The following is a 72,089-nucleotide window of genomic DNA, read 5'->3' on the forward strand; positions in this document are numbered from 1 at the left end:
AAAAAGACCTTGAGATCTAGTCCAACCATTAACTTAGCATTGCCAAATCCACCACTAAACGATGTCCCTAAGCACCACATCTACACATCTTTTAAATACCGCCAGGTGACTCAACCACTTCCCTGGGCAGCCTGTTCCAATGCTTGACAACCCTTTCGGTGAATAAATTTTTCCTAATATCCAATCTAAACCTCCCCTGGTGCAACTTGAGGGTGTTTCCTCTCATCCTATCACTTGTTACTTGGGAGAAGGAGACTGACACCCACCTCGCTACAACCTCCTTTCAGGTAGTTGTAGAGAGCGATAAGGTCTCCCCTCAGCCTCTGTTTCTCCAGGCGAAACAACCCCAGTTCCCTCAGCCGCTCCTCATAAGACTTGTGCTCTAGACCCTTCACCAGCTTTGTTGCCCTTCTTTGGACACACTCCAGCACCTCCATGTCTTTCTTGTAGTAAGGGGCCCAAAACTTTACCTGGTGTTTATCCTGTGCCTCCATGTTGCTGCCTTATTCTACTTATATGGCTGTAATAATAAGAAATTTTTCTTACATGGCAGATTGCTTCCTTGATAAGGAAAAGGTATTAGGATTACTGCCCACCTTCTGCGAAGTGAGACAGCTTCTGATTTCAGAGACTTCAGTTCAATTCTGTGCTCTGTCACAGACAGTGGGATTATTTGCCTCTGTAAAGAGGTATTAGGGTACTCCCCTAGCCACTGAAATGAGAATATAACAGGATTAAAAAATCCACCCAAACGTCCTTTCATTTTTTTCCTATCTAATTGAATAGGAGGTGGAGTGCTTTGGGACCAGAAAACAAGAAACTCAGCTCTGATTGCCTTAAGATAAAAACTCAGACCTGTTAGTGACAAAACACCTTTAATTCAAGGATTCTTTCCCGCAGTGGGGCACAGAGCAGCAGCTACCCGTGAAGCCATGCCAGGTTTTTGTACCTGCTGGGATCACCGCCTCTGTTCTCCCTCTTCCATTATGTCCTGTTTTTCCCTGCTCTGGCTGCTGTCTTGGCTTTGCATGCACTGGGGAAGAGTTGTTTCATACATCCATGTATCATCTATGACAAGGTGACCTGCTTAGTGGATGAGGGAAAGGCTGTGGATGTTGTTTACATAGATTTTAGTAAAGCCTTTGACACCATTTTCCACTGCATTCTCCTGGAGAAACTGGCTGCTCCTGGCTTGGATGGGTATACTCTTTGCTTGGTAAAAAACTGGCTGGGTGGCCAAGCCCAAAGAGGAATGGTGAATGGAGTGAAATCCAGTTGGTGGCCGGTCACAAGTGGTGTTCCCCAGGGCTCAGTACTGGGGCCAGTTCTGTTTAATATCTTTATCAATGATCTGGATGAGGGGATCAAGTGAGCCTTCAGTCAGTTTGCAGGCGACACCAAGTTGGGAGGGAGGGTTGATCTGCTCGAGGGTAAGAAGGCTCTACAGAGGGATCTGGACAGGCTGGATCGATGGGCCAAGGCCAGTTGTTTGAGGTTCAACAAGGCCAAGTGCCGGGTCCTGCACTTGGGTCACAACAACCCCATGCAGCGCTACAGACCTGGGGAAGAGTGGCTGGAAAGCTGCCTGGCAGAAGAAGACCTGGGGGTGCTGGTTGACAGCCGGCTGAATATGAGCCAGCAGTGTGCCCAGGTGGCCAAGAAGGCCAACGCCATCCTGGCCTGTATCAGAAATAGTGTGGCCAGCAGGAGCAGGGAGGTGGTTGTTCCCCTGTACTCGGCACTGGTGAGGCCGCACCTCGAGTCCTGTGTTCAGTTTTGGGCCCCTCACTACAGGAAAGACATGGAGGTGCTGGAGCGTGTCCAGAGAAGGGCAACCAAGTTGGTGAGGGGCCTGGAGCACAAGTCTTATGAGGAGCAGCTGAGGGAACTGGGGCTGTTTAGTCTGGAGAAAAGGAGGCTGAGGGGAGACCTTATCGCTCTCTACAACTACCTGAAAGGAGGTTGTAGCGAGGTGGGTTTCAGTCTCCTTCTCCCAAGTAACAAGTGATAGGATGAGAGGAAACACCCTCAAGTTGCACCAGGGGAGGTTTAGATTGGATATTAGGAAAAATTTATTCACCGAAAGGGTTGTCAAGCATTGGAACAGGCTGCCCAGGGAAGTGGTTGAGTCACCTGGCGGTATTTAAAAGATGTGTAGATGTGGTGCTTAGGGACATCGTTTAGTGGTGGACTTGGCAGTGCTAGGTTAATGGTTGGACTTGATGATCTTAAATGTGTTTTCCAGCCTAAATGATTTTATGATTCTATGTTTTACAGTGTAGCTGGACCCTTCCTGTGTCTGAAGTTCTTGGGGGATCTACACTACATGATTCGAAGCATCCATATGAGATATTTAAATCTGAAAGCTTTTTGTCCTTGACTGTGTGAGCAGTCAGGGGAGGAAGAGGAGCTCTTGCCTTTGCAGGCGTATTTAGGCACGTAAATTGAGCTCTTGGCTGAATTGCCCTCTCTCTCCATTGACCACATAGGGAGCCTCATGAGACCTATGCCTGCCTTAGGCATCCAACATCAGATGACTACAAATTGGCTTTGTGTGCTATCATGATTACAGAATTTTTTTTCCTCTCCAGCTTTATTTATAGCTTTAATAATTTCAGTTATTGTTTCTGTAGTTTCTTTGACCTCTCTTTTTGATAGCAAGATGCAGTTTTAGGTTTTTTACCTTGGCCATCTAGGCTAGTTTTCTTATTCTAATAATAATTCACATCAGAGAGCATTCATCCATAGTTTTCAATCCACTTTGCAAGCTGCTCTGAACTACATCCTCGAAGGCCGCTATGAAGTAGGAAGGGAACCCATAAGACCAACACTGAGAAGATCCCACTGAAATTACCTGTATCTGAGAATGACAGTGTCTTCTGTTAAATGAAAACACTGTGAAGCTACAATTTCACTGGAGTCCTGCCAGATTAAAAAACATCAGTGGAGTGAGAAGTGGGTTTAAGCTGAGATTGCTGAGAAAGTGGTCATAGTTAAAGCTAAACTGGGGGAGCAGAATTAACCCATCTTTGCTTATAAATATGCTGTGGGACCTTCACTGACTGGAGAGCCAGGACATCCCAATACTTGTTTGCTGGCTGGTCAGCAAATTGTCTGCAGACAGTTTTATATGATGCCTCATTTGCCAAAGCTGTCCCCAGCTTCTAGTCTGCCTGACTTCTCAAACCTGTATAAAATAAATCCCCCCAGGTTTCTTAGCACAGTACAAAATTATCTAGTTTTATACACTAGCCATTTTTAATGAGTTTTGTCCATGTGTTTTAGTTACTGTTTTCTGGACATAAGCCTGTATTTAATTTTTTTTATGTTAAGCAGGCAAGTTGTACACAGTGAAGCTAAGCCAGTGTCATACAATAAGTGCAGCTCCTGAAATTAGTGACTATCTATCAATACAGCCCCCTGTCAGAAAACCCAAAGATCAGCAAATGCCTAAACTGCTTGATATCAAAAAGGTGTTTGTAATTAGAGTTATCAACTGTTCTGTTATTTTATTAGGGATTGTCCTTTCTAGGAGGAACTACGTTCTACCTTTGTGCTAGTTATTTCCCCAGTAAATGAAACAAGAACATTGTTCTTCTTGAACTCAGTCATTTTACTATCCTTGAGAAACAGGAGCAGATTCGACCTGTTAAAGTGATTTGTGATTCATATCATTACATTCTGGATAGGATACATTAAAATATTTTTATTTAAGGTCCAACCAATGCCAATTAGCTTCTTTTTTGCACAGTAAGGGCTTACATCCTTTACATTTTTGCATTCTTTAAAGTATGCTTGCAAAATGTATTTTAGAAGTACCCACAGCTTCCAGTGTATTTGAAACAAAAATGAAAATTTATTGTTTTCATCTATATTTGATTAAAATTTGAAGACATTTAAATAGCTGCATGAAGTAGATTTCTGCTGGAATAGAAGGCAAGAAAAAAAACCCTCTTAGATGCAGCAGAATTTTTTTTGATGTTCCTACAGTTCATACTTTGTCTTTCATTTTTCTATTATTTTTAGAAAGTATTCTCTAGCATGTAGTTTCTAATTCAGTAATTATTAGAAGCACATTTCTGTTCATATAAATATTTAACTGAAGAAGTTAGCCACCTTATTCTGATCACTGCCAACTTTGGGGGCAGCATAGTCCCTACGCCAGACCTTGTCCTTTAATTCCATGAGACCAACGCAAAATTTGGAATATTTTAGAATCCATTAATTTATTATATTAAAATACTACAACTTTGACTTTGCTTCTAGTTTTAAAAATCTCCTCTACTGAAATAAGACTTAGAAATGAAATCTACAGTGTGATTTCATCACAGCATTAATTCTGTTGATTGTAATGACTACAGTAGATTTTAACTTCCCTCAAACTTCAAGAGAGAGGGTAATTTTTAAAAAGTGTTCTGTATCAAAGATGTATTTAAAACTGCCAAAATGATATTTGATATTTCAATATTTTGATTTTTTTAAATGAGAAATTTTCTCTTTTGGGTCAAAATGATATAGCTAATGTTTTATGTTTTTAATATAATGAGGGTGAAGTTGAAGCAAGACATGCTTGATTGAGGCTGGCTGTCAACCTTTTTAAAATTTTTAATTTGCAAAAGTTCTGTGGTCTTGAATTTTATTATCAATATGTGATGGGAAAAAATATCAGGACCTCAAAAATCAGTTACAAGATGTGAAAAACAGCTAACCTGTCAGACTGTGGGTTGAGCTGACAAGGTTAGAAGCTAGGAAAAGTTGGTCGGGGGGGGGTTGTTGATTAAATATGCTTAATCTATGAAAGGACAATAAATGTGTAAAGTTATCATGGCATTTTTATACACTCAGTTTTAAAGGACAACTGTAGTTTAATGGGATATTAATTTAAACAACAAGCAATGAATTCTTCCTTTTCTTCCCTTCCTAAATTTACAGGAGCTAAATAAAACTAGAGCCTTTCTTTGAACATTTTAAGGGTTTTACTACTCTTGGACTGCCTGGATGCTGGCTTTTATTAATATTTTATCCCGCCTCTTCCCTTGAATTACATTTTTTGTGGCAATGCTTTAATTAAAGGAAGCTAAGAAGTAGAAGAATTGTTCTTCAAATCTTCAATTGAAATAAAACCGCTTTTGGTGCTGACAACTTGAGACTTGATGGTTTACTCTTGAGGTTTAATTTATATCAATTATAATGACCATCCTGCGAGTATAACACTGATAAATGTTAAGCAGAAAATAACTGCTGTGATTTTTTCATACACAGGTGTATAGTTTGCAGAGTCTTTAATACTGGGTAGCTAAACAGGTATTAATATTGTGTGATAACAGCCACCTATTTGACTCAGGTTGCAACATGCCATCCTTACTAACTCCTGTATGTCCTTCTTGCATGAGAGTAAAATGAAGGGAACATAAATATATCTGACAAAGTCATCAGGGATTAGAAAACAGAATCCAGCAATAAATATGGTAATTAGGCAATTTGAGACTTAAAGCACAGGGTTCTTTGAAAATGCAATTTCAGGACTGAGAACCAGCACTGAAATTTTTACCATTAAGGAGAATTATGATAGAACTGAAACTTTTTAATGACATTTAAACATTTTTTATTGGGAATTTAATAACTTTTCTGCTCATGCTAGGGAAATTTTAATGATGAAGCTATGTGTAGAGGGTTTTCTGTGCACACCAGTCCTCCCTACTCTGTCTGATCTCCAGCAGCTGAATTTGGACTCCTCCAACATTCTTCTTTCTATTACAGTATGACGATGGGGGACTACTTAGTTAGCAATAAGAATGTGGAGTTTCTTGATTAAAAGTAATTTTGGACAGATAACACCATAACTAATTTCATGGATTTGATGACTTTAAATAAGTTTTGCCATTTTACAGTATTAAGTTGCTCATTAATATCTACATACATTTTTGTTGGTTGGTGTTTTCTATTATGGTAACATGTTAATAAAGCTAATAGTTTGAGATTTTGTAAGTAGGTGTTACCTATTAAAGGAGGTATGATGACTCTCTAAAACAGAGGTCAAATAACCAAAGGTGCCTAGTCTAAATGCATAATAACAGCAAAAGTTTCTTTTCATCCATGACATTTTTCTGCCATGTCACTGTATTCCCTCCCGCTCTCCAGTCTGCCATCAGCTGCAGAACTGCTCCTCAGCCCATGGGGAAATCTCTTGGTCTTTCAAGCAATGGCAAAACTCAAATAGAAAACCTGTGCATGGCACCTTTGGGGAATGTATGATGGTAATTCAGTCTTGGTGATGAACCATAAATTCTCTGGCATACTTGTGGGGACCACAGCAAGTATAATTGCAGACTTATACCCTTTCAATACTCCAGAGTATGAAGGGGCAGCAGATCCTTTTTCAACAGTATCTGCAGCAGCATTATGTTTAATCAGGACCCATTACAGATGACTAATAAAAACTTAACTAAGCAAGCCTCACTGTAACTTGCAAAATTATTAAAACTAGCCTTGAAAGCTGAGGCAGAGGAAGGCCTGGTGGGTAATGATCTGTGCCGTGCATCAGCTGTATTTCCCCTGCGTTTGGCTAAACATAATGCTAGGTGCTCCAGCCTGGGGAACACTTGCACTAAGCTTGGCAGGGCAACTATAGTCCCACAACACCACCTTATTTTTGCAGGAACCTCTGTCTTATAGGCTAAATGCAGGTGTTATGGTGTAAAATGAGCATATGTGCAGGTGAGGTGTGCTGTGCTGCTTTTGAAACTGTTCAATTAAAGATGAACACTTTGAACTGCTTCCTGGACCCTAAGTCTGTACACAGAAAATATACAGGTACTCAAACAAACAGTTCAGGCAGTTTTGAACCCTTTCACAAGGGGAAGGGTAATCAGTATATCTGTTTCCCCAAAATATCTTTTCCTCCCATCTGGTTGCAGTGCAGGAGATGGGATGGAGACAATTATGTGCTGGTAACAGTTAATGAATACTTTGTGTATGCCTCAGAGAACAGACCCCCTTGATTTTTAAATCTCTTCTGTGTCACTTCAGCTCCCCAGACTGATCAGTATCTCTCAGACAAGGCTTTGTCATCAGATTGTGGCCAAAGCATATTTTGGCATGCACAATACTAACAATCTGCAACTCTGCGGATAAATAAACATTTGCATCATTGTGTGTTTAAAAACTAATCCTGAAAAGCATTAGCTTCTATTTGCAAATGTCCTCGGTGCCAGTCTGGGTATTCCTGATGTCCTCAAGACAGTTATACACTGAGCTCCCTTTCTTGGCATTTCACAGCATGCATGATTTCTGTCTGAGCACCACGTGATATTCTCTCTTCTTTTGCTTTTTTTTTTTTTTACATAAAATATCCCAAACTGAATCATGAATGTGTGATTCAGCTATCTTTCTTTGCTGCCACTGGTTTTGTGCTAAGTCAATGCCAAGTTAATAATGATCTCAACTGGACAGTAAATCTACAGTCCACCTGATATTTTTGGATTGCTCTTTTACATTACAGTGCAACCCAAAGCAGATGGAACAATACAGTGATTAGAGAAAGATTTTTGTAATGCATGTATCTATTGCATGATTGTAATTTTCAAAGGGGCAAACTAGGCTTTTCCATTAAAAGGGATCATTTACCTTGACACCTCAAAACCTTCCAAAACCCTAAATAAACCCATATCCATTTCCAGCCTGAGCTGATGCATGAGTATTCTCTTGAAATCATGGTGCCTGGTTTTGATGTTTATAGGTAAATGTTTTACAGTAAGGATAACGAACCCAGAAAGGAGGGAAGCAACATCAATCCCAGAGCATATTTGGCTTCCTGGAATAAATCCTTATAAGCTGGTAGCACTGTGATCTTGTGTTGCTTTTTGTCCCTCAATTTTAGCAGCACTGCAGTTTGGATTGCTATATCCTACTGTCTCTGTGAGTCTATAGGTTCATAACCAGTGGATGAATTATATTCACCCATTTGTTTAGTTTTATCGTCTGTGGCAGATATGATAAGGAAAATGACTTTGTGTAATAAGGAATCTGTGACTGATGCTGTGTAAGTTGGAAATCATATAAGACATGGCTGGTCCTGTGTGTGTCCTCGAGCCCAGTTTGGTGTAAAGAATTCATACAAATGCACCTGATTTGTGGCATTTCTGCAGCCCGGAACCATGGCCACATTTTGTGACTGTTTTCTTGTTCTCAGTGCTTCCTAACTGCTTCCCCCATTCCTCTGATGCTGCTCGTTCCTACTTACCCTCTGACCACACATCTGCAGCCACTTTCTGGCTGTGGGTGAGGGCAGGAGGTGCTGCAGGATGCAAGCACAGGTCCCCAGCCAAGTGTCTGTTGCCCCAGCTTTCCTGTGGAGCTGGATCCAGGTGCAAATGCCTTTTCCGTGAGGGGCTGCACTTCCCCAGTATTTTTCAGAAAGGGTTCTGCAGTGGCTCTGTGATACAGCAGGAATGGTCACAACTGGTCCCTAGAGAGACCCTGCAGCCCAGGGAGGGCCCCACGCCGCAGCAGGGGGATATTTCCTGCAGGAGCTGCAGCCGTGGAGAGCCCGGGCGGGAGCAGGTTGTCCCTGAAGGACTGCAGCCCGGGGAAGGGCCCGTGCTGCAGCTCTCTTCCCTGCTCCATGCCACTGATTACTTTTGTGTGTTGAGTGCCTCAAGAGTAATCAGTGGTGACCAGTTACTATACAGACCGTGATGTCTCCAGTGGGCACCTGTAGTGGTGTTTGCGACAGCTGTTTCTCTTCCTGATCACTCTCAACACACTCACATATCATACTACTGAAAGGGAAAAAAAAAGTATTTTAGGGAGAGGTCTGAGATTTGGGAAAAGTCTCAGGGATATTTTGAAGTTTTTCGTTTCCATTTGGAACATTTTTGTTCTGCTTAATATTACTTAATTACCTAATAACAGTCTTCCCATCACAGAGACCAACTGAGCTAAGGCAATAGCAGAAAATACACAAATGTCTGAAAGCAAGGTTGGGAATTTGGCCATTATACATTGAGAAAGGTAAATGCACTGGGGGCATTTGGACTGGCTTGTTTATGCAGTTTTGACTCCCTGAATGGGATTTGATGTGAAGACAGAGTGAGGTGCTCCTATTTGACCCTGCATACTAGACCTGAATGGAGGTTATAACGAAGTGGGTGTCGGTCTCTTTTCCCAAGTAACAAGTGATAGGACAAGAATAACGGCCTCAAGTTGTACCAGGGGAGGTTTAGATAGGATATTAGGAAAAATTTCTTCACTGAAAGGCTTGTCAAGCATTGGAACAGGCTGCCCAGGAAAGTGGTGGAGTCACCATCCCTGGAGATATTTAAAAGACATGTAGATGTGGCACTTAGAGACATGGTTTAGTGCTGGACTCGGCAGTGTTAGGTTTATGGTTGGACTTGAAGATCTTAAAGGTCGTTTTCCAATGTAAACGATGCTATGATTCTATTCTATGGTTCTATGATGCTATGGTGTTGTGCCATGACTTTGCTATTGAGGGCTGTCTCAGTGCTGGAAAGTCAAACCTCAAACTCTAATACTCAGGCTCTAAAGAAATGAAAACTTTATGTGCTAATACAATGTATTTTACAGCAGTTCTTGGAATATGAGAGCTTGGAAGCATGGTAGCCTGCCTGAAGGCCAGTATCCCTTTTAGTTCATATAATTTAATTAATCCTGCACATTTCGCTTGGTCTCTGGGCATTACTCTAGCTGGTTATCATGAGGAGAATAACACTATCCCTTTTGACCAAGCCCAAATCATCCAAGATTTTACAGGCTAAAAGACCAACACCTCGGTTTCTAACTGGAAGGTAAATGGCAAGCAGCGAGGACTGTGGATTTCTAATCTTACTACGTCCCCAATGCACCACTACATTTAATAATCAAGCTGCATTCTGCCTTTGCTCCAGTGCCTAAGCAGTCCCAGAGCAGGGCCCCACAAGGAGCGTATTTCAGCAACCTCACTAATTTAGTTAAACTGGTAGAGGAGCTGGTCAGTTAAAAAAAACCCAACACCCACAACACATATTGCTGTATATGATTTGGATGTTAAGGATGGGATTAGAATTTACAACAGCTAAGACTCTTCAATACATTTGCATATATTATGTAAATTTCCTTGAAAATATATTGACATATATTAAACATGTGAACTCTGTAATTTGTGGTACAATATCTTACACTGAGCGAATTTCTATATGGAAGCTAGTTAAGTTTAGCTTGAAAATGTGCATGGTAAATGTTTATATAATTAGCCAGACACATAAACTCTAAGGCTAATTATTTTAATTGATTAATTTCAGTTGTGTAGACCAATTCTTAGAGTAATTACTTGACAAATCTTAATTGATTAGTTTACTTTTTTTGAAGGCATTATTAAAGCTATCATTCCCTGGGGGGATCTTCATTTCCAAGAGAAATATATATCATATATAGCTAATGTCCCAGGCTCTGTCTCAGTGCATGCTGTTCAGGGACAAAGTGCTGGCAGCTCAGGGAAGCTTTCTCACCAGCCAGTGTTAAAGGTGTTCAGCCAAACGGTGTGGAAAACAGCTGTTCTTGCGGTGAGTAATTCTCAAACATCCAAGTGTCCATCTGGGCCTGGAAAGGGCTGAGAAAAGAGCAGGAGCTACTGCCGCATGCATATGTGTGCAGATGATGTGGTAGCAGGGAAGGCAAAAGCTGTATTTTCTGCGTAGGAGCAGCCTGAGCTGCATAACTTTACTTAAAATGTAAGGTTGTGGGGAGCTTCACCAAGGAAACAATACTTTTCCCAGCAAAGTCAACAGGAAAATATTCCAACTATTTCAGTGGTGGTAGCATTTTGCCTGAAATCTTTGGGTCATGGCTGCATATCTTTACAAAATAAGTCTCTATATCTGCTCCATGAGTATTTGTGTGTGTGTGTGTGTATATACTAGCTAAAACTTCCAGAGGCAGGATATTAAAGTTTCTGGTTTGTATTTTCTGTGGTTGTATTATTTTCAAGTTATTTTATGTCTTTAAATGAATTGTTCTAAAAACATAGAGCTCAAAAGCCAGTGCTGCGCAGGATGGTTCACACTTTGTTCACAGTCGTTTGTTTTATTGTTCGTGAGATTGGCTCATGGATTAAAGTTGTGAACCTGTTAATTTAATTCACTCCACCACAACCTTCCTACCAAAATCAACACTCTTGTCCCAAATGCAAAGACCTTACAAAAAGGAAATTAACATTTATTTATTTTTTGATTCTCAAAAGTAACAGAATAATTTTCTCCAGGGAGAAAAAACAGGGACAAAAAAATCAATCTGAGGCAAGAAGCAAGCATGAAATGCTTTAGCCCAAGTGGATAAAATGAGATATAAGCAACTGAAAACAGAGACTTATCATGGAAAACGTTAAGCAACCTTATCTCTCCGTGTTGCTAGCAGCTCCATCTGTTATACACAGTAAAAATACTGAAACCAGAAAAGCAAACACAGCAACAATCAACTTTATTTATTGAAATAAAGATGCATAAAACAACACTCCTATATCACAATGTCCTAGAGGAAGAAAACCAATCTCACCAGGCAAGGTTTCCCAGTACTGAAAGAACTACGAAGGGAATTGCTGGAGGCAAAGAGCTTCTGTTTTGTAGGAAGTGATACACCCTGAGATACAGAGGACAGAAGGATTTCTAACACAACAGAGGCTTTCCATAAAATATTCCAGTTTGTATTTTCTATGGCAGTATTAGAGACCCTGGCATGATATTCTCTTTTCTTGAAATGAGCTGTTGTGAGAGTATACTGGTCAAAGTGATTTGCCCTTTCCCTAGGAGATTATAAAGTGGGAATCTATTTTGATGGTTAATCATTAAATGGAGTCCTTTCCATTTTCAGGAACAGAATGTTTCCTAAAAGAAGTGGTGACTGAAATGAAATGCTAGGTATTCAAGCAACCTTGGCTTGCAGATAAGCTGACAGTTATGCAAGCACTGGCACATGTGAATCAGGTACTGTCTGAATAAGAACTGGAACCATTTTATTTGCAAATATTGAACTGGCACCAGAGGCACCTTAGGAAACAGGCAACTGCTTCTGTGCAGGTCGTTATCAACTGAGTTATCTAAAGTATGTTTTCTGCTGCACTTGTTCCAGATGACAACATTTTTTTTCTTCTCTGCATTCCTTGACAACTTACCTAAATTGGAAGTCCACTTATGACGTCAATAATAATACGAAAGTATAATATTTTGTTTTCCTGGAAAGAAGGAGTAGACACTCCAGGTGAACAGACTGATTCAGCTGCCTTCTCCAGCATTGTTGAAATGAGGTTGCAAAAACTGTGACAAGCATTGATACTTCCATTTGCAGCATCTATTGCAGATTCCCTAAATCAAGGTTTTAAATCAAATCAAAACTCTGCCCAAAGCAAAAATCAGTCCTACAGAGACAAATACATCATTGCATTTGATTCAGGCAACTGCCCATCTTCTGATCAAATAGAAAAACCATCTTCTTCCTGCTAACCAGTTCCTTTCACACCCAGTGTTTTTATAAAACACCGTACATAGTTATGCTAAATTTTATAGCCATCTGCTTAGCTGAAGCAAATTTTGTATTTTTTTGTGGAAATATACACCCAAAGAAATGTATGTGACTTAAATGTTTGCAGGAGTAGTGCTCACACATCAATGTTTGTATCCTTGTCCAGAAAGTTTTTAAAAAGAGCCCCTGAAATCATCTGAGTTCCAGTATAACACACCAGAATATGCTGAATTACTTAGCTGCATCATCAAGTGTGGCTGGTGTGTGTGGATCTGTATGTGTTTGTGTGCGTAGGGAGCAATTTCTATTAAATTAAAACCAGGAAATAACAAGGGTTGAGGCTCTGCTCCACCAAACAGCTGACTAACCCTGATAATCCTGGTGATGACTCCACTAAATTTCAATGTAGAACCCAGGTGCAATCTTGCAATCAAGTCTCAGCTCCCCACACCTATGGGATGTGTCTCTGAAGACACTCCATGCTTCCTCTAGTCTTCTGGCACTCGCCCATCATGCCATCATGCAAAGGCCTCAAACACCATGTTGCAAATGAACTCCAACCTGATTTCCCTGTAATGTGATCACAGCTTGAAGAGGCTCTAAAGCTACCCTGTTGCTCATAAAAAACCCAGCGTCATGGCACAGGGCTGTGCTCTGTCCTGCAGATACCCATACTGTTAAATGATTAGCATGCTCCTTAGCATGGTTTTGGCCCACACCAATTAGTGGTCGCCCACAGATTGCTCTGGCATGGTTTGGGGCCAACATAGAGCAGCTGTTGTGGGCTTGAACATCTTGTGCTGGGGCCAGGGCTTGGAATGGGGGAATTAACTGTATGGATGTAAACTCTGTAATACCACTTACTCAACTTAGTAGAACCAGAGAATGGTCCCTAGCCTGTTTTATTTAGAGACACGATCTGAAAGATGTGAGGCCAGCTTTTTACATGCAGCTTCTGCATCACTAAGCCTTGAAACTTTAAAACCCACTTTAAACAAGAAAGTTGGGGTTTTACCCCCATAATATTGCCCCTCCTCAACAGCATGAATAAATCCAAATTAACTCTTACCTTCCTTCACATCAATACTTGGGCTGCGCTCACTTCTGTCATAATTCAAGGAACTGTTCTGTATTTTGGAGTGAACACAGCTAATGAACTAGCTTTGTTGCCAGGGTTTCATTAATCATTTTCAGTTCTAGGAAGATACTGGGAAATGCAAATGTGCCATGTTGCTCAAAAAGTCTTTACGCTCATAGACTGCTAATGTCAAGTACCATGGTTGGTCTCCAGCAGCAAAGATCTCTCTGAGCCTGCACGGGTTGTGGAGGTTGTGAAACCATCACCTTTTGTCCCCATTTCAAATTTGAAAGCACATTTTTCTCATGTCTGCCTGTTATGCCTGAGCTCTACAGATAATTCTGCTGCCCTGGCTTTAAGTGTTTGGATTATTTGTTTGATGGGTTTTTGTTTTCTTTTCCCAGCTATCATTGATGTCTGGTCATCATAAAAGAGTGAACCAAAGTTTTCCTGTGAGATTGGTGCTCCATGTAAATCTTCCAGGAGTTCATTTGATTGAATGATTTACATAATTTCCTGCACTCACCTATGTATAGCCCACTCCAGTTTCATAGGGATCGGTTTAAACTCTCCTTGTGCATCCATATCAGAGGGAAATATTATTTCAGATGTTGATGAACCTGTGGTGATAATTTAATATAAGTAACTTTGCTGGGGTGGGACTGAGGCAGGCAGAGAACTGATGCTTATGACTTTGCCCCCTTGCGGAACCTGTCGTGAGGTGCCTGAGGGGAAACATCTCCAGTGCTGAGAAGTGCACGGGATCCTGTCTGTCTGCAATGAGGATAATCTCAGCCCAAGTAAAATGTTTATGAATCTTCCCTGTTTCACTGGAAAATTTCAGGTTCTTACGATACCCCAGTGGTATGAACCCCACTTAGCATTTGCACAGATGGGATCCCTCACCCCAGTTATCGCATCCACCAAACTACATTTTCTGAATTTTTGGCATTTACCTTCCATTTCCAGGAAACCTTCAATCTGGCGACTGCAGTGTTTATCAGATTTATGGACTTGTACCTTTGTAATTCTCACAGAGGTCGATGGCCTTGAGTTGCTCTGCTCATGAACTCTCCAGGCTTGGTGCATGGAAAAGGTTTGTAAATTGGTTTCCTCCTTTTCCACTGGCTTTAACTTTGATTTCTTGAGGACACCATTAACAGATACAGTATGATTTTGGCTTTTCTGTTGTGATGGGATGAACACCAACATATTCGCACAGATAGCTTCTATCTGGGTAGGAACAAGCCTGTCTCTACAGCTGCCTGGTTCAGCTTGGTGCTGCTGATATGAATGTTTACTGGTGAAACTGCAGCTCCTTTAGAGCATCTGTTAGAACAAATTAGTTCCACCACTGCTTTGTTGGTTGCAGTTCCTTTTATGTACAATATAGGGTACACTGACCCCTCTGTCTTTCCTCCTCACAAAAAAAATTTGACTTCTTTTCCATCCCATGTGTTCTCCGACGGTGGAGACCACCCTCAAGGCAGATGCTAGTTAGCATCTACCAGCTATGGTCCTGCTCTTGACATTGATGTGATACTTGTAGATAATTCACATCTACAAGTTCATATAAAATGAACTCTTGCACTAGAGACAGAAGAACCCGGGGCAGGACTCATGATCTTCAGACCTGGTTTTATGTTTTGCTTTGTTTGTTGAATCGGTTTGTGTGTCCCTGAATTCTGACTGCTGCTTCTGTCATTGCTAATCCAACATCTTTTGGCCAAGTTCTGTTTCCCTCTGTCACATAAAGCCTCTGAAGTCTTTCATCACTAATACTGTACATTTGCAATGAAGCATGGTCTTCAAGACATTTCTAAATACATGTTCATTTTGCTTTTTAGCTGTAGTATTAATCTCCTGTTTAACTACTTTATTCTATTACGAAATTTGAAGATGTCTACAATGCTGCCTAGCTTTGGACATGCAGTACTCTGTGAGATCTTTTACAGGTCTTGTAGATGTATGGTTCCTGGTTTCTGAGATTGCAACAAGGCACTTCATAGGGCGTTAACTTTTGCTGCCACAGATAGTGAGGAAAATTGCTTTCTGTTTATCTTTATCTATAATCTTATTTCCGAGAAAATAGTGGCTCAACCTTTTTAACATTCTGAACTTCTGTATGCTTTCAGACGGCTGCTATGTTTCACTGTCTTTCTTCTTTCTAATCAACCTGTTCATGAAGTGTTATCTTCTGTTCCCAAACAGAATTTCTTTCCTCAAATTACTGGGACTGAATGCAAAATAGATAATATTTAATCTCTGTCTATATGAGTAGCAAACAGAGTATTCATCTATCACTGGTCAAAGTGAATGCTGGATATGCAACATGAGGTTTCTTTTAAACAATGGATCTAGTTTGGGGAGTGTGAAATATCTGTTATTTCCGCTCTGAACTTCTGCTTGGGCTCACGGTAAGTCAATTGACTTCACAGACTGAATGATGGAAATACCAGTAAAAATGCAAAAAATAGGCATTCCTGCTCATATACAGAATTTGTTGTAGGCTATAGTTAGGCTAATCTTTTTTAGTGTCCAGCTTTTGTTAACCTGTTTTGCCACTCTGTCTATATAGTTATACCTAAAACGTTAACTAACGCTGCACCATGCTATTATGGCTTGTGTACTTAAGTGTTTCACAGACCAGATGCTCTGCAGATGTAAATCATGAGAGATTCAGTGGCATCTACAGAGCAGTATTAGTTTATTAATCAATATATCAACTGGAGATCTGTCACTTTGTATGTAGAGGTACATTCATACATAAAAGAACTATAGATAACCCTACATATCCTATGTATATATGGTCACTGAGTTGTCAAGTTCCTTGCACTTGAAAAGGAGAGTTGATAGATGAGGAATGATGAGTGTCCAGATGATTATGTGGAACATAATTTTACAATTATGTTGTAAAATAGACAGCACAGATCAACAAATTCAGCCAAGACTCTGCTCCACAAAAAGTTCAATCCTGACAAGGGATGTGTGTATATATATTTTAGTGTGTGTGTGTGTGTGCGCATCCATGCATGCAAATGTCTTTAGAGTGATGGTATGCATATCTGTACATGTGTGCTATGCAATATATACATAATATCAATTAGAGTAGCATCTTCCCATACAGCTGAACTAGGAACATGAACAGGAGTAGAAAAATGTGTGAAAACAGCTGTCTCCAAAGAATCCCTTGCCTCTCCTGACTGCAGGTTGCCAGGGTTTCCTAGAGACTGCACAAGTTACAAGATTGTGCATTATTAAAGAGGAAGGCACATAAATCCCTCATGAGGATTCAACACAAATGTGCTCTTTAAAGAGAGAGGTTGATGATGCCTATGCTTGAATGTGTTATAAAACTGCGCATGTGTTGAAATCTGGCACTTTTCCTTGCCAGCATGGTACATGCACTGAGCAGTCATTCGATGCCTCAAAAACATCTGTGGCAAGATACCTCATTCAATTTAATCCTTCACCTTGCCAGGATTTTTGCAAGGTATTTAATTTTAAATACAATGTGCCCTTCAGCTTCCTTCCTGAAACCATCAGCCAGCTCTACCAAATACTCCACTGCCCATAGTTACTGGAGGATATCAGCTATAATGTAGAACACATGACAAAAAATACTATAAGAATCCTGATCATCCACACAAAGCAAATATGGACTTGGTCTGTTAGGAGTCTTTAACATTTGCCGTATGCAATGTTATTCATGGTACCCCAGGCAGTGTATGGAGGTGGAGGAGGTGAGACTGGGGCACCAAATTTAAAGATGCCCAGCAAAACACATTCACCGCAGCCTGCTACAGACTCAGCTATAGCTTAGCAGCCGTCTTTTATGGTGCTGTTTAACAAGCTGCTGAGAAAATTGCATAGCCATTTTGAGTCTGGCAGATCCCAAACTTTACCTTCAGGGCTGAGAAGTTTCTTGACTTACAGGATCTGTCTGCGGCTAGTGTCATTGCTCGTCATGTATGGGTGCAGTTATAAGGGTGTTTTCTGCCTGGCAGTTACCAAGACAGTGGTTCCGCTGACTAATCGGTGAGTTTCTGAAATTGGTTTTTTTGTACATTTTCTGCTTGGAGATTAAGCTGAGCAGAATGACAGCCCTTGATCTGCTCTCTGTTCAACATGAGGGAGGCAAATTAATACAGACGTGGGTGGAAGAATCAAGAACTGAAGTCTAAATCAAGAGGAAAGGCAGGTTTTGAGATGGGCTGATAACATGTGATACAGCAGGTTATGAGCAGTTAGGGAAGGAGGATGAAGTAGCACAAGAAAGGCCATCTCACATAGGTTGGTGAGCACCTACATTTTTTTATTTTGGCTTGTTATGACCACCCCTCGCTGCTGCCTTGCTAGGACATCTCAGAACAGACATCCAGTTCGCTATCTCCACTACTAGATTTGATGTCTTAAAGCCACTGAGCACCACCGCATGTCACATCATGTTTATGTGCTGGACTAAACATCTCCATGCCCCCTAGAATCTGATTTACCTGCAGAGGGAGAAGAAAAAAAGTTCATCAACATGGCAAAGGTGCTAATGGGCTACAGGAATAAATTAATATCAGTAGAATGAAAGTGGATGAAGCCTGGACAAACTGAAATAGCCCAGCAATGAGTTTGAAACATTAATAAAGACACAGGGAAATGCATGAAACCAGCTTTATGGAGTGAGGGAGTTAACAGAGAAGTAACTCACTAGTGACACAGAGATAAGCCACTTAGGCTGTCAGCTCATGATGTATTCATCAAGCCATCTAAGCTTAGATATGCTCAGTAAACCTTTACCTTCTTAGGGCTTTTACCGTCTATGCAGTCTGTTTTGGCTGTTTTTTCAGCTCCTCCTAATTTCAGAGGAGTCAGAGAGAAGAATCTACTCCAGTCTGTGACCTGGCTGTTTATTTTGTAGCTAGAGATCACCTTTATACCTGAACATCATCTTAGCAAGCTAAATGCTCTTTTTTTTTTCTCAGGTATCAAAGCTTTGGCATGATAAGACAACCTGAGTTGAAAGTTCATATTGAGGAGAATGACATAATTGGCAGCATACAAGCAGGAAAAATATGTAGCATCTATTTTTTTTCCCATGACTAGAACCCCATTTTGTTTATGGTCACTGGAAGTAACCAGCACCACTCAGTGGTAATAATAGCGACGGCTCTTCAAACATCGAAGCACAGCTACTAGACTGTAAATCTAAGTACACACACCAGGGTGAAAATTGTTGTGGTGTCTATAGATTTCCATAGCAGATATAGGCTTACCCTGCAGTAAAACAAAGCGAATATATACTTAATAACCTAGAGCCGTCTCCTTCTATTGGAGTGTATTAAAAGGATGAGGAGAACTGCAACTGCAATTAGTGGAAATAGTGTCGACCCATGCTCTGATATTTACTCATCGTTCTCTAGGTGACTTTCTGAGTGGAGGATTGGACATAATCTCTGAAGTCCAGCAGTCACATTCGTATGAAAGGATGATGGGGCTGATTTTGGCCAGTGCTGCTGTGGCTTTCTTGTATTCTGGCTCTCTGTTACAGTCACCAAGTGACAGTGAATGCAGTCAGAGCTGCTGAAAAATCACTGGCTGCCATGTGAAAACTAGGGACTGTGCTCAGGACGTGAAGCTGACACTTCAGGGATATGTGTGTCACCTAAAATTTGGTGCTCTCTTTTAGCCAACCTGCTTTGGATTTTTAATCAGAACATGAGAGGAAGACAGCAATCACTCTAATGTAATATTAACTACTCCTATTGGGATAAAATGTTGTGTAGCTACAGAGCTTTTTACTCAAGAATCCCAGCCATCACCAGGAATTCCCTTAAAACGTGTGAGCTGCATTAGATAACTGGATGAGTATTTGCATTAAGATAAGCCCAGCATTATTGATGTTTGTGGTATTTCTTATGTGGGGAAGAACCGCAGACGTGGAGTTTACCTGTTTATCTCTGGTTATATTTGGTAATCTTGAAAGATCATGGAACTCAATGATAACAGTCACACTATGATAACCATAATGCTACTACAAGGTAAAACGTTTTGCGTTTATCTGGTTGAGATGGAGTAGCTCCAGCCCAAGCTTGTCTGTAACTAGCATTCAGTGGGATATATATTTATTTTCTGTGATAACACTTGCAGTGACCTCCAAACAAGAGTCAAAATATTGTTCTCCTGCACGTAGGAGGCCAAGTCTTCTTCCCTGAGCACTGCGCAGGGTGCATGTGGCTCAGTAACATTCATGCATTTTACACTGGTAATAGCAGAGTTTTGTTTCCCCACCGTGCTCAGAAAAGAGCTGAAGTGCAGCCGCCTCTGGGTCGGAGAGGACTGACGTGCTAGGGCACAGCCCAGCCTGGAGGAAGAGATCTGTCTGGTCTAAGGGCATTGCAGAAGAAAACCCCATGCAAAATGGTCCCACAGGGCCATGCAGGGAGATCCAAATGCTGATCAAGGGAGGCTCTGACAGGTCCCTTAGCTGAGGAGTGCCAAGGTCTTGGGAGCTGTGCTAATTTACATGAGCTGAAGATGTGACTACATATCTCCCAGGTATGATATTTAGTTTGCTGAACCATGTATTAACTCTTTAACTACCAGCTTCTATTTAAAGCCATGTAAGTATTATTCTGACATGCTTTATTCTCAAAGCCTTACTCTGATACGAAGTAAATCAGTGTAAGTCAGAAGAAGCTCCTTTATGCAACATAGTTGTAAAAACAGTGAAAGAGCAGAATCATAATTTGCTCTGTCAAACTTCCATGCTTGGATTTATCCCATGTAAGTGTGGGTGAGGGTCCTGGCTTCAGAGTGCAGCTTGCTGGGGACTGTTAACACACGCACATGCTTGCATACACAGGTAAATGTGTGTGTAACCTATATACTCACAGAGACATATGTGTGTACACACACATAAATCTTTCCTTGTGTGTGTGTGTTTCTGTATGTCTGTGTATACATAAAAATTTATAGAGAGAGAAAGAAAGAGATTGAGTACATATGAGAAAATAATTCAGTTCTCCTAAGATCTGAAATGCCCTCTGGATGTGCTCGCCTCTCTTTGCTATGTACAGAGGACACCTAGGGAGACTGAAAAAATGCTATTTTTAGTAATAAATTTCCTAGCTTGTGCTACTAATACCATTGTAACTTATTACACTGAAAGGTATTTGGAATTTAATTAATTTGGTTTTTAATCCTGATTGTTTGCTTTGTTCTTTCTTCCACTGTGAGCAACGAAAATGAACTGAATACTTTCACCTTTATTACCAGTGTCCAATCACTTTCACTTTTACATTCTCAGACATGTACACAGTGCTGCTGTGCGCGAATACAGACACTTCTCCTGAAGTCAACAACTCTATTTGTTAGCAGAAAGAAATGAAAAAATAAAAATTCAGGGAACATTTTTGCTTGTAAAACAATATATTTTATACTACCTTTGGTGATCATAATTCAAACTATTCCAGTTCAATTCTGCCTTTAAAACTTGTTGTTTAAGATATCCCTGGACTTAATGTGGGGAGACACTAGTCTGAGGTCCACGCAGAACACTTCATAACTTCTCCATTACAATGGTTCTTATGACTGTGGATCAGTGCTGCAAGTCTGAGTCAAACAAGCGAATTCACACCACCTAAATCTCCTTTCAACTCCAGCCAGTCTAGACTAGTTTTTGCACACTTTGGCAAACCCCACATGCAGAAGAAGACGGCTTGTCTTTCCGCAACAGGCACAGTGACCCTGGGTACACAACAGAGCGTGTTCTAAATGCTCTTCCTACTTCACCAATTGTTAACATTTTCTTCTCTTAATTTAAAGCCTGCATCTGAGACAACTGCTTCTTCAAGAAGGAGGAACATTTTCCCAGTTCTGCCAACAGGTGTTGTTATTTAATGTAGGAAGACTGTATTGATAAAATATTGCCTAAACCAATAGCAGTGTCTACCTGTTGATAAAGCTATTGCGGTAGTACATCTCCTTAAAAGAACAGGAAAAGCATAATTGCATTTAGTGACTAACTGACACATGAAAATAAGGGGGCTCAGTTGCCCCCTTTGCCTGGTCCCTGAAGCAGGGCAGAATCTCTCAGGGCTACCAACAGCCACAGGAGTTCAGTGCAAGAGGCTGAAGAAAGCACTTACCTCTCTGCTCCTTATTCATAGCACTCAGCTTGTTATTCAGAACCCAGTACATTTCTGAAAATACCTATTGATGAGCGTTTCAGTTCTGTTGCGTTTTAACCAGGTAAATTATGTTGACTTTTATAACTGTTAATGCTCAACTGAGACAGCCCATTTTCTCCCAGATCTGAGCGTTGGAACTGCCTCTTGATCTCACATCAACACATAAGTGATTTCTATGTATGAATGGCACAATGCTGCTCACATTATCTGGGGTGACACTTCCATGCAGCCACTGGCCTGCTATGGAGGACAGGCCTGACACTTCCTCAAACCAAAATTTTATTTCTGTGTACAGTTCTGCCTCTTATTTGCTCCCCATTCCACTTTCCAATTTGCAGATGCTCCTTCTGCAAGGAACTGGAAAGAAGAAAATCTCAACTTCAAGATTGCACTCTACTTAGTTCACATCACTGCAGAATCTTTGACACAAAGAGGTGAAATAGTGAGTGCTGCTATCAATAAATAATCGTATCTTCCAAGCAACCTTTCCTTGTAGCGGTAGCCTCCATTTGGCCTGTATTAGAACATACCACCAGTGTTTGGCTATGTTATATTTTTGTTTCCCCATCAGAGATACTGAAGTGTACTTTAGTGCTTGAGCGGAAATCCCACTCAGCATTATTTGAAAAATGCTCTGTTTGTTAACTAAACAGTTTATACTAGCTATCACAGAGTCTAAAAGGATATCAGACTTTTGAAAATTTATCTAAGGCAAAAATGGCTGCTTGAGATCAATGTCCAGATCGCGAACTTCATTCATTTTGATTTTACATACCAAGGATAATGACTCATATTCTCTACCTCCGGTTCTCTGTGTGCACCTCAGTAGGATGGCTCATTTGCAGCCAAAAGAGAATAAAGACCAATGAACAGCAAATTAAATTCTTGCAATTCAGTTTCATCATCCTTTCCTCAAATTTGCAAAACATTTTTGCTAACTCAGTGCTTTAAAATGTACAATATATAATTCAGCCCATTTGTAGGTGGGCTTCTTTATTAAATCACAAAACCCTAACTGCAATATCCTATAATAACGGTCCTAAGAGTGGCAGGGAAATTACTGTAATTTCCCTCCTTGAAAAAATGGGCAAAACCATCCACAAATTCAAAACATGTTTCTGTGAAAATACCAAAACTCCTTTTTTTCATTCAAGAGCTCTATTTCCCATGCTAACATTACACACCACTTACTGGCATTACAGTTCTTGTTTTTCAGGAGCTACATAATATTACAGTTTAAAAATATGAACCACAAGTTTTGTATAAATTTATAAAATTCTCTCTAGAATTACATTTCATAATACAACATGATCAATTGCCCTATTTTTGTATTTCAAAACAACATTCCACCCTGCCACAACATTAGCCTGTACAAAATATATAGGACATCAGCAGAGCTGCCAGGCTACTGGGACCGTGCTTCCTCAGTCTGCTTCCTTACATTTTAAATGTTAACATTGCTTTAACCTTCGTGCTTCTGCAAAAGTGCATGAGGGATTTGAAACCTCTCACACCCTCCACAACCACATCGTGTCAACACACTGAAGCTTTTGCTTTTCTTGTTACCAAGCTAATGGAAGAGGAAAGAGGGAGTGAAGAGTGGGTGAATGAGCCCTCTGCTCAGATTTGGACAACAGGGAAAAAGAAAATGCCTTGTCCTGGGAAGGGTTAATCCTTCCTGGCCTAGCCTAGCCTGGCTGGCTGCCTCACTGTGACTTCCCTTGCAGGACTGAAAAGTTTGACACCACTGTTTGCTTAGGGTTGTGTCCAAAAGCACAGTCGCGCCCTGCCAGGAACTGCAAGCATCAGCCTTCCCTGGGTGCGGGCTCTCTGTGCAGCCCTTAGGGACCAGCAGGAAGCACAATACCCTGGTGAGGAGGAGCTGGAGCAACAGCAAACACTGAGACGAGGCTTTGGCACTTAATCGTTCATTTACAGACTTTTAATTTAGGAGCATTTTTTTAAGGTGTAGGCTTACAAAGGAGCAGTAGCTTCTGTAGATTGTCAAAGGGTGTTTTCAAGCGCACTTCCCTCTCTAATAGGCTTACGAATTTGGTTGGTGCTTATTTAGCTCTGAAGTTTGTTTTGCTGTAACAAAGTGGAAAAATTAAATTTGCCTAAAATGAAGCGCTTCCAGGCCTATCCACATTTTTAAGTAAGACCTTGATACTTTAAAGCCATGACTCCGCTACTGCTGTTGCACTTCATGTGCATGTTTGAGTGTTTGCAGAGTCAAATTCTGTGTCTGCAAGAGGCCTGTTTTTCAAAGGCATGCTCTGGAGTCAAAGGTTGAAACCTGAATCACTTCACAGCAGTCTGCAAGTCTGCCTCCCTCTTCAGAAGTTGTAAATGTGTCTAAGCAAAGTGCAACAGTTCTCCTATCTGTAAATAATGGGCTTGGGTGAAATAGCTCAAATACCTGAAAAAATCCTTGTTTAAAACAGAGAAGGAAATTCTGGTTCTGGGCACCAGCCTGGAATACTTTGGGGCTGGATTAGTATGCAGGAAGTAAAGAAATGAAAAGGCGAACAGTGGCTTAAAAATGTCATTGCACAAACATGCATGCATATTCTCTCAGGCCCTGCCTGGTGGTTCAGTAATGCAGCAGGCAATGATAATGATCCAATTTCATAGCTCCACTAATCCCAGGGGATGCACAAAATGCTTGACAAACTGATGTTCTGTATAAGCAATAGGCTGGGCCTTTCCTTCTCATCTGTAGAGGAGCAGAAGAGATTACAGTACAAATATAGCAAAATCTGTGGTAAGCTCAGAAGCAAGTGGAAGCATAATATATTCCATTCAATGAGCACATTAAATTTGTATTAATAAAGAAATTCAGACAACTTTACACTTAATTAGCAGACAAGCTAGAATTGTTCCATTTTGTTTTGGGGGAAGCAGAGTGGTGTAATAGGAAACAGAAATCACCTAGAAGACACATAGGCCATCTGTGTGCATAAATCCCTGATTCAGAAGAGACTCTGGAGGTCTCTGATCTCATTATATGGGAGAGAGAGAAAAATCCAGCCCTGGCAAACTTAATTTATGAACCTTGTTGTCAAGCTCCAATTTCCCCTACTGTGGTCTTTGCTTTTTGCAGTTTGCTTATGATTTTATGAGTAGATATGATCCTAGTTTATTAAATGACACCATGTTAGAATCATGTAAAAATTTTCCTAAGTAAGGGGTCACCATGTCTGAGTAATGGGTTTTATTTGGGTGGGGAGTTGAGGTCCAGCAAACTAGGCGTTGTTTCTGGTTGAAGCCTCTAAAGACAGACTGGCTTTGAGGGAGCCTCGTTTGGGTGACTGGATTCATTCTGAAAGAAGTCTGTCCTTTTTCATAGATAGGGAACCCGGTGAGACCAGGTGTATCACTCACCTACCTAACAATAGGCTCACAAAGTGCTATCCTGCAACAAAAATGACCAAATTCAGTTAGCTTCTTGATTTGTATTAGAAAAATCTTAATATTTAGTGCAATGTAAAGTTACATGTTACCAGGCCGAAAGTAATGTTCACCAGCTAAATACATTGAGATATGTCAGCTGCTTAAAGACAAGAACAAAAGATAATTTAATAGGCTGTCATAAGCTTGCAGAAAACTTCTTTCAACCCCTTACCATTTCTGGAAAAAAGCAGTCCAAAAGGCCAAGAAAGGACATCTTGTGCTTTGAAGATCTTGACACAAACGACACAGCTGCTTCGCAATGTTATCATTTATTGTTTCCCTGCGGCATATTTCTGCAAGTATCTTCAAGAGGTGTTTATAATCTCAATGACAGTTTCTCCTGAGAAAAAAAGAACTCTTAAAGCGTTCTTCATGGTCACCTTAACTACAGTCTATTCCAGGACTATGAAGCAGCAGCTAACAAGCATCTCTATTTCACACAGGAAGGGTGCAGGAGTGGGATGCTGGCACAGATCCCCATGCCCAAGGAATGGTATCTGTGCAGAGGAACCCGCAAGACTGTGAGGCTGAGAGTGCCCAGTTCAGCAGTGAGCAAGGTAAGTGCTTGTGCTGGGTGGTGATTCCCCATCTAGCCCTCTCCCAAAAGCAGAGCTGAAATCCCAGGCAGAGCACACATACGACAGCAGCTCCACTCATCAGAGTGGCTTAGCCTCATACCTCTAAGAAATCAGGCTAAAAATATTCATCATGGGAGCACCTGTGACAGTTGCAATGTCATGGATTATTCAAGGTCTATCAGATGGCAAAGGGACAGATGCTGTGGGCATCTGCAGCATTCACACACTGTTCATCAATGTTATGAATTTATGTATCTCCTGCAGGTTCTGCTACCAATTGTATTCCCAGTTAAATGGGTCAGACAAGGAAGTACATTCACTAAAGGAATTGCAGTTTCCTAGACTTCAGAAACTTCAGTTCCAGAGGAAATATCCTATATTGATTTGATGTAGTTCAAGAAGGTGGCAGGGAGAGGACTAGAAGCTTTACAGCAAGACCAGCTTGACTCAGAAGAGGGGCTGTGTGCTGCAGATTCAAGACTTATGGGTGAAAGAGCCCTAGAGAACAGCAAAGAAATATTCTTGGTCTCCATGTAGAAGTTGTTAAAGGTGTATAGAGTGAGACATTCTGATAATGTCTTTATTATTTGAAGAACCTTTTTTTTTCATAATGCTTTTATTCCAGCAACAATGCTGCTGTTCCAATAGCTCTGTCAGAGCTACTGAGCTGTGAGTTAACCCTGCTGTTGCCCCAAGAGAAGGTGGAAACTGCTGAGCTAAAGCAAAGCCTGCGGACAGATGTTTTCAAGCTGCAGAAACCATCAGCTCAGAGAAGAGGAAGTGACTGAAAAAGGAGGCTAAGGGAGACATAAAAATGATTCCCTGAGGAAGACTGCTGGTCAGAGCAATTAGCTATGAATCTAGGAAAAGCCATAACTGAAAGGAGAACAGAGGGTTTATTCTAATTCCTCAATGTCTGGGAGCACTTTGGATGAGAGCTAAAGGAATACTTTTTAAGCAGATCCTTAGAAAGATCAAACCCATGATGTCCCTAGGATGTTGGGGCCACTTGACGGCCAGGGCTGCCTCCCAGCCCCAGCTCTTCATTCCTCATTATGGCACATTGTGGGACAACTGGAACATGTTAACATTCATTATGGAGAGCGATGGTCTATGAATGTGACTGCGTGGGATATCTGGTTTCTAATGCAGGCTGTGATGGGATGTCCCTTTTTTTCGTGGTCAGGGAGGAGCTGACAGGCGCATCAGAGATTTCAAAAAACCTCAGCCTTTCAGTCAGCAAGAAGCCCAGTGCTCTCATGTACCCAATTCGTTATAAGGGGAATGCCATGTAATATTGCTCAGAGTAGTTATAAGGCATTAGCTGCCATCTGATTTCAAAAAAGTCACTCATTTCTCTGCTGCAGTTCACCAATGATTGGCTACACACAATACATCCCCAATCAACTGCCAATGAAAAGTCTTCTTTTGATTTCACTGGACTTTAGATTTAGCTTGTGAGAGGCCAGGCCAGTTAATACCGTAATGTGCTTCAAAATGAAACGTGATTATTAGTGACTATTTTCCTCCATTGAAATCAGCAGAGAAGTTTACTTAATTCTTTGTCCCTTAATCAAAGCAGCAAAGCATTTCAGCAATTTGTAAATCTAGCAATACAGAGTTACAAAACAAGGAAAATTCATGATAGTGCCATTTTTCTGTGCAACTCCTTTATCTCAGTGAAAGATATTTAAGCAAACCTGTCACAAAACACACTGCTGTATAATGATGTATATAAATTGACCAATGTTCCTGTTAGGGATTCTTGCCATAAGTTTTGCAGTGGAGGGGAAGGGCAGAGCAGACTCGTGTTGAAAAGCATTGGCACTGGTAGTTAAAAAATCACTACTCCTTTTTAAAACCCCATCTTGTGTCTTTACTAGGCTGTACGATGAGACACCTACAAGCTGTGTTATATTAAAATGTTTAATTAGAAATATGAGTTATGCCTTGCATGGGAACAGGAAACCACCATAAAATATCAAATAATGTATACTCTGATAGTCTCAGACTATCAGAGCACTCATGCATAAGTTCAAATCCCTTTTCAGTGGGACACTGATTAAATTCTTTGATGAATCTAGGCCCATGCATTCAGCAGCTTCTTCCCTTTCTCAGCATGGGTTTAGTTATGTGAAGCCAGAAATGGCCTTTGTATGTTTAGACTTTGGGAGCACATTCAGCTGGAATCTAGTCTTGCACCTAGGGTTAGACCTCCGCAGTAATTCAACTCTGCTTGTTCCAGCTCTGAACAAAGACATGCAGGGCTACGGCGTTATGTTACTCACTACAAGTTGAGGAATCAGCTTTCCATGTGGCATTATCCTCCCACCCCCTTTCCCACAGGAACTGCGCAATCTAAGTTAAGCTTTCGCCTTTGCCATTATCTTGCTCTTGTGGCTCAGCTCCAACATGCGGCTGTGCACCCCCTCGTTATTTATATCTTGCTAGCATCTTATTTAGTACCTCAGCTTCCATCACAAATGTATTGGGATAACTGCTTTTTCCTGGATAAGAGACTCATTACAATTGCAGCTTCTCTGCAGGGATCAGCACCTCCTCCCCATGAATATGATAAGGTGCTCCAAGCGCCACCTCACCTGCAAAGGGTATTTTTCCCTGCAGAGTCACTTCCCATGGGCTACAAGCTGCTATTGAACTTCTGCGGTAATATTTTAATAACTTAATTTAAGATTTAATGGCTTTCTTTCCTGTGCTTTGTAGTATAATTAATTCATGTGATGGGAACTCATTAGACTTGGGGATCTGAGATGCACCTGGGCACGCAAGGGCTGTAAACACATAAGTCTGCGTTAGGGCCCATTTAAGGTGGGCAAATGCAGAGCTGTGCATGGAAAGAATAAACTATTTTATCCTTAGGGATAATCAGAAAATACTTTGTTAATGGTTGAGTATGTCTTTTAATCATATCTGTAGTTTGTAATAATAATGGTAAAACCAATAAAAGTCTGGTCCACTGACATGTAAGGTGGCTAAGTCCTAGGCTTCCTGGGCCTAGAAGATCTGGCCCAACATCTCCAAACATCATCTTGCATGCATGTGTGCGTGCCCAGGAGCTGTGGGCACTTTTGCCTCTTGAAAATGTAACTCAGGCAGATACCACAGAGACCCTCTGAGCTTGACATTGAACAGTCCACCATGGGACTTGGTCTCCTTGGCTTCTTTAGAGCTGTGGTGCTGTGCATATCACATGGAAGAGATAAGGCCTGTCACTGTCATTGAAAATCCTGAATTGCTGGAAGAGCTGAAGCCTTGGTGTCCTACTCCTCCAGAGAACACTGGAACCGCAACACTGCCAGCTACTTGAAGGTGGAGGTTTCTTGTTCCCTGCTGGTAGTGCTCTTCTGCTTTGATATGATGGGTCAAATATTCACTGATCCAGAGAATATAAATGACTCTGGCCCTAAGTGCTAGTTAGAGTGTTTGCTCAAGTCCTGTGCTCAAGACTGTGCTCTGGATTAGGCAGAGCAGATGTTTGAAACCACTTTCCAGGCAAACACTTGAGATGCCCACTTACCTGCAAGTCTGCACGCGGCTATCTCATTTCTTCAGTTTGCAGTGAGGGCTGAAGAACCCAGCTCCAGGAGACAGGTTGTAGTGCAGAACAGCATGGCTAGATGTGCTTAGCAGTCTGCCCCACAACTGTACATCTCCCTCTTCTGCACATCCCTTTCGTAGGTGCATTGCTTTCTTGAGGAGCTGAGGAACAAGAGCACAGAAAACACAAAGAGGAAAAAAGACAGCATCAAAGGTGTTGCCATAGAGTAACACCTTTGGGTCTCAAAGATATGCTCCTCACTGTGTACGCAGTGCTGAAGTTCCCAGCAGAGCACCTTCTCCCCATTGGACAGGACCAACAGCTCTAGTGAAAGCACTGTAAACAACAGTGCTGCCAGCTGCCTTCTACGGGAGCTGGACAAGTTGTGTATGGAGACCTGCTCTCCACAGACACGATTTACATAAGCACCTCACACATTTCTCTGTGTGCTGTCAGGGTGCCTTGATCCTTCTCTCTGGAGGCTCGTCTTCCTGTGTACAATTTCTGTGGTGAGGCAGGTACACTCGTGTACCTGTTTTGCTCAATTAAACCTTTTCCAGGGACGTGAGTCATCTATTTCATGGTCCAGAACATCCTCATTTCATTTCCTCTGTCTCTGGTGATTGACTTGATTAATACTATGTAAACGCCTTGAGACCTCATTGCACTAACTACTGTACAGAAGGAGGAGAGCTTGTCCCAGAATGCTTGCTCTGAATAGGACAAGATGGAAGAAGCTCAGGAGCAAGGAAAAATTAGAGCAAGCCCAGACTTTTATATGATCCTCAGTTAACTTGGTTCTTAACAGTCCCAGTTAATTTCTGCTGATGAACCTGGTATGAGCAACAAATTCTGGTTCCAACACAGGGACTGAGCGCATTCCTTAGTGACCCAGAGTGAGACAAATGACTCGCATTGGCCATTTGACTTGAGTTTCTAGCAAGCTCCAAACCCTTCTAACAAGTTCTGCCAGCTCTTCCTGATCAAAGGGTGCTTTGAGTTCTTCATTTCCATCCAACTCCTGATCAGGAGGGCCAAGCACCCTTTCAGGAGGTGTTAGGCAGAGGCCTATGTAACTGCTGGGCCTGGCATACAGCTAGCAGCATGTGGCCAACAGATGCAGCCATTAGCACAAAAGGGGCCAGAAACTCTGCTGAGAACAACATACAGAGATGCTCAGCAACGGTGGTGACATGCCACACGGCGTGGTACCCCACACCCACTGAAGCAACTGTCCCTGCAATATCAGGGCATCTCTCAGCCCAAGCTCCCGAGGGACTGTACAGGCTGTCCATGCCCAGGCGCCGGCAGCGGGGCTGCAGGGCGGCCTGTGTGAGGAGAGGCCGGGGCTGCCCCGTGCCGGACACAGCCGGTTCCAGCCGGTCCCAGCCGGCTCCAACGGCCCCACCGCAGGACACAGCTGAGCCCCTCAGCCAAGCTGGGGGAAAACAGGTTCCAGAAAGGGCCGAAGGCGGCACAGGCAGAGGAGGAGGAGGAGGAAGCCGAGGAGGGAGGAGGAGGAGGAGGAGGGCGGGAGGTGGTGCAGGCCCGCAGCAGGGAACCCCTGCAGCCCCGGAGAGACCCCGCTGGAGCAGAGACCCACCCTGCAGCCCGGGGAGGGCCCCACGCCGCAGCAGGGGGATATTTCCTGCAGGAGCTGCGGCCGTGGAGAGCCCGGGCGGGAGCAGGTTGTCCCTGAAGGACTGCAGCCCGGGGAAGGGCCCGCGCTGGAGCAGGGAGACGTGTGAGGAGGGAGGAGCGGCCGAGAGGGGCTGGGGGGGACGGACCGCAACCCCCGTCCCCAGCCCCTGCGCTGCTCAGTGTCAGGGGGAGGTGGTGGGAAAACGTTGTTTTAATTTTTGTCTGTCTTTCTCACCATTCAAATCTATTTTAATTGACAATATATTTAATTTTCCCTATGTCAAGTCTGTTTTGCCCATGACAGTAATTGGTAAGTGATCTCCCTGTCTTTATCTTGACTCATGAGCTCTTCCATCTTATTTTCTCCCTCAGTAGGAGTGAGAGAACGACTGGGGGGTTTGGGCCCTTAGCCAAGGTTGACTCACCACAGGGAGGATGCAGTTCTGCAGGTCTCAGGCTGCAGGGAGTTTCTGGGGCTTCTTGCTGGAGCTAGGGGAGATGGGCTCCTTGTCTGCAGGTGTGTGCTGGTGAAGGATCCGTGTCACCGAGTAAAGGAGCTGCAGCAGGAGTTCAGCAGACTGTGCAGCATCAGAGATGATGAAAAAGAGGTTGACTGGATCCTCTCTGATACCTGGATGCAAGGGGAGCCTGACCCTCCAGCTGTACTGCAGGAGGGACAGGCAGAGTCTGTGCTTATTGGATTGGAAAAGAGAGACTCCAATGAGAAGTGGCAAACTGGGTGGTTAAGCAAAGGGTGCAGACTGATGTGGATGAGAGAGGCCTTAAAAACAGCAGAAGTGGGCTGAAGGGGTCTCACCCAAAGTGTACGCACAGGAATAAGGAAGTGCCGATAGGACAGCTCTGTAGGGCAAGCTCTCTGGGAAATCGGCACGCTGGGGACCTCTCTGCAGTGCCTCTACATTAATGTGTGCAGCATGGAGATTACAGGAATTGGAGGTTTGCATGCAGTTGCAGGGCTATGATCTCACTGGGATCACAGAGATGTAGAGGGATAACTCACACAACTGGAAGGCTGCAATGGATGGATACAGGCTCTGTAGGAAAGACAGACCAGGACGGTGAGGAGGTGAACTTCGTCATTTACATGAAAGCAGCAGGAATACATGGAGCTCTGCCTGGGGATGCGTGACAAGCCTGCTGAGAGCTTATGGGTCAGGGTTAGCAGAAAGACCAACGTGGGCAATGTTATGGTGGGTGGCTGCTAGATACTGTCTGAAAGAAGTAGATGAGACCTTCTTCAGTGGACAAGTGGAACAAGTCTCATGATTAGAGGCCATGCTCCTCACGGGGGACCTGAACCACCCCGGTATCCGCTGGAGGGGCAACACAGCAGGGCACAAGCAATCCAGGAAGTTTATGGAGTATATTGATGACAACTTGCTGACACAGAATCAAGGAGCCAATGAGGGGAGATGCTCTCTGGAGCACACTTAAAGGAAGAATTGTTTGGGGATGGCAAGGTCGGGGCAGCCTTGGCTGCAGTTACCACAAGATAGTGTGGTTCACGATTTTCAGAGGCGGGAACAAGGCAAATAGCAGGATCACAACCTGGACTTGAGGAGAGCAGGCTTTGGCCTGCTCAGGGACCTGCTTTGAAGATCCCATGGACATAGTCCTGGAGAGGAGGTCCGTAACACCTGGTTGATGTTCATCAGTCACCTCCTCCCAGCTCCAGAATGGTCCACCCCTATGTGCAAGAAGTCAAGCAAAAGTGCCATGGATGACCAAGGAGTTCTTGATGAAACTCAGACATAAAAAAAAGCATATAAGAGGTGGAAGGTTGCTTGGTCTCCATCATTGGAGTTATTAAAAATTTGACTGGATGGCACCCTGAACAACCTGCTCTAGCTGCCCATCCTTTGAGCGAGGGGTAGATTAGATGATCTCCAGAGGTTCCTCCCACCCTTAAGGATTTCCTGTGATTCTGTGAGTCTGCTGTTCCTTGCCCCCACTTCTAGTGCTTGGGCACCTTACTCTTGGCTAACAGGAACTGCCTCCTGCTACAGAGCAGAGCTCTTAGGAAGAATGTACAAGGCAACCACTTTTGAAAATTAAAACTTAGGCCGCCTTTCTTTATAAAGACAAAGGAGGTGTTAGTGATAGGCAGCCTTCCTTTACACAGTATCCTAGAGATCTGAGAATAGTTTCAGGATGGAGGAAGACTGAAAATTTATTTCCTTTTCTGCCAGTAGATGACAGGGATTCAACCTTCCTATCACTTCCAGATTTTTGTGGAGTGAGGACTTTCAAGAGTGCTCTGCTGGAAGTGCAGAAAAGAGGGAACTGAAGAGAAAACCTCTCTGCAGAAGGACAGTGGCTCAGAGCAGCCAGCCAGGAACGCAGAGATCTCATCACAGTCCATGTCCCTGTAAATGCATTTTACATTAACCTATTTCTAGCTCGGGTGTATTCTGAAATAAAAGGGCAGTGCAAATGTTCTTTTTGAGAAGATCCTCTTTAGTATCTGAGGTCACATACATTCTGGGAGCAGCCACTGGTATGTGAAGCAGGATCCTGCTTGCTGGATCTCCCTCCCTATGAGCACAGGCTGCAAGAGAAGTCATGAGCTGCTTTACTTTATGTACTTAAAACTTCTGGGTGCAAAAAAGGCCAGATTCTGGAAACACTATGGTAAATAAATAAAGAAGGGAAAAAAAAAAAAAATATCAAGCTTCAGAGTTTAGTGGCCTCCAGTGCTAGGTGGCAACTCAGCAGGGATTTTTCAGGTATTGATTCAGTCACAAAACTCACATTTTTGGTTCTTACTGTTCTTTTTCAGATTTAATATCAGACACCTGAAAATTCAGGCACCCTTGCAGTCACATAGAGCACAGCTGGGTGCCTCATACATCTTGTTCAAAGTCACCTAAGTCCATGCCAGAGCTAGAAATTAAATGTTATGGTGGAATCCCACCTGTGGTCCTGAGCCTTAAAAGCTGCTGTCTCTGTTATAAGAATTTGTCTCACACTGTCACACCTGTGAAAAGGCTGTCAAGGACAGCTGCAACCCAGAGAAGAGCTAAGACCTCTACTAGTTACTTTCAGCAGAAGTCTCATCTTGTTACAGCTAAATTTCCTCAGGATGGTTTCACTCAAAAGTATTCTTGCCTGAGCTGACTTGGTGCTTTTGCGTGAGGTTCAAATAGCTCTTTCTGGTCAGAATCTCAGGAAGAAGGACAGTTTGTTGTATTGCTGTTTTTGTCATCGTGGATGTGCACACAGTGGAAAGCTTTGACAAATTAAGAACCATTGCCCTATGGATGTAATGCTTTACTACAATGAACGACCCTTATCAGCTTCAGTAGAGAAACATCCCTGCAACCGGTGCGGGTAGAACATAGATCCCTATAGAGCTTCCACAAGACAAAACATCACACAAGCTGAACAGTTGTACAGATTTTCCAAAAACTCCCCATGAGTTCTGATGTTCTCTCATTTCTCCCTCTCACAGACACTACATCTGTTCCTTTAGCAGTTGCTGGCAGACAAGACAAGCCCGGGTGCCAACTAATACTATATGATCTCCTGCTGAATTCATTTTCCACTTTTAAAATTAAATTATGGGCCAGATCCTCATCAGATTTAATACAGCTATTGCCTATTAAGCAGCTGATGGTCTGGCCTTGTACAGAGATTATTCCTCTTCTCTCTTTGAAGCAAGAACACAACTGAAGAATCCGATTTTGATCTCACGTGAAGTCAGTGAAAACATTGTTTTGTGTCTGATGCATCCATCATGAGAAATCATTAGTTTTCCAAAAAGCTGGGGAAAAACACACCATTCAAAAAACAAAAGAACAAAAGGTTGTAAAAGATACTATAAATCTTTTATTTCTTTTTAGTTTTACTATGCAATGCCCTTCATTTTGAAGGAAACGGTACAATCAATGATCTGTACTTCTTTCTCAGGAAAAGAAGATATCTGCACTAACAATTTAACATTTACTGACAAAAGACAGCTTACAGAAAATGCTCATGGTGGAAAAAAAATCATGTTTTGTGATTACACTTGTTATTGTGGATGATTCCATGAAGCGTTACAATGTCAGGAATTTCAAGTGTGCATTTAAAGAAAGATTCTAATTCAATATTAATGCAAAAGAACCATCTAAACCACCGGTGTTTGAAGTCACCCTGATTTCTTCCTATCCACAGTTTAAAAAAAAAATCTTATCTGAAAGTCTAAGCCCATTACACAATACACCTGGCCTTATCACTGCACATTGATTTATAAGAGTAGTCAACACATACTCAATTAACAGTAGATTTCTTACAAATAGAAACTGCTGTTGGAAACAATCCTACCTCTACTTAGTTACTAGTCTCTGATCTGTTATATAAAATTAAAATTTTGCCTTCAAAAAAAAAAAAATTTGTTCCTACATGGCTGTTAGAATTATGGTTGGTGCTGTTAATTGTCAGAAAAGCACAGGTGGGAAACCACTCGACAACACACTTCACACACCCAAGGACAGACCTTTGGTGAAACTTAACCAAAGGAGAAGAGAAAAAGAAAACCACCATTACATTCAAAATCTGAAATATATTCATCACATTGTATTACCTATTTTAGTACTGAGAGTGTAATTTTGAATTTAAATGAACAAAACTTAAGAAGCTTGCCTAGGGTTTCATTTATACAAAACAATTGAAAGTTTACTTCCATAGTCTAGGGTCCTTCAGTCTGAAGAATATATTTTTCCAAGTCAGAAAACATAGTTTTTGAATTAGCTTTTGAGTATTTTCCCTGCCTACCCTACAACTGCCTACTATGTTGCCCAGGTGAGCCCTAGAGAGTTGCTGTAATCAATACTTTGCATTCACACAGAATCAGGGACAACTTGAAATAGTTTTCAGTTTATGTCCTTGTTCACTGCCATGGAAGGTGAATGTCTAAATTATGTTTTTAAAATTACTCAATCAAGGGATAATTGTAGGTTTTACTATAAAGCCTTTTCCAAGACATTATTTGCATCAAACACACCAATACTCCAGGGAAATAAGACTGCTCATCTACATTTCCTAGCTGGAGCTACATTTACACATCTGGGGCTCAGTCTTGCCAGCCTTAACATGTGCGTAATGATATTCACAGCAGTCATCCTATCAGTACTGGTAGGTATGCCCAAATGAGTAAATCCATATAGGTGATTAAGTGTTGGCACTATCAAAGGGCTTTTAAAACAAATACTAACTTTAACTGTTAAAAACACAAGGGAAAGTTCAAGCATGACAAGACAGACAAAGATACCAGAGAACGGCCTGCAGCAAGATCATCAGCTTAGTTTACAAGTGCTGTGTAATACACCTCTCACCAAATCAGCACAGCTCCTGGATTTCCAGGGGGAAGCTGAGGCCAAAGTTTGGGCTGGATTCCACAAGCCTTGTTTGGACAAGAGGTCCTTTGAGAAACAGCTTTCACAGCACTACTTTTTCTCCCCCAGTGATTATGCAACCTCAGATCCTCCACGCTCCCACCAGAGACCTCAGATTGAAATTCCAGGCCCTTATTCACAAAGAAACATAAATATACACTTAACTTCAAGCACATGAATAGTCTTAAAGATTTTCAAGTGGCTCAAGGTGGGGTCTACTCACAACCTCTAACTTCACTATAGGCTTAGGACCTTTGCTGAACCAGAAGTTCTACAGAAGGATCACGCCTGAATTTCTGTATGCTAAAGGAGGAGCTGCAGAGAAAAGCACTTTTTTTTCTATTCTTCTCCCCTCTCTTGTGATCTACACAAAGTCTTGAAGTAGACAGAGACACAAAAAAGTCTGGTTTTGTGGAAGATCTTTTTCTTTAAAATCAAGCTCTAGAAATCCCAGCCTAGTCTGCAGACAGTAACTGAGTAAAGTACAGCGAAGACAAGAAACTAAACATTTGTGGTGTGCTTCTACAGCAATTCCTGTTCTCAAATCCAACTCATTACAGGTCCATGGCTTTAAAACCAGACTGCTTATAAATGTTTGCAGTGGTGTTTAGTAGCACCTATTAAATAACACTGCCTAATCAACAGGTAGGGAAAAAGGACCTGCCTGTTAAAGATTCAACAGTTGCATCTTTATCTTCCAGAATAAGAAATCCCTGTATGGAGGTAGCCCTCTTCCAAACTAAATTAAAAAAAAAAAAAAAATCCAGGCCTCCTCCCACCCCCCCCCTTCTACTTTTACACATAATGAATGTCAGGAGACAGAATAAATCCCCAAACATAGCTTGCAGAGAAACGTAAAGATTCCAAATATCTGTTTTAAATACTGAACACCTGTATCCCAGGTGTCAGAGGAGCATATAGGTTTTATAACACAGCAGAACGCATGCCAGACGCTGCTTTGCTGTGAGGCAAGCTCCCCCCTTCACTTTCCAACCTAGCAAGGCAGTGCAAGCTCTGGGATTCTTTGCTAAGGCCCTATGCCTGTGTGGGAATTTATCCCAAAAGGCGTGACCGGTACAGAGAAGCACCAAGATCAGCACAAGACACATTTCAGCTGGTCAAAGAAGCTTTGCTCTCCATTCCCAAGCAGATTTGGTCCTTCTTTTATTAAACAAAAAAGTAAAACAAAGAACAGAAAACAAAGCCGGACTATGCAGGGTAACTGAGAAGGAGAGAAATGGCTAAGTGTCATAGTTCTGATGTTTCAGACACAAGGGAAAAATATTTTCACAACTAGTTTACTGTTTAGTACCCTGTAGATACGTAATATTTGACATTTATAGCAGTTTCTATACTTTATGACCTAGAATATACTTTAGATCACTAATGAAAAATAAACCCATTCAGAGGACTGGAAAATGTGCATAACAACTTACTTTCAAATGCAAGCTTATGAAGGGATTTATTTTTTTTAACTTTCAAAAATATCTGTAAGAAAATATTATTTTACATACCTATATTACACAGTGAAATAAACTTTGTTATGTACAAGGTTTCAGTACGAAAGAAACCACAGCCAGACATTTACTCATGGTCTAGATAATCTCAGTTGTCTTGTATCAGTCAGTACAACTGAGAGACTCTCCTTCACTCTTTTTCAGACTATTTCAGTGATCATTTCAGCTTTTAGTAGTTACTAGTAGTTGTATAAAACCTGTGTGCAGACATCCACATATTAACCCTATTAAGTTACATATGGGTAGTTATTATGCTCTCAAAGCAAGGTTGCACATCTTCTTGGCAACCACAGTAACTTGAGTATAATTCAATTGCATATTGGAGAAAAAAAACCCACTTAGTGCAGACACCTGAGCCATAGCATTCTAAGGAAGCTTAGTGTTAAAACTCTCCTTTGGATTTGGGTATTTCACAGCCCAAAATGAGAGCACGGGAGTCATTAAGGAAACCATACATGGTGTATTTGCATAACCCTAAAAATTATTTTCCTTCCTGAAGTGAGGATGAAGTAGTCTTTCACAGCTTTTTCCTAGCTTGTGTATTTTAGGCAGAAAACACACCACCACAATCTATTTGGATCACATTGGCAAAGTTGCTTCATATAGCCTTAACTAATCAAAAGCTGGTATCTACCTATTCTTAAAAGACAAAGCTCACTCCCGTCTCAGGGGTGGAAAGGACACGGAGTACTTTGCTATTTGTGGTATAACTGTAAACAACTGTGGGGAAGACCATATTAACTATGCTTCAAGTTTACATCACACTGTTAGTTTCCATTATTTAAATGAACTCATGCGTATCAAGTTCACCTCATCATTATTATGCTTTAAGGGGAAGGAATTTTGAATTAGAAACTGTCTCCAAATCAGTGTTTGCTCACACACTTCAGATCCCAGGACAAAGATTTGACAAAGTGCTGCCTGTGTGGGAGACCTGTTCAACAGCTGAAAAACAGTTCAGGGAATATTCAAGGCAGGCAGCACTGCACTCCCCCTCCCCTCCTGTTTAACGAGGGGCTTGTACAACAACTTTGGAGGCATGTCGTCTCCTTTTCTCTAATGCTATAGCTCAGCTGCATATCATAAAAATTAGCAAAAAAGGAAACATGAAATCCCTAATGAAGAGGAAATTGCTCTGCAGTGAGGAAGGAAAAAAGGAACACCCAAAACTCGCCACCTGTGATGCCTTCCAGCCTGTGCTCCCTCCCATCATTTCCCATCACAGCTGTGTTTACTGTGGTGCAGAACATGCGACATGCTCACCGCCAGCAGCACCCAGCCAAGAGGCCACCCTCTCAAGGGACAGCTTACTCAAGACATACTCCTGCACATGAGCAACCTGCTTCTACTGCCTTGATGTGTACCACAGGTGTAATCAGGAGCTCTGCCACTTGTTTTAGGGGAAGCTAGGCAGCCTGTAACAAGCACTGGCACAGCTCAGTATCTGCCTGTCAGAGTACCAGCACACGCCAATGCACAGACTACTTAATCAGGGTTGCAAACTTCCTCCTCCCTGGGACGGGTCAGCAAGAAATACATCTTCTGTGCTCAAAGCCACACACTGACAGCAAAGGAGGAGCTCCCCCAGCCCATCTGCGAGTTCCTATCAATTAAGAAGGCACCAGGCACATCAAACCCATTTCATTAAAACTAGTGGGTTTCCCCCTTACACCTTCTGGGGGGCTGGCTACCAATCCAAGCCTTGCACCAGGCAAGCAAGCAGCTTGCTGCAATACCAACAGGAGCCACAACTGAAGAGAAACAGGGGAAGAGAGGGGAAACAATGTCCTCAGGCTTCTCAGCTATCAAACTAATCATGTGCTCAGAGCAACATGGCCATGTCCTGAAAGTTGTTGGCTCCTTCTTAATAGTATTAAATACTATTAACTTCTGCTGATAAGTAGACGTCAAAGGCATTCAGCATCTTGTAGGGTCAGGCCTACTGGCAGATGGTTGAGGGAAAGGCTTCGTGCAGAGAGGAAGGGAAAGAGATGGGAGTGGAGAGGGGTAGAATTGCCCTGAGTTTTATCCTCTGCAAATAAGTCAGTGGTTTTGTCATCAAGCACTGAAGGAGTTAAGCACTAAAGCACAGACACTTAATCAGCTTTCCCCCTTCCTTTCACATGTGATTGGAATGAAGCTGCACCGAAGCGGCCCAAAGGGCTTATAACAGCTCAATTTCGCAGCCTTCAGTTTTAATCCCCATCACCCAGGCTAAGCAGTATGGTGGTGCTGAGGCTGCTACTCCACAGCAGTCCGAGCACCTGGATGACGATGGTCGTCCTCCTCCTCTTCCTCCTCTGCAGCCTGCAGGTGGCTGGAGAGCTCCTGGATCACAGCAGCCCTACCAATCTGGTCATTTCTCCTCTTCTCCATAATCAGGTCCTCCAGGCTCTGAAACTCCAGCGTGTGGCTGCGCTTGTCACCCAGCCGGATCTGCAATCGGTAGGGCTGCTTGCCTATGCGCAGCTCCCCGCCGATTTTAAACTCCCGCTTGCCATACCGGCACCAGGCAGCAAAACACTCAGAGTTTCTCCAGCTCAAGTCCCGGTCCTTGCAACCCACCTGCTCCAGGGCGTTGCGCACCACCACGGCCGGGCTGAGGGGTTTGTAGCGGTACAGCTGGTTGGCAATGCGGCCCCGTCTGCCCTGGCTGGCGTCGGTGAGGAAGCTGTTCACCACCTCCAGCCTATGCAGGTGCACAACTTGAAAATCCCCAACATAGACCACCCAGTGCGGATACTGGGCCTGGCACACAAACTCCACCAGGTCACCCGGTTTGCACCTATTCAGCAGGTTCTCTGGGGTGTAGGTGCTCAGGTGCCCCCCGCTGCCTTCATCACCCTCCTCCGGCAGTGCGTCCTCCTCGGAAAAGCTCTTCTGGTAAATACACTCGTCCCGGTAATAGACTGAGCACTCCACCTCGTGCAGCTGGGGGTCGTAGGGCTGCAGGGCAGGGTGCTCACCCCCCAGCTCATGGACCGAATCCTGCTGCTGCTCCAGCTCATCATCATCATTCGAAAAGATGTAGGAGACCCCGATCCTGGGCCCTTCATCCCTGTCCATACCTGTCGGGTCGGCCGTGGGAACTTCCTTGTAGTTCAGGTGGGTCAGCTTCTCCACCTGGTTCCCCATGCCCGCTGCAACGACAGACACACGGCGGGGCCATGAAGGCGGGCACGGGGTGAGCGGCTTCCAGAGAAGCAGCGGGGTGGCAGAGCGCGGCTCCCCCCCTCCCCGCGCACCCCACCTCTCCCCGCTGCGACACAGCCCTTGCGAGATCCCCCGGGGGGGGCTGCGAGAGCCCCTCGGCGAGGGGCAGCGGTGGCCGCAGGGGGCTGCGGACCCCCCCACACCCGCACGGAGAAAGGCGAGGCGGCGGCACCGCCACCTGTTAGGCGGCAGCGAGGAGGAGGAAGGCGCAGGAGCCGCCGGGGGAGCGGGGCAGGCGCCGAGCCACCTGTTAGAGGGGGGCTGCAAACGCCGGGGGAGGTCTGGAGGTCCCAGGTGGGGACGGCCGAGTTGCGAGCTGAGCCGGGCTGCCGGCCAGGTGCGCCTCACCCCCCGCCCCCCCCCCGCCGTCCACCACCGCCGCTCCGCGCCCTCCCCCGGCACACCGGGCGGCTGCAAACTTACCCGGCGGGGAAGGCTGCGCGGCGCCGGGAGCGGCTCTAGGGCGAGCGGGCGGCGGCGCGGCTGCTGGCGCTGGGCGCGCAGCGCGGCTGGATCATGGCCCCGGCCCGGCGCGGCTCCGCGCTCCCCGCGCAGCAGCAGCGCCCGTGCGCCGCGCTGCCGGCACTGGGGCTGTGCAACAAGCGCCGGAGAGGCACGGCCAAGGGGAGGGAGGCTGGATCCGGCTGCGGACGCCCTGGCGAGCGCTCAGCCCCCAGCATTTAAAGAGGCAGCCCTTTTTTTCTTTTCCCCCCCCTTTTTTTTTTCCCCCTCTCCTTCCTCCCCCCTCCTTTCCTCCTCCCCGCACCTTTTTCCCTCTCCTCTCTCCTACATGCCAAGCGCTTTGCTCCCCGCCGAGGCTGATTTGCAAGCGGAGGTCGGGCGGCAGGGCTTTCGCCGCCGCGGCTGCAAAGCTCTTCGCGGCGCTTGGCAGCGGGAGCGGGCGTGCAACACGCTCGCACACAAACTCGCACACGCACGCTCACGCGGGGCCCCTTTAAGGGAACGGTGCCATAAGGCAGCCCAACCCGCCCGTTTGGTCGGGAGGGGGGGAGTAACTGGGAGCAGGAGTTTGCCCGGGACAGCACCGAGAGATGCAAAGCCTCGGTGCGGGGCCGTGGGAATCACCCCGCTGCAGCCCCGGGGCGCGGAGGGGCGCGCAGCTGCCCGCGGGGGAAGCGCCGGCCGCGCAGCCCCTCGCCGCGCAGCCCCCGCGGGGGCGCCGGGAGGTGCCTTCTTGGGACCGCAAACAATAACAGGGAAGTTGTAAAGCGAACAAAATCAAAGAGCCCGGCCCTCCTCGGCTGACTTAGTGCCTTCGATGCCTCCATGAGTGGAGCATGTAATTAGTTTTATTAATTTCTTTTTTTTCCGAATCCGAGAGATCGCTCTCTTTTTCAATATAGAAGATTATGATTCTTTCCCCCTGGAAAGGCATTATCAGAACTGGTGGGAATATATTTCTTTCTGTGTTTGGGAGAACGCACAACAATATTCTGCTTTTTCATTAGTGCCTAGTTAGTCTACTAGGTGGGTTTATTATTCGTACTATTCTAACATGCACTGGTAAATCCATGCTGTTAAAATAGACTGCAGAGATAATTTATGGGAGCTACGAGTAATGTCTTTAATTTTGTCTCATGTATTCCCTTTGTCTGTTGCCTTGTAATTTATAAACCCAACTGCACACCGCTGTTTCAAGGATTCACTAAACAGCGGCGAGTGAAGGAACAAACATAGTGTCACCGGGGTGCTGGGCACTGCCCACAGACTCAAAGAATACCGTTTCCATCAGATTATACGCCTTTGTGGTTTCAAATATAGACCTGCCCTTTGGGGTGGGGAGAATTGCTGCCGCTGGGGCTGGGGAGATGCTCGCTCTGCTCTGCTTGGGATGGTGGGGCAGTTGCAAGCAATCACAGCAGGTGACAGGCAGCTGAATCAGGACCTTTTTGTTTTGAATTCACCTGGTGACTATGACTACGGGAACATTTCAGAGACCTGAAAAGCACATCAAGGGTGTGCTTTTGAAATGAATCTCCCAGACACCCAGCCCCAACACACACACACGTTTCAATTTGCATCCCGGTGTGGTTTTAAACAACGCACACACATTCCTTTCACATTCAGCTACGCTAGATGTACTTCAGCCTCAAGATTGGACCAACGCTACTTAAGTAAACCTCCAAAATGTCGTTTTTCAGCACTGCCCGTTTCACTCTACAGTTCATCTCCCCTGTAGCTGCTGTTGGACAAAAGAGGGCCCTGCTTCATAGTCAGAGCTTTGTGACTTTCGTGTTCTCCCGTTTATATTGGAAGCTGTGTCTCAGCGCCATACCTTGCTATCTTTGAAGCAATTTTATTTCTTAGCTAAAATGGTTTGGCAGCCCTGGATCGAAGGCCAAGTTTCCTTTTGAATCTGCTGCAATGTGTGGAAAGTTGTGTCTGTGCAGGAGTAGAAACTCAGTATTGCTCAGAGGAGTCACTCGTGTGTGCGTGCACATCCACACATATTTGCAGCTCTCTGTCTTGTTCTCTCATTTCTTCCTGCCTGCTTCAACTCACCCCAGTGCTTAATTTTCTGCACCGTGTCAGCCGCTTTGATCTCTTTGATCTCTTTGAGTTTCCTTTCAATGACTGCTCCTCGGAATCCACATTCTCTGATCAATCTGCTGCTTTCTAGGATCAGAAACCACTGGCGAGTATTTTTGTGTCATAAAACACATACATAATGACATACTGCACCTGCAGATAAGGCACTGGGTGGAAAATCCACAAAGGACTTACAGTGCCTATGTATCACCTGGGCTGGTGCCTAAAATTATGCTACTTAAAACTTCTGTGTGCTTGACCTCTAAGCCTCAAAGCAGCTAAACTCCACAGGCGCAAGGGACAGGGGCTGGTGGCAGTGACATGCTATCTCAGTGCCTATGCTTTTATAGAGAGTATTGACCTCTTGCATAGCTTTTGAAAAAAGGCACTTTGGTGCTTATCTGCTAAAGATAATCCAGTCTGCGGATATGGAGTGGAGGGAGGAATGGTTGTGCAGTTGCTGAGCTGGGAGCCCAAACTGCAGCAGGGCAGAGTTGAAGACACCTTGCTCTGACCTTGCTATTGGAGGCTCCTCGATTAGGTGACTCCTTGCTCGGTGTGCTGGCATTTGTTATCCAGTTTTGAGGTATTCAGTTCTGTGTGCATGTCACAGGGGGAACACTGTGGATAGCACAGTTACAGCTGTGCTTGAACACCTATGGAAGTAACAGGGGTGCCCACACTGTTAAATAAGGTGACTCCCTGGGGTCACTCACAGGTCCCAGTCACTTGCTCATCCAGATTGCATAAGTATTTGTTCCTTGTAGATTCTCTTTTGGAGTGAAAACTCCACCCTAGACAAAACCCAGGTGTGGTTGTGGGGCTGGTCTACTCCAGGCAACTTCCCCATTTGAATCTCTCCGAAGACTGCAAGGAATCAGGGGTGAATCTACATGAGGTCTGGCTCCCTCTGCTCTACACAGCCCTCCAACACTTTCCCAGCTGATTTTGTACATCCATATGCTCTCAATCTATTGTTGAGTGCAGCCACACATATCTACAGTTTCATGTCATAAAAATACCATTCTAGTGGGTTGCAATGTGGCTCGTAAGATATTTGAGATGCTTCAAACTTTGATTGCCCATAACATACACTCTAAATAGTAATTTCCCTTTTAAGGCCAAAACCCCTGTCATGTTGCAGGGCTCTCTGGAAACCCAAAGCTGCATGGCTATGTAGTCCGTTGATGTACACAGAACACAGAGGGGACTGTACCTCTTGGCTTAGAGGCTGTGGACCATCTATGAAGCAGGTGCATTTGTTAGACCATCTAACTATGTAGCTGATATGATCCAGGGACCTTTGTAGTGCTAGTTCTGGTTGCTTTAAACTTAAGCTCTCTAGTTTTGAGAATTAGATGTCAAAGTTATTTTGTTGCTCCAATGGTATATCATCTTGTTCTTCCAATGCTATCTTATTTTTAACCTTACACACACCTTACATCCAGAGATTAAAAAGGTGATGTTGTTTTGAAATCACAATTCATCCTTACTTGGATGTGAAATGCTGTGTTCCCATTGTTATTGTTATTAAAAGATATCCAGTATGAGAAGAAAGAATTATTCTTGTTATATGTTTATATTTTTCTTAGAGAGCAGTACCTCTGAGTAAGACAAGGTTTAGTATCATGTTCTGTAAGCATGTTATGTTTCACAGGTATTCAGGCAGCTGATGGCTATGACACCCTTGAATTATTTAATAGCTTCCATTTCTTTTTTCAGTAGAGTTTTATGAGAACTGAGATAAACTATGCTCCATTTGGCATGCAAGCACTCTACTTGCATCATAGACCTAGCAAACTAGAGTGCTTGAAAGCCATGGTGGAATTAGGGGCACCGGAGGAATAAACCACTTCTTAGTGAAATCCATGGAAGTTCTTCCATGGAGTTCTGTAGAAATCAGTCATGCCCTTAATTGAGGAAGGTGTGTGACCTGAGAGCTCCTTGATGGATGGTGTCCTTCCATGTCAGCCATAGCTGAGTCCACCAAGGAAATTTGGATTCAGAATTGTAACATCTCATTTGTTGCCTCTTTGTCCTCCAGTAAAAGCTGCATCCCTGAGTCAGGCACCAAGTTCTTGTAAAGCCAGGAATGCCACCTAAAATGAGATTCATCAAAGCTGGCATGCCTGAGGTAGCTGGTGGGGAATAGGACATAAAGTTATCGTCCTGACAGCTGTTGGAAAATGGCGCTTCCTTTCACTTATGTTACACAGTGTAATACTCTCCCAAGGTTAAGTGCTTTGATGAGGTTGGCTGTTTCTCACACACAAGAGAAAATGGTGTCATGTCATTTAATAAAAAGCATTAATATTTCAGATTGCTTCCTTGGGGTATGAAAGACCAAGGTTGAAGTCTCTCATCTCGCTGAAGGAACTTGAACCGATATCTCCCAGGAGAGTACTGAAAGCCACCAGACTGTAGACTATTTTTGAGCAAGTCGTGCTCTCTCTGTCCCACTGAAGCTGTTCAGCTTTGTATGGGCTCATTAAATATCCGTTCAGTCAGTCGGGAAAAAAAAAGAAAAGAATGACAATGGCTCTTAGATCAGATGCAGGAAGGGGATGAGAGTGCTTTGAGGTCCCCTCTAATGAATATTCAGATGTCTCACAGTCATGCGATATCTTAATCAGGAGTTATTCAGACAGACCCACCAGAAAGATCTGAAAGTTTTGCTTTTAGAGCATGCTTATGGAAGAGTTTTGTTCCTGTCTTCTCAGGAAGACATTGGGCCTCTGGGTCTCGCATATCCTGCATGACTGGTGTAACCCAGATGCAATTAGATATCAGCTCCTCTTGGTTTCTGTTGTGTTAGAGCCATACTGATACCTCTGTTGGACCAGGCCTCATGAAGTGGCCTAGGAAGGAGCACAACTAGTTTGTGACTTGTGTTGGGCTTATGTGTGAAATAAGCATGAAGCTGTCACTACTCGCTGGCTCTGCTTGTGTCTTCAGGAGAAGTATTGGGAATTCAGATAACCAGAAAATTTATGGACTTCAAAATGTTGACAAGTATCATGAGAGTCTTGGTATTTCTAAAACTTGAGATTCATGATATTTGCCATAACATGAGAGATATAATGAGCCTCTGGTGTCAGGAAGGTTTTATCTGCATTTAACCTGTAAACATTTGATGACACCAACAAGAGGTGCTTCTGAACATATGATCTTTTGTATTCCATATAGTGTAGCATGGCCCACCATGTATTCAAGACCTGAAAGTGAGGAGAGCTACAGATCAGAGAGAGGCCTGCATCTTGAGAACAGAGAGGGGAAATTCTAACTGCCTTGTTTATCACATCAGCAAACTCTGTTTTTTCTAAAACTTGCTGAAAGCTTATGGCTCTGTTAACTACTTTCAACATTGTAATTTGTGGCTAAAAGTGATCTGTGGCAAAATAAATTGCTGAGATTGCCAAAACCACGGAGTTTTTGACTGAGACATCCAAGCTGTATCTCGGAAGAAGCTCTTCCACTGTAAGCTTTTAATTGGTGCATTCCAGCAAATGAAAATGAAGAAACTCCTACGTCAGTAGAGGCCTGGATTCTTAGGAACTGCTATCAAACTGACTTGAGCAGCAGGCAAAGCTTAATTAAAATGCAGTCTGCAGGTTTTTTTTCCAGGAAACAGCAACTATATTTCAAACATAACTTAACAAAGAAGGAGGTACAGCACATGCATCTTTCCAGCATGAGAACTACTAGTCCCTCGCATCTCTCATCTCTCTCTTGTGCTGAGCTTCTCCCCCAGAAACATCTCCTTTAATATGTCTTTTAGCATGTCACTGGACTGCTGGCTGCCTTGGTAGCATAGCGTGTCCCTTCGTATGCAGCCAGGAAAGGGTGGGACTGCTGCGTTCAGTGGAGAAACTTATGATGATTGCTCCTGGTATGCAATTCCTAAGCAGAAGCCATTAAAGGAAGGAGTCTTTTCTTTTGCTGTTGCCATGCTGCTAATAAAACATTTAAGTATTAAAAGTAATGTGAGGTAAACACATCACTCTTTCCAGCAAATATATGATGTGACTACAGGTTACACAGAGAAGTTGTGGATGCCCCATCGCTGGAAGTGTTCAAGGCCAGGTTGGATGGGGCTTTGAGCAACCCGGTCTAGTAGAAGGTGTCCTTGCCCATGGCAGGGGGGTTGGAATGAGATGATTTTCAAGGTCCCTTCCAACCCAAACCATTCTATGATTCTATGATTCTATGACTGTGTGCTCATGCCTCCATTTTAAATGGGGAGGAACAGAGGAACCACACAGCAAAGTGGCTCCTTCTGTGACACTGGTGGTGTCTGTGCCAGAATATGAGGCTAATCATGTCAGAACATGTGGCCATCCACAAAGTGGTAACACAGCTGGGGATCTGTGGGGTCTGCTGTCTTTATCCTGTCTTTGGATGCTTGCTGATTTGACCCAGAAGTACTGGCCACAGCTGCTCCCCACAACCATCTCTGCAGGTCCATGGCAGGGTAGAGGTCAATGGCAGGGTAGAGGAGCAGGAGTTGGGCGGGTAATCCACCTTGTCATTCACCCATTAGATTGGGAAACAGGTTAATATTTTTCTTCCCCAGCCAATGCAAAGCAACAGAGCTACAAAGCCTCAAACCACCTGCAAAGGTGATGTTTAGGGCTTTCCACTGGACCTGCTCCAAATCCAGCAGAGCAGGACTCATCCCCTTGCTGGTCTCAATTGCTGAGGCTGCAGTGCCGCAGGGGGAGCAGCTGTGTGGTTTGTACACAGCCACCTGTACTGGGGAAGGCCTTGGGCTAACCTGGGTTGCAGTGTGGGGGTGGAGGGTGGAAAGGGAACGGTGCACAACTTGCCCTCCGCGTGGGGTTCTCATGAGTCTCGTGTCACATTTCTTATTGCCCACAGCTCTCACCACAGACGGATGCACAGAGTGAACCTGCATCTGCCCCAGGTGTGTTATGAGCACGCCTATGGGACGGGGATTTGCTGAGCAAGACAAGGAGGGAAGAGGCAGCTGAAGGATCTGCTCTGGGACATTAGCGTTGAGGCAGGGCTCGGGGAAGCTCATGGGCTGGAGGTTGCATCAGTCTGAGGCAGCTTTGCACACACACCCCAGCAGAATGAGACACCAGCAAAGTTGAGTGAGAGCACTATGACACCCTTGAGAGCACCGAGGGTGCTTTAGCAATGAATTCAGACTTCTAAAGAAATGAAATGGGAGGATCTATGGTTTCAGGCCTCTGGTCTCCCTTTGTGAATAGAAGCTACTCCTACCTGTTGCACTGAAGTGCTGCAAAGATAAATAAACCCATTAAGGTCCTGAGGTGCTCAGAGTGCCTGCTAACAAGGCCCACGGAGACAGAGAGGAAAATCGCTAGGTAGGTGCTAGATTTTTTCAGGCAGTAGGAGTGTCGGAATTTGAATCAGCCTGCTGATGTCCACAGTGCTCAGGGAGGTCCTTGACTCCTTACCCAGGCCAGCCTCTGGAAATGACATGCAGTAAACTACAGCAGCATGCATGCCAAACACCTTCCACGGAGGTGATTTTCAGTTGGCTACAAGCATCCCTCTCCCGTAACTCACTAATGATGCTGCTGAGACCTTGGAGGCTGCAGGGGACCAGCTGAGCCTCGGCAGACTGAAGTCACTCCTGTGGATTCGTTCATTACTGCCTGCAACCAAGAACCATTTTCTACCTTGGCTAAAGACACGCCTTGAGACAACCTGCTCAGCTTTGTAGACAAATAGCGGGTATGGTGGCTGCTGTGTTAAACAATTGCTGCCCCTTTGCAGAAGGCACACGAGCATGAGGAAATGCCACTGTGCTGAGAATGAGGAAATGCCACTGTGCTTCTTGTTTAAGAAAGCATTGGTATTATCCTTGTCTTCCACTAAGCCCTTTCTGTTAGTGCCTGTGGGAGGAGAGCAAGGAGCAGATGGTTACTCCTTCAATCCTGTGAACTAGTTAGATGAAAATCATATTCCTAGTAGAATCTACTGTCAAGGAAACTTCTGGTCTGCTGGATGGCACTGCTGGGTAGGATTTATAAAGCGCTCTCTGGATAATGATGTGTGTGCTCATAATAATGACTTTAATACCTGTTAGAACTGACAGCTGTATGCGTTTGCCTTTCTGGAGACAGATGTTCTCCTGCCTGGTTATGTGGGTTGATTCCAACTGGGGAAAGAGGACAGTGTGAACACTGTGCTGTTCATTGCTATTTCATACCCCCCCCTTTTTTTTTTTTTTTTCCCCATTCCCTCCCTCCCCTTTTTCCTTCCCTGGGCTGTCTGCTAGGCAGCAGTCTGACACGATCACATCAGCTGCTGCAGGGAAGCCCCGTGGCCATTCCAGTTCATCCTCCTCCACCGGCTGTCAGAGCATAGGAGGGAGGCTCAGGGCAGGGCTCTGAACTCGTCCCAACTCAGCAGCACTCAAAGCAGTTTGATGATGCTGTCGATCCTCACTTGTGATACCAGCTGCAGACTGGGCTTGACACTCATGCTTACAGGCAGCGCTCAATTTCAGACAGTCCCCGTATATGTTAAAGTTGTCGGCTCCACACCAAATCCCTTTTCTTGGCTCTTTCTGTGCAGCATGGTGTTCTCTTGCTCTGATTTAAGTGTTTTATAGTTCCACATGAAGGAGATAACAGCATGAGCAAAGCTGTGGGTAAAGATAAATCATCTGTAGGGGAAAATACGAACACTTTATTTTTTGGAAAGCGGCAAGGCCACCATGCCAGGGGACAAAAACGCTTACTGTGGTAAGTGTCTGCAACAATCAGCTTAAATATCCACTGCCTCAAATTCAAAGTGATTTCAAAGCAAAACCATTTTGCAGTGCAGCTTTTGTATTAGAATGAGCAATATAAAGACACTCCTCTAAGGAAGATACAGATTCTCATTTTTCACCTGAAATGTCCTTCATTTGTTGTTAAAAACTAAATCCAATTCGTAGTTAAGTTGAGGGAAAGACTCCAACTGACTTTAAGGGGAGATGAATGAAGTTGTATGCATCATGCTTTGCTAGGGATGCACTGTTTCAATGGTCTAATTCTACTGGGTGTTCTCCCATTTTAGCATTTACAGTCTACTGATCCTAAGAGTATCTAATCAGAAGCAGGACAGTATTGTTTTGCTGGTATAGAGTAGAAGATCAGGCAAAACAATTCCTACAGTCTGTGCCATTTCTTTGTTCAAAGGTCTAACAATAAAATCTAGGTGGAGATAATGTCTTCAGAAGATGTCATGAACTGTAGCTTGGTTACAACAGGAAAAATGAGCAATTAGTGTGATTTTGGATCCTCTGAAGAAGTGCCTTTGTGACTGTGTCACACAGAACAGTTTTGTGTATTAATGAAACCCAGCAAGATTCACAAGTCTTGTGAAATGTCACTCCTTTTTCTTTTTTTTTTTTTTTTCCATTTCACTCTTCATCCATGAGGAACTCTGAACAATTTGTGGCCTTTTAGAGTCTTGGTTGCACCTTCTTTTATAAGCGTAGAAGGGAAACATTGTCAGTTCTAGGTTTCCAGTGCAGACTAATTAAAGCCATATAATAGCCATATTTCAAGCATGTCCTTCCAAGGCCAACTGCATCCTGGGCTGTATTAATAAAAGTGTAGTCAGCAGGTCCAATGAAGTGATCTTTCCACTCTGTTCAGCACTTTTGAGATAGCATCTGAGTGCTGCTTCAGTTTTGGGCTCCCCAGTGCAAGGAGGACAGTGACAGAGCCAACAGACATGAGTTGGAATCTGGAAAATTCCATTTTAAATATTAAGATTTTTTTTTTTTTACTAAGATGGTGATCAAATAGTGGAATAAGTTGCTCAGAGACGCTATGTAATCTCCACCTTTGGAAGTGTTAAAGACTGGACTGGATACATCCCAGAGCAACCTGATGTAAGTAGACTTGCTTTGCACAGAGGGTTGGATTAGATGACCTCTGCAGGTCTCTTTCAGTCCAAATTATGATTCTATGATTCTCACAGGACACAGTAGATCTGCTGATTAATAATACCTACTAAATCCTACTGAATCCAATTTACAGCTTCTTTCAATTCCATCCAGGAGTCTGATTCAGTAAGAACTAGATAAAAACTTCTGCTCGATTTGAAACTCCATGAAGAAATAAAACCCCTTGAGGCTCTCCTTGCCTAAATACTTAAGTTCTGATTTTCCTGGACTTCAAAGGAAGAAGCACTTTTCTGCTTGGAAATGTTTCTGTCTATGGATGCCTGAGAAAATTACTTTTCTTATCCTTGCAGATATACCAGGTCGTCTGAACAGATGACAAATCACAAAACTGCTTCCTCGATTCTCCCTCAGCTGTATGTGCTTTGTAGGACTGTGTGTGCAGTCTACCCACAGGAGTAGCACCCTCTTAGTTACTTTGTGGTGGTACCCAGGAGACCTTGTCACTGTCCCATGATGGGACTGAGAGGCTTGAGCAGTGATGCTCTTCTTCTGGTCAAGGGTTTAATGAATTCCCTTCCCCGTTAGAAATTCTGACATATTAGTACTGATGAGCTGAAGTCTGAAACCCAAGCTCAACACCGTACTAAAATGACTGCAGCATCAGGTCTTATGAAAGATATGCATTACAAATCCCAAATAAATGCATACCTTAAGGCCAGAGCTTGCCTCCATTCTTTACTGATCTGAACAGAATTGTGAGAAGGTGCTACTCTTGTAAGCAAGGCTGTGAGAGCTTGGCTTTCAAGTAATATGGTCTCTTTGGTACTGCTGTATTCAGTGCTTGTGAGGAAGGGCAACCGGGTGGCACCTTCCATGCTGGAATGAAATCACTGAGTGCCGTGCATGTCTGGGGTCCTCTAGCTTTGTTGAAGCTAGCCTTATTCATTCCACAAAAGAGGCTTTGAAAAGTTGATTGCTTATGTTTTAACTTTTCCAATCAGGTTTTCTGTTAAAAGCTTCTGGTTGGAAATACCAAACCCTGTTGTTGCTAAGATTAAGGTATTTGTTTCTTAGAAATGGCTTATAAGGAGAGACCAGCAAGTGGATTATTGCTCATTCTTTGCCAAGTGGAGCGAAGGTGCTTGAAGTAAATTGTGCTTCCAGTAGGATCAGTTTTGCATGTGATTTTAATAATGGCTTTGGGGAAGGAGGGGTCAGATCTAAATTTTTGTATTTGTAACTCATATGGAAAAAAAAGAAAAGCAGTACTTACCACTAACATATTGGGGTTTTAGGCTGTTTTAAATGCAGATAGCAAAAACAGCTACTGTGTTTCAGTAAGAATTTAGAATGTGATTTATTTTTGCATACTAATGAAAAAATGCACCATGGTCAGATTTATGGGGTTTGGTTTTCTGGAACAGAAATTTTTTCTCACTTTATTTCTGTGTTGTTTTTCCCCCCAAGGTTTATGTCATAAGCAAAATAAAATCTGAATAATTAATTCAGCCTTGGGAAGATTGTAAATACCTGTCAGGAAACAGAAGATTTTTTGCTGTTGCTAGACAATGACCTTAACTGTGACCTGGAAAGATTGTGCTTGTAGTTTGTGAATGAAGTCAGTAACCGTGCTGTGGTACTTCTGGCCTTATTATGAAATACACATCACAGATTGTGTCTAATTACACGTGGTGGTTTTATGATATCTGTAGCTACTGAGCCAAGACTCAGATGTCAGATATCAGCATTCTCGCTATAGTTAAATGCTGCTGCCATGTAATAGGTTCTGTTTATCTCTCCTCCAGCTTCCAAATTGCTGTGTTTTGGGTCAGTGCCCTAAGTTAATTTTTCGTAAACTCCTGACCAAAGTTATTAGCTCTCCCCTTTAAAAATAAGGATGAAGTAGTGCTGCATTATCCCCCATTCTGGGAAGCATGGCCCCAGCTTTTTTCATAACGGGGCTGACTTGTGCTAGGTTTCATCAGAAGGAGATTGGTGGAATTACGTCAGTAAGGGGGTATCCAGCCCTTCGCTTAAATGAAGACAGGAGTATTCTACTGGTGTTCGCAGAGGTTGCAGGATTGCTTTATCTCTTTGTAAACCTGGCAGAAGGCAGAACCATGACTGAGGACAACAGATCCAGCCTCATTTCCCCCAGCCTCAAATACATGTGCCTGGCTTGAGCTCGAGATGTACTTACAAACAAAATGTGCAATAAAAAATGGATATTCATGTACGGAAAAGTTCAAGGGTGCAGTGCTGGTGCCTCAGGCAGCATTGCCATTAGCGTACTGACCTTAATCCTCTCAGCCAGTCCTCCTTGTGCCTACCAGATTCCAAACACCGTGATCTGTTTCTGTAGTGCAAAAGGGCTCATGGTGCCTGTGCCTGGATGGAGCCTATTATAGTGGCCTCTGTCTATCCCTCTCCCCTCTGACTTTCTCAGATCACACATGATGCCAACAAATAGCAGTATTTTTTGCAAGATCCTTCCACCAGTGACATCAGAATAAGATACTGCTGAGGGCGATTGCATGGCACTCTGTCCCATGACTGTTTTTCAGTCACCACTGCCTACAGCCACTTTCTGCTTTTGCCATATACAGTGTCAGCTGCCAGGAAACGAGCTAAAGTGCTGGGCTCCTTGCTGTATTTTGTCTTCATGCAGCCCCATACTGCTCCCAGTTTCCAGTTTCATAATAGTTTTTGCAGCGTGTTTTGTTCCTCTCTTATGCACTTGGTACCAGCAGTAAAATGTGGATTGTTCTCAATGTTTAGCATCAAATCCTACATATGGAAGTGATATATCAACAAGATTACAGGCTGGAGGCCTGTGGAAATTGGACTCCGAGGTCCCATAATTCTTTGGAAAATGCCAGCCATGGTAGGTTTTGCCTCCCAGAGGCTGTCCGTTATTGATAGCCTTATTCAAATATTATGTTCAGAATGTAAACAATGACCAGTTTCTCAACTTTATACTTACACAGGTGCAGCTATTTCAAGTCTTGATCATCCCACTCACATCTGTTCTTTCATGTCAATCCCCTCTTCCTCTGCTCTCACAGTCTTTGTTTATTTTATTTTATTTTATTTTATTTTGTACAAGGCAGGTGACATCTCATCCCCAAAACTTTTTCCATTTGCATTACTGCCATAAGAAGTCATCATCACTAAGATAAACGTGGAAATATCAGTGTCTAGAACATTCTGACGTGGCAAATGAGATAGGCACCTGGGACAGTCACGTAGTACTATTGAATCTCCACGTCTTTTGCAGCTTGTGCTACTGCTCAGTGGCTGAGAGAAAAGGATGGTGTAGTTCTCCTGGGGAATTTTTAATTACTGGACCTATGGCAAGGGAAAGAAATAATTAGTACAAACGCCCAGTGTAAGATATCCAGCCATTGGGTATTTCTTTCAAGGGAGGACTATGGGCTGCATTAAGAAACATGCTTAGTGGGGTAGTGTGGCTGTTCTTGAGCCTGACAGCAAGGAATGAAGTAGTATTTCTGTCTGTCTAACTGCCACTGTTTCCCCCTGCCTTCTCTTATCTTCTTAGCTCGACACCAGAACCTGCTGGCTCATGAACACTGGTGATGCTCTTGGTTGCTAGACAGCTGTCCCGCTCAGCCGGAGGTCCTTAAACTCCCCTGGGCAACATCAGAGGTCTCAGAGACAAAGTCAGCTGGAGGAACAAAGAAACTGAGAAACTTGAGATGTGTCTCCTGTGACCCCATGAAGCTTACAGAAGTGCCTGGCTAAATTGCTCTTTACCATTATTGTTTTATATCCTTTTTTATCTGCCTGTCAGGGCATCGTCTCTTTTCCTGAGAAAGTGAAGAACAGCAGGCACAGAAGAAAATCAAAGTGGTCGATGATCATCTCAGTGAACTGCAGTCAGTGGTCGCAGTAAAGCTGGCTCATGGGGAGGGAGGTATGGAGACTTCTGACTAAGACAAGCTGTTACCTAGAAGCTGGAATAAAATACCTGAGAAGAGATCAAGGGTAAAATTTACCCCTGAACCATGCCAACCCCATTTCAGACTTGAATTCTTTGATATCAAAATAGTCATCACAAACTATCCATAAATATTTTGGAACCAGCAAATTTAGGAGACCACTGTGATATAAATAAAAGAAATTTTGAGGGTCCTGAAGCAAAACAGATTAGCAGAACTCCTACTGACTTCAGCAGGAACAAGTTTGGGCCTTGAGTTATTTGGTTTATAACTCTTCAGCAAGATTGAAAGAAGGGTCTGGGATTTTTTTGATCTAAGATTTTATTCATGTCCAACAAGGATGCTGTTTAATCTTTAAAACAAATACGAGCACTCAGAACACATCAGTTGTTTGGATTCTGAGCTCTGTGTTACACTTATTCTTGAACAGGCAAATTACAATGAGAATAATCATTGTCAGAATACTAATGTGATGTAAACTAATGTAGAGATATTTATTCAACGGAATGCAATTACCAGCAATACTCTATTTTCTGAACAGTGTGACTGTAATCCAATTTAGGCTGTTTAACCCCTGGTGATTTGTTTCCGTTTGTATTGTGATAGGCTGAAAACAGGCAGAATTGCTGGGGGCAGCAAAAGGGAGAGTAAGGGGAAATAGCACCACATGTAATCTGAGATCTTAATGACTTTACTAAATCTACATAACCACAGGGCTGTTCATCACAGTTGTGCTGCTAATTGAATTTTAAAATAAGGGTAGATCCTACACTCACTTTCTCCCAACATCATTTCATTTTCTGATGAATGCTTAGTCACCAGTTTAAAAAAAATCCTTTATGGCTTTAAGCTAAAGTTACATTAGGACCTTGGATTTTGTACAAGCCAGGAGTCTCAGGTATGTGGTGGGAAGTGACAAAGAGGAGGTACAAGGTGACTTTCATGACCACCTTCTCTTGCAGAAACGTTCTTGACTGGAGGAGTTGCAGCAGGATCCCATGGGTAGAGGCCAGCTTCTCTCCTTCAGAGAGAGGGGGATCGTAGAATCATAGAATCACTTAGGTTGGAAAAGGCCTTTAAGATCATCGAGTCCAACTGTAAACTTAACACTGCCAAGTCCACCACTAAACTGTGTCCCTAAGTGCCACATCTACACGTCTTTTAAATACCTCCAGGGATGGTGACTCCACCACTTCCATGGGCAGCCTGTTCCAATGCTTGACAACCCTTTCATGGGAAGGACAGAGCATGGGGACCTTGCTGCAGGCAATTTCTGAAGGCTAAAATTCTTCAGATACTGGTACATTCATTAGCACAGAGGAGCCCCTCTGAAACTAGCACAATTTCTGTGCTTCTGAAACTAGCACAGGATATGTTGTCAGCACAGATAGAAGTCTTGAGAACTGGTCTTTACATAAAAAAAAGTGCTAGGGTAATCTAGTTTTAAGTGCAGGGAGATATTTTGTAAGCACACAAAGATGAGTGGGGAAGGCCTCAGTGTCAATCTGGTGCAGAGTTTGCTACTGGTGATGGTAATTCTGACACGGAGCTGAGTGCAGCACGTGCAGACTGGATCCTGAAGGGTGGAGCTGGACCCAGTGAGGAGAACTGGGGGTCTGGAATATTCTGCCTCTCCCCAAATACCAGAAAGAAAAATGTTGAGGAATGAGGATAACCATCACTGACAGCAGGATGGGCCTATTTTCCAGAAAGCTACACACAGCTCTGCTGGCTGTTCGGGTTAGAAGAGCCTAGGGAATAGCTATTCAGACCTTTTGCTAGTACCACATCATCCCCAGACCGACACCCTCAGTGAAATTAGGCCCTTTAGTTACAAAACCCAAAAGGGCCAGAGGTACAAGGTTTCATCACAGCGGTAGGTTAGTATGGAACGGGCTAGGACATGCACACTATCACCCTGTCTATCTGCACAGGAGAGGGCTCTGGGTGGGTTTTCAGCTCTGCCTCCCTGGTCACCATAGCTGAATATCTCAGCAGAAGACAGCAAATGAAGTGGGAGGAATGGGATAGGATGGAGGCTTTGCTAATGGTTTTGGACATGCATTTCTTGAAGGTCTGGTGATAAGATAAATCAACAGTTGATTGCCTGGCTGGTTCTGTACAGAAGGATGTGTTCAGCCCATGGCAGGCTTAGGAAGGCTGGGATCCAGTATACCTCCTGGGGTTACCTTAGCAAATGATTTATGCTTTATGTCCCCTGTGCCTGACACCTACCAGAGAGATGATGTCAGTTCTCGAAGGCTTACTGACATAACCACCTATAGCCTTGGAAACCCTAGCTTCCTAGCAACTCATTTGAGAGTTCAGCGTTATTAATGATGTGTATTGCAACAGGGCCCGGAGACCCCAGCTTTACCATGGTTAGCACAGTGTAAATACAGCATAAGAAAACTACGCATGGCCAAAGGAATGCATGACTAAGGCCATGGCTATCTGAAGGTAATTTCCCCAAGACAAGAAACCTTCAAGCAAAAGCCATTGTGTAACTAACTGCTTACAGACTACAAAGCACAGAAAAACAGCTCTCCCAAGAGAAATGGGCCCTAGATGGGAACCTGAGTAAGATTTCCAGCCTTAGGGCATTTGCACTTTCATTCAGGTTTTTGTGTCATGTAAGCACCTATCTTGGGGAAAAGATGCCAGCTGGGGATTGCCCACATATGCTGTTGGTATGGCTGTAGTCTTGCAGTGGTAAGAGGGAAGCAGAAATACAGTCAAAAGAGCAGATAAGAATAGCACAATTGGGACAGAGTGGTCCTAACTCTCAGGGATTCTGCATGTGAGAGATTTGCCAGATCAAACCCTTAGTATTTCCAACAGCCATTCAGCCATAAGAACTTAAGCTGTGAGTGAAAAGCACACAGTGCAGCTATTATTCTTTCAAGTCCCAATCGAGCTGTTTGCTTTTTCACTTTTAATTTTTAATATAATTTGTCTTGTGAGTTTGCATGAGGTGTCCCTCCCCAGTCATTTACCCTGAGTGCTGCGGGGACTCCTGACAGAATGCACCACATCAGTGAACTAAGGAAGAAGACAGTTGTGTTTCTTAGAACAGTCCTTACTTAGGCCTGATTGGATTTCAATTACATGCTGCTAGGGGCTTTGTACAAGACATCTGTAATAGCAGAAACACCTGCAGAGCAGAGTTTCAGGATGACAAATTTTTTCTCTCTCTGTGGACTAGCTTGTTCTCTCATCTAAGCTGGATTCTCTTCGCTGACTTGCACAGTCCACGTTATTTTCCCTGGTGTAAATGAAAGGAGAATCAGAACCTTTCTTTCCTTCGCTAGGAAAAAGTTATCCAGCGCGTGGCTGCAAAGCTAACCTGGCTGCACGCTGCCCAACCACCTCCTCTTCAAAGTGCCATTCCCACCAAGCTGGCTTTGAACAAATTGAAGCATATGGCCTCTGTGAAAAGCCAGACCCTTTTTGCCAGTTCTCATACCACCGAGCTTTGAAAGGCTGATGTTTTACAGTGAAGCTGAGTGTCAGTTTCTATTCAATACATATGAACTTTGAAATGAATCATGGTTTCATCTGAGCCACTTTCCACTGATGCTAGACCTTCATTGTTCCTACAAACTGACCGTATGGGTTTCACTTTGTGAAGATTCAGTGCACAGATTTTGAGGTAATATTTTTGGCTATGAAGAGAAAGGCCAGGATCAAGGCTGTGGGAAGAGCTAGCTCCCCAACTGCAGACTAATTCTCATTGGGCTCAAATTTCTTCTTCCCTTGATGTGCTTTTATCCTATTCCAGCTAAGAAAGTGTTGTTCTTCACTCAGTACTTAATACACAAGAATGCTGACTTCATTTGATTTCTACCTCCTGTTCCACTCGTTCTGACATGAAGTTTGATCCTGACCTTTGGCCGTAAGACAGAGATGGGTGAAATCTATGATCTAGCATCTTTCATATGTTCATGTATCAATTATCTGACTACAAGAACTTGTTCCTTGTATAGCAACCATCTTTAGCCTGTATGACTTGAGAATACATCCTGTAGTGGTTGGCACTACTTTATTCATTGCTGCAGCTATGTAATTTTTTTCAGGTGGAGCCCTTGACCATGATTGCTATTAAATGAACAAGAACAGATTACTGTACACAAAGGGAAGAGGGTCTTCAGGATCTGAAGAGGTAAGTTCAGAAGGATTTGTTTCCCAGTAACTTGCTGTCTTTATCCAGCCTGCGTTCACCACTTTGGAAGGTCCCTAGAATGACACTAAGGACACCTGCCATGCACAGACATGTGTAATACCCTCCCAGTAGTGTCATCTAGGGTATGGTGTAGTCAATGGTAGACTGCAGTTGAGCAGGAGATTCAGTTGAGAACAGGCCTACAGTACCCCTAGACATCTTGCCTAGCCATGGGACTTAGCATTTGATTTGTTGTTGTCATTACCCAAGGCACATATTGATTCTCTTTCTACTTGTCCTCCCTTTATTTATTTGCTCTATCTACGTGTCTTTGGTCATCACAGCCCATGAATGGACACTTTAGAGTCCTTTCTGGACTTCAAAAAGCTGAACTGTAGAAGAATCATAGAAACATAGAATCATTTAGGTTGGAAAAGACCTTTAAGATCATCAAGTCCAACCATTAACCTAGCTCTGCCAAGTCCACTGCTAAACCATGTCTCTAAGCACCACATCTACATGTCTTTTAAATACCTCCAGGGATGGTGACTCAAGCATTTCCCTGAGCAGCCTGTTCCAATGCTTGACAACCCTTTCGGTGAAGAAATTTTTCCTAATATCAATCTAAACCTCCCCTGGCGCAACTTAAGGCTGTTTCCTCTCATCCTATTACTTGCGACTTGGGAAGAGAGACTGACACTCACCTCGCTACAACCCCCTTTCAGGTAGTTGTACAGAGTGATAAGGTCTCCCCTCAGCCTCCTTTTCTCCAGACTAAACAACCCCAGTTCCCTCAGCCGCTCCTCATAAGACTTGTGCTCTAGACCCTTCACCAACTTGGTTGCCCTTCTCTGGACACGCTCCAGCACCTCCAGCACCTCAATGTCTTTCTTGTAGTGAGGAGCCCAAAACTGAACGCAGTACTCAAGGTGCAGCCTCACCAGTGCCGAATACAGAGGGACAATCACTTCCCTAGTCCTGCTGGCCACACTATTTCTGATACAAGCCAGGATACTATTGGCCTTCTTGGCCACCTGGGCACACTGCCAGCTCATGTTCAGCCGGCTGTTGACCAGCACCCCCAGGTCCTTTTCCACCAGGCAGCTTTCCAGTCCCTCTTCCCCAAGCCTGTAGCGCTTCATGGGGTTGTTGTGACCCAAGTGCAGGACCCGGCACTTGGCCTTGTTGAACTTCATGCAATTGACCTCGGCCCATCGATCCAGCCTGTCCAGATCCCTCTGTAGAGCCTTCCTACCCTCAAGCAGATCAACCCTCCCTCCCAATTTGGTGTCATCTGCAAACTTACTGGGGGTGCACTTGATCCCCTCATCCAGATCATTGATAAAGATATTAAACAGAACTGGCCCCAATACTGAGCCCTGGGGAACACCACTTGTGACCAGCCACCAACTGGATTTAACTCCATTCACCATCACTCTTTGGGCTCGGCCATCCAGACATTTTTCAACCTAGCAAAGAGTATGCCCGTCCAGGCCATGAGCAGCCAGTTTCTCCAGGAGAATGCTGTGGGGAATGGTGTCAAAGGCTGTACTAAAGTCTAGGTAGACAACATCCACAGCCATTCCCTCATCCACTAAGTGGGTCACCTTCTCACAGAAGCAGATCAGGTTAGTCAAGCAGCACCTGCCTTTCATAAAACTATGCTGACTGGCCTGATCACCTGGTTGTCCTGTACATGCTGCGTAATGGCACTCAAGATAGTCTACTACATAGCCTTTCCTGGCACCGAGGTTAGACTTAAAGGCCTGTAGTTCCCTGGATCCTCCTTCTGACCCTTCTTGTGGATGGGCATCACATTTGCTAAACTCAAGTCAGCTGGGACCTCCCCAGTTAGCCAGGGCTGCTGATAAATGATTGAAAGTGGCTTGGTGAGCACTTCCACCAGCTCCCTCAGTGCCCTTGGGTGGATCCCATCCAGCCCCATAGATTCGTGTGTGTCTAAGTAAGTGGTGTAGCAGGTTGCTAACAATTTCCCCTTGGATTATGGGTCTTCATCCTGCTCCCTGTCCCTGTATTTCAGCTGAGGGACTGGGTACCCAGAGAACAATTGTTCTTATTATTAAAGTCTGAGGCAAAGAAGGCATTAAGTACCTCAGCCTTTTCCTCACCCTTGGTCACTACGTTTCCCCCCGCATCCAATAAAGGATGGAGATTCTCCTCAGCCCTCTTTTTGTTGCTAATATATTTATAGAAACATTTTTTGTTGTCTTTTATGACAGTAGCCAAATTAAATTCTAGCTGGGCATTAGCCCTTCTAATTTTCTCCCTGTATAACCTCATGACAGCTTTGCAGTCCTCCTGAGTCGCCTGCCCCTTCTTCCAAAGGTCATAATCTCTCTTTTCTCCTGAGTTCCAGCCAAAGCTCTCTGTTCAGTCAGGCCGGTCTTCTGCCCTGCCAGCTTGTCTTTTGGCACACGGGGACAGTCTGCTCCTGTGCCTTTAAAACTTCCTTCCTGAAGAATGTCCAGCCTTCCTGGACTCCTTTCCCCTTCAGGACTGCCTCCCAAGGGACTCTGTCGTCCAGTCTCCTAAACAGGCGAAAGTCTGCCCTCCAGAAGTCCAAGTTGGCAGTTCTGCTAAACCCTGCTCCTTACTTCTCTGAGAATTGAAAACCCTATCATTTCATGATCGCTGTGCCCAAGACGGCCTCCAACCATCACATCACTTCACAAGTCCTTCTCTGTTTGCAAACAACAGGTCCAGTGGGGCACCTTCCCTAGTTGGCTCACTCACCAGCTGTGTCAGGCAGTTATCTTCCACACAGTCCAGGAACCTCCTGGACTGTTTCCTCTCCGCTGTATTGTATTTCCAGCAGGCATCTGGTAAGTTGAAGTCCCCCACAAGAACAAGGCCTAGCAATCATGAGACTTCTCCCAGGTGCTGATAGAATATTTCATCTGCCTCTTCATCCTGGTTGGGTTGGTCTGTAACAGAGTCCCACCATGATATCTGCCTTGTTGGCCCTTCCCCTGATTCTTACCCATGAACACACTTAACCCTATTGTCACCATCATCAAACTGTAGACAGTCAAAACACTCCCTAACATACAGGGCTACCCCACCTCCTCTGCTTCCTTGCCTATCCCTTCTAAAGTGTTTATAGCCTTCCATTGCAGCACTCCAGTTGTGCGAGTTATCCCATCATGTTTCTGTGATTGTAACTATATCATAGTTTTCCAGTTGTATAACGGCTTCCAGCTCCTCATGTTTGTTTCCCGTGCTGCATGCATTGGTGTAGATGCACTTCAGTTCGGCTAATGATCCCACCACCTTTTTGGGTGGAGGAGCTTTCATTCCTATGTGACTCTTCTCAGGCACTTCTGTGGTTTCTAACACATCAATAACCCTTGCATCTTTTGTGTTGCATGGATCTCCATCCCCTACCTCCACTGAGATGGCAGACTAAAGGACCTCACTAGCACACTGTCCCTCAAACACTGGCACACCACCCCCAGGATTATCTTTAGCAAGCCTGGTTTTATCCCTTTCCCCCTTCAAACCTAGTTTAAGGGTCTTTCAATGAGCCTTGCTAACTCCTGCACAAAGATCCTTTCCCGCCTTTGACACAGGCATACCCCATTTGTTGCCAGTAGGCCTGGTGTCGTGTAGAACATCCCATGATCAAAACCCTCCAAATTCTGCTGGTGACACCAGGCTTGGAACCAAGTATTGATCTGCTGGCTCTTCCTGTTTCTTTCCTCATTGTTCCCTGCAACTGGAAGGATAGAGGAGAACAGTACTTGTGCTTCAAATGTTTTTCAGCCTGCAACCTTACTGTAATTTGCAGTGATGAATTTCTATTTTTAGAAGTAAACATGGAGGCTAAAATCCCCATTTGAAGGGATGGTAGGAGCCAAAGAGCCACATTTGGCACCCAGTCAGATCTCAAAGTTTTGCAGTCCAAGCAAATTTTGCAGCTGAGCAAGCCAAGTGCTCTGCAGAGGCTTAAACAGGAATTTGTGATGAAGAAAGCCTGTAGAGAAAGAGGTTAGTAGGCAGAAGGGAAAAGAAAAAGAAATAAGTTATTAACATTTCAGATGATTGTCCATACAGAAGCAAATAATGTTGGAGATGAGGTTTTTGTATACTGTTCACTACTGTCATGGTCTAAAAGGTCCCGGTGTGTGCTCCAGGCCATATGAGGGAGCTCCCTCCACCTGCACCTGATACCCTTGTTCCAAGCACAGTCCCTCATCGTCATTGCCCTTGTTACTTGTGGGTGTAACACTGCAGAAACAGCTGCAGGGCAAGTGTTTGCCACTCATTTGGTGGCAGGGTTGAACATGGAAGAATCCCATACTTTTGTACCGAAAGGGCTAAAGAAGTAGTGCCCACCTCCTCCTCCTTCAGCAAAAGCTGTAGCTGAGGAAGGTTGAGGAGGCACATAAAGATGAAGAACTAGTGAGAATTTGTGCACGTCTATGCCTTGATGCACACCTATTTGCTGGAGATGCGGCCATGAGCTTTGGATCTTTGCTGCTTTAGTACTGGTGCACTTTTCATCGACCTTCCCTATAAGGCTCCATTCATAAATCGCTTATGGAGTGTGAATAAGCCATTGGGATGCTCTAATAAATGGTTCCTCACATAAAGTTTTATTCCCCAATAATAATTAGCTTATTAGTAAATCCCTAATGGCATTACTAAGGAGGTCATTATCATTATCCCTGTTTTATATCTGCAGAAACTGGATCAGAGAAAGGGAAAGTCACCCACTAAGTAAGATTTGTGGATAAAAACCCCTGAGTCAAGGCAAATGCTTTATTCAGTAGGTCGCAGGACTAATAGGTACTTGAAATATATGGTTAATCAACTGGTGTAAACAGAATGCAATAGGACAGTGATATCTTCTTGGAAAATGTTTAAAAACATCTAGAATAGTTACTTGTGTCTGTGATTGGTTGTCAACATTTCGTAGCACTAACTGTTCATAGATGCCCTCTTAATATACACATAGCAAATTGCTGTAGTGTTATCTTTAGGAATCTGCATGGTTTGTGTACCATTAGAATTTGTGCCATCATCTCCTGAATTGTTAAACAGTAACTGGCATGCCATTTATTAAGTTTTTACTCAAAGATATCCTTTTTATTCAGCTTATTCCTGATCATTTTGAAAATTGTGCTAGGACACTTATTTTCTTTAACAGTCCAGTACTGGCCATAGAAAAATCTGCTGCTGTCTCAATATATGGGACAACGAAATGCAAAGTGGAGTTAAATCAAAATAGATGTCATGAAGGCCACTGCAATGATTGCATCGTACAAGGCAGTATGTAATTCAGTCAAAGACTTGCATGCCTTTTTCTGACAGCAACCAGAGTAGATTTCCAATATATAAGGATTCCCCTTGAAATGAAAAACTGTGCCATGCCCAGCTATATATGAGGGACATAAATACTCCTTAAGGTAGAGAGAGAAGTTCAGACAGACAGTTCTTCATGTCAGCATTGTATGATGATGCTGAGACTGCAGCTCCTCCAAGTTGGCTCAGGGTCTGGGAATTTACAGTATTTTAAATTCTGTACAGTAAAATTAGTGTAAATTCAGTACATTACTGAGCAACTCTTCAATTCCTTGCATAATGGATGGTGGGGAAAATAGATGCTTAACATGTGATTTATGACATCTAATGTGCTGAGCACTGGGTCCTCCAAGCCAACGAGGAGGCAAACCAAGAAAGAAGTGTGTGAGACTGTCATCTGAGCTTATCTGCCCTGCGACTCAGAGACTGAAACCTCTCTTAAACTAAGGTCATATATTTGAGGACTCTTAAAATACTTCTGCCCCCATTTTGCCTGCTGGTATAGTGGTGAGAGCACCCACTCAGAAGGTGGCATTTGAAGGTTTGGAGTCCTTCTCCACCTGAGGAGGTTTGACTCTGACTTCTGTACTCCATGAAAAAGCCTTGAACATTGGGGTGTGATAGAGTGTAAGAGAGTGGTGGGGTGAGCAAAGAGGTGCCCTCTCCTCATCACCAAGTTGCAGGGTAGCCAGGGATTCATTGCTGCCATGGAAAGACAAGTGCAGAGAGGGCAACCTCCATAGCAGCCTGCGCCAAAGCTCCTGTCCGATTCCTGGAGCTCTGCTTGCTGCTCCGAGATGTTTTTCCTGGTTACTGTTTTTATTCTTTCAATCCAGGCTCTCTAATGAGCAATGTGTAAAGAGTTGTGGGAGCAGTGTAGTAAAATCCTCAGGCTGTCCCTTGCCAGCTGAATATGCAGAAAAGCTCACACACCATCCATGTTGCTCAGGGGAGCTGGTTAAGGTAGGACTGTGTGTATGAAATGGGCACAGTTAATGCCTGTGAAGTAGTTTAAAACATCTGAGGACAACTCAGACTCAAAGCCTCCTGCTCCAGAGTGCTGCAGAAACCTGCAAGACCCTCTAGGGGAATTTTTATCCCCCTTGGTCCAAAGACTGTCTGTAAATTGATCCCTTCAGTTGAGGTTTTGCATATGTGGATAGCTGGCTACCCCCTGCAACACTGAACAAAGAAGTGCGAGGCAGATACTGGTGCTCGGAGTGTGCCATGAAGAGTTTGACGTGCTGGTAAGGAAGCCACACATCCCCATAATTACTTAAAATTCCATGCCTGGCAACAAGGTGCAGGGGGTTAATTAGGCTTATAAGCTGGGGGAGCAGGGAGACATTTGGGAGAATGTTGTAGACAAGCAGCAAAGCATATGACCTCATTTGAATTTTCCTATTAGGTTTCCTGCAGAGATGTCAAAAGTATCCTCTGATCACTGCCTGAAACTTTGTTTAGGTTTCATGTTTGCAAACACAAGGCATCTCCATTAGATTCTGAAACCGCTACACATGCTTTAAGTCATCAAACTGGTGATTATGACAAGCAAATAGACCCCCCACACCACCTCCTTTTGTTTATTAGGACCAATGACTCTCCTGACTCTTGTGGCAAACAATCTCCCATTCTTCCATTAGAGCCTTGTGGTGCTGCTGGTTGGAGCTGAAGTGGTTGAGACTCACAGTGCTGGACACAAGGCTGTTCTTGTGTGAGGCTTTCTAGTCTCCAAAAAGGCTGTAAAAGGAGCCTGACCTGTGTCTCTGCAATCTGCAGCTCCTTTGGTTGCAGTGGGCTTTTGCACAAGTGCTTGGTATTTCTCTCCCATTCATAACTCAGTGTATTGTTCTCATCCCCGACCAGTTTTCTTCCCAAGTCATAGCTATGGTGCCAGTACAGCGCATTTCAGTCCTGCAGCCTTTTGATCAGGGTAGGGGAGATTTCCCCAGACTACGCTGAGACTAAAGGGCAGCTAGTCTGTGCCTGTCAGCCTGCACAAGGCTTTGCTGTAGAAGGAAAGGGAAAAGATAGGAAGGGGCCATAACTTGAATGCCAGCACCAATCCATCTCCTGACCTCCCTCAGTCCTTTCTGCAGCTGATGCAAACCCACTGCTGCTCATGGGGGTCTTTCCACTGGCCATAACAACGACTGGTTTCACATCAGCAGCAGCTCTGGGGGAGCACAGGAGAGAAGGGAGGGGGATTACTCGTTGCTGTGTCCAGCTGCAGCACGTCACAAAAGAAGTGTAAGGGGAGTCTCATTTGAGTGCCCAAATCCCTCCTGCCCCAGATGTACAGTCAGCTTCCGCACACTAAAGAAATCCTTGCTTTCAAAGGGAGTGGATCCCTAGTGTCAAGACAGGAGCAAATAATAACCTTTACATGCATCCAAGCAGAAATCATGCTTGGAATAACTCAGTCTGAGTGTTACAGTGAGTTTCATTATTACCATGGTACCTGTTTATTGTGACAATGACATCAAGAAATTCACCTTCTGCCTTTTGGGCACCACTGTGATCCTAGGTAGCAACCTTCACTGTGGCTTGCATGCAGCCCCCATGGAGCAGAAACGTCATGCTCACTGTGCGCTGCTGTATTTCCATTATACGGTGTAAGTGAAATCAAACCTGGGGGATTTCTTCCTAGCACTCCAGACACGCAACCGCATCACAGGATACAAATGCGAGAGCTGGGCTGACGCACGCGCAAGGAGTTCAGCTCTCAGCCCCAGGGACTAGCAACAGGCTGGCAAACCTTGAAGGGCAGGATAGCTCGTTAACTCAGTGCTTTAAATAATAGCAGTGGTGGGGGTGCTGGTGATGTGTGTCCCTGTAGTGTCTATTTGTGTGTGTGTGTGGTTTGACAACAGGCGTGAAACAGCACTTGCTTCTTTGCTCCTCAGGCAGCAGCCCTGTGGAAAAACATCAAGGAGGGCATAGGAAAGAGGTTATTTATCTTTTTCTTCTCCTTGGAGATTTTGGACTGATTAAAAAGCTATTTTTGCTAGGAAAGCAACAAGGAAAAAAAATCCAGCCATATGTAGCAGGGATAAAAGCGTGCTTGACTCTTCCGATAAGTATGATAGCATTTAATACCTTTGCTGCTTGGCCCAATATTGTATCATCACAGGCATCATCGGTGTTGTGCTTCCCAGCATGCCCTAGCATTCCTTAAAACAAACGTTCGCTGTAGCAGAAAGTCCAAGAAAAGGCTTACTCCCTTGAGGATCAAGAAGAAAGCAACAGTGAAGAAAGGTACAGTAGCTATTAATATTAATGTTAAAGGAAGAGGAGGGAGAGAGGACATAGGAGCAGTGAAAAAATGACTACTTATGGCTTTGATGTGTTCATTTCCACAGGACCAATAGCAGCATGGAGAATACGGAAAGCAGACAAAGAGGAAAATGAGGAGGTGGAGGTGAGCAGAAGGCAGCTCAGAAAATTGCACAAGCTGTGAGGAGTTTTTTCGTCTAGACACTCATGCACAGCAAAGGGAGCGACTGCCATCTGCATCTCCTCTGAAAAAAGGAAGGGAGAAAAGGGACAGAGCTGAGACAAAAAAAGAAATCCACCTGCATGCCTCTCATTTTGGCTGTGGTATGGCTGATCCACGCTGAATGCCTGCTGTGGGAGGGGAGAGAAAGCTAGTGGAGGTATTGTTGTGTCTAAGGAGGCACAACATTAGAGAGCGTGTGAATCCTCATGCATCGCTCTGTCCTACTGACACAGTGGGAAAAGGAGGGAGGGAACTATTTTAGTCCTGTTGAGGCTGCTAAAGACTAAAAATGGAAGTAATTAAAGGCCTATTCTAGTCTCACTTAAATCTCTGAGTCTTCAGGCCAGAGTTATTTTTGTTGCATCGCTCTAATGGCGTTGCATTGATGTTTAGATGGGGTTGGATTTTTTTTTTTTTTTTAACCTGAATTTAGGAAATGAGCCAGCACTTTCTGTGGCAATGCACTCACTTTGCTGAAATTTTGCCTGCGAAATGTTGTTCGGGTCCCAGGAAGAATTTTGCTAAATTGCAAGCAGTCCCAGCATAGCCAGTGTTTGGGCAGCTGGGTTGCTGCCTTACGTTGTGGAAAGGGCAGGCTTGAGTCCCAGCATTAGCTGGTCCAAATCTAGACTGGAAATAAGAATGACTCCTGCACCTTAGGTAAGGTTATTGCTGGATAAATAATGGCCATAGAGTCTTATTTTCCCCTATTGTTTCACTGAAAAAAAAAAAAAAATCTTCAGTGGTTAAGAACAAGAACAAAATCCAGGGCAAGAGCAGGAGAGGTTTCCTGTAACGGCACCACTGTTTGCTGCCCATCTTGTCCTCAATGAAAGCTGCTGTGGCTGTAAGCAGTGACAGGAACCGCCTTCTCTTGCTGCCACGTTCATCCCCAATGAAACTTGTCTCATCTCAGCATCGCTTTTGATCTTTCTGCTCTCAGGTCCCCCTGTGCAGCCACTGCAGTCTTATGTGGTATCACAGGAGGTCTGATCTCAAGTCACCTGAGCCTGTGAGTGTGTCTGCGTCTCCTCGGTTGGCACCTGTCCGATGTGGGACTTAGCCCATGTCTGCGTCCTCACATGGCCTCCCGATGGTGCAGGGTGTCATCAGGAAGAGATTGGCCTCTTCCCCAGCACAGATATTTGCCCTGTGCAGACTGCCTGGATCTCACCACAGATCCTGCAGGGGAGTCGATAAAAAGAGCAAAGAACTTGATGCTTCGTTTTCCAAAAAAAGCAAAATCAATGTTGCTACCCTTCTGCGTTAGACCTCACACAGCTTTTTAAGAACTACCAGTTCATATAAGCGGAGACACAAAGTCGTCTGTTGTCAAAGTCAAGGAGGACCCTCGAGGCAGTGTCCATTAGCTCCGAGTGGCCACAGAAAGCAGAGCACAGCGGGAGCTTGGCATGGGAGCACTGCCATGGGAAGGAAGGTCCCTCGACTCCCTTGCAAGAGGGGGTGAACATCACATCCCAGCAGAAACTGACAGCCTGCCCAAAACCTCTCAATCCTTCCCTCTGAAATAACCATTGAGGATCATTCCCCTGCAGACCAGTTATCCCAGGGAGGGAAAGGATGTATTTAACCAGCCCCAGTGAGAGGTGCTGGCTCTGTCCTTGTGCTCACAGGGGGCACTGAAAACGCCTGTGGTAGTTGTGCCCTGGTAAGGGTACCACATGCTCATTTAGTCATGGGGAAAAAGTTTCTCCCTGTCTTCCCAGATTGGAAGTACTGAGCAATAAATATCAGAAAGTACTGAGCTATCGGAGCAGTGGCTCAGGTCAACAGAGGAGGAATTGTCTGAGTGCAGTGAGGCATAATGAGGAGGAGGATAGTCTTCTGGTGTGTAGGGGGGGAAGTCAGGTCAGGTACTTTGAACCCCAGCCTACATATTTTCACCTGCAAGTGCTATTAACAGGTTATATTCATTTGCAGTGACTAACTGAATGCTATAGAAGTATTTTAGACATTAGATCATTCTTGTTACTCCACCCTGAATTTTTGACAATTCCTGTTTCAATTCCTGAAAGCTGTTTTTCCAACTGGACATGAGAAAACTGCTGAACTGCTGGCTCTGAGAAGAGCAAGAGAATTACAGACAATGTGTCTTACGAGCAATTCGCCCCTTGATTCAACTCAGTGGGGGGGTGTATTATGTTACATCTCAACATCCAGTCTGAGCCTATTTTCTACAATTTATACAATTCCTGTAACCCCTCCAGGCATACCAATCACTATCATGTAAGCTCATCAGACTTGGTTTCTTACTATTGCCACTCTGCGTGTCTCATAATTCCATAGGTGTGTTAGAAATAAATGACCTTGCACTTTTCCTATAGCCGCAGTCTACCAACCCCATCTAATTCATCTTCATAAGCACTTCACCAGCAAACAATGCCACCAAATTCCCATAGCTGGCCACATTCAGGTTCTCTTTTCTTCCTGTATGTTGTTTGAGAGCACAGATACAGCACAGCATGGTGAGCGTACGTGGAGGTGGGAGCTTTGCTGAGGCATGGATGCCCACCGGGCTCCCAGTGGCAGCAGAAAGGCAAGCTGGGCTGCTCGCTGTCTCTCAGCAGTTGCTCATTCCAGCGGATTAAGGCTGATTATTCCCTGTTTTGGCTCATGGAGTTACTCATCTGTTCTCCCAAGGAAAGGTATTTACAACAAGCCAAGCAAGAGTTTGAAGAAAGAGGGCAGCAGGGGCACTTCTCCTAGTCCAGGGAACTGCTTGAGTCAGTTTATTACTAATGAGCAGTTAGTGTCAGTTACCCACTGACGAGGGCACATGAAGTACCCCCTGTGGACTTGCTGCTTGCAACAGCTTGCCCTTTCCATAGGACGAGACTCAGCAAGATGTTTAACGTAAAGCAGGTGAGTAATCATGTGTGTCTGTTTATAGGCTGGGATGAATGATGAAGGCACATACTGAAATACTTTTCTGAATCAGAGCCATGGCTACATTTGAGACCCTCTTTCAAATTCACCTCTGGCTATGTTCAGCTGCACAGCTGATACAAAGTGGTCTGTTTTTCAGTACTTTACATTAAAAGTAATGCTTCTGTCCTGCCACTGGGAAAGTAAGACACAATACATGATCATCTTTTTTTTGTAAAAAGTCATTTTAGATCCCTGAATGTGCAAACGCCAGCACCTCATTGCCATCAAAAACCAATTAACATAACTGATGAGTGACAGGAAATCAAAATACAGTCAGATCTAACAGCCCCAGAGTCAGGAATGTAAATTATACACTTGCACATTTTTCTGTAGGATGACTTGGTTTGTTCTCTTTCCATTGTAATCAAAAGTGAATTATGATCTTGAAAGGTTCTATCTCTCCCAGATAACAGAAAAAAAGCTAATTAAAAACAAAAGCTACAGATGTAATCATTGCTTAATGCTGTAAGCATAACATGACCTAATGCTATTATGAGTTTTGAACAGATTTCAATTAGAACTTCAGCTGGTAAACAGATAAATGTGATAACGACATTTTAATATTACATAATCACTTGTTAGTAAAAGTAATTTTTATTTCAGCCATTCATAAGTATCAA

General features: G+C 43.8%; 1 protein-coding gene and 1 long non-coding RNA gene across 5 annotated transcripts; one reads left to right on the plus strand and one right to left on the minus strand.

Annotated features, from left to right (window-relative positions):
* The first annotated feature begins 19,579 nt into the window (after positions 1 to 19,579).
* On the plus strand, positions 19,580 to 33,958 carry LOC128142133 (uncharacterized). Of its 3 annotated transcripts, none has more exons than XR_008235280.1 (4): positions 19,580 to 20,140; positions 22,113 to 22,216; positions 25,671 to 25,784; positions 33,216 to 33,958. It is a non-coding gene; the product is annotated as an uncharacterized LOC128142133 (long non-coding RNA). The 3 variants fall into 3 exon arrangements; XR_008235281.1 differs by lacking the exon at positions 33,216 to 33,958 and adding an exon at positions 28,051 to 28,163; XR_008235279.1 differs by lacking the exon at positions 33,216 to 33,958 and having other exon boundaries at positions 25,671 to 26,058.
* An 873-nt stretch (positions 33,959 to 34,831) lies between these two features.
* Positions 34,832 to 42,009, minus strand: LRATD2 (LRAT domain containing 2). Of its 2 annotated transcripts, none has more exons than XM_052787865.1 (2): positions 41,898 to 42,009; positions 34,832 to 41,058 (listed from the first exon to the last, which is right to left on the minus strand). In XM_052787865.1, the coding sequence occupies exon 2, from the start codon at positions 41,051 to 41,053 to the stop codon at positions 40,160 to 40,162; it is 894 nt and encodes a 297-aa protein (XP_052643825.1). In that variant the 5' UTR covers positions 41,054 to 41,058; positions 41,898 to 42,009; the 3' UTR covers positions 34,832 to 40,159. The 2 variants fall into 2 exon arrangements, with proteins under 2 accessions (XP_052643825.1, XP_052643824.1); XM_052787864.1 differs by lacking the exon at positions 41,898 to 42,009 and adding an exon at positions 41,555 to 41,797.
* Positions 42,010 to 72,089: the final 30,080 nt, after the last annotated feature.

Source organism: Harpia harpyja, chromosome 5, assembly GCF_026419915.1.
Source record: "Harpia harpyja isolate bHarHar1 chromosome 5, bHarHar1 primary haplotype, whole genome shotgun sequence".
Classification (NCBI taxonomy): domain Eukaryota; kingdom Metazoa; phylum Chordata; class Aves; order Accipitriformes; family Accipitridae; genus Harpia; species Harpia harpyja.

Bases quoted from the DNA above. Each gene is read 5' to 3' on its own strand.
- LRATD2 (XM_052787865.1), bottom strand. From the start codon at position 41,053: ATGGGGAACCAGGTGGAGAAGCTGACCCACCTGAACTACAAGGAAGTT.